The sequence below is a fragment of the Amblyomma maculatum genome, chromosome 3, assembly GCF_055883805.1.
Source record: "Amblyomma maculatum isolate TAMU_Amacu chromosome 3, ASM5588380v1, whole genome shotgun sequence".
Lineage (NCBI taxonomy): Eukaryota > Metazoa > Arthropoda > Arachnida > Ixodida > Ixodidae > Amblyomma > Amblyomma maculatum.
In genome coordinates, this window is record NC_139346.1 from 148,577,446 (window position 1) to 148,649,534 (window position 72,089).

The following is a 72,089-nucleotide window of genomic DNA, read 5'->3' on the forward strand; positions in this document are numbered from 1 at the left end:
CCGTCGCTCACGTTGCTCCAGTTGCCACCTACGCCGCGGCCCCGGCTATCGCTGCCGTCCACGCCGCTCCAGCTCTGGCCACCACTACCGTCCACCACGCTCCAGCTGTGGCCACCGTTGCCCATGCCGCTCCAGCCATCGCTTCCTACCACGCCGCCCCAGTCTACGGCTATGGTGTTGGTACCCTCGGATACGGCGTTGGCCACTATGGTTTCGGCCACGGTCTTCTCGGCTATGGCCTGAATTACGGCTATGGTCTCGGCAGCCCCTTCCACTACGGTGCTCTCCTCCGCAAGAAGAAGTGTGAGTAACTGAAGAATTTTTTCCTGTGTGGCTTCAAAAGGGCAGAACTAAATATTTTTTATAACTACCATCTATCTAGAAGACAATCTTAGCAAATGTACGCATATAATATTTTGAACGCCCAGTCTAGCTTGTTTGATGTACGTAACAGTTTATATAACTTTAAGTCTGGCACCTCAATCACATAAATCTGGCATAAATTCCTGTTTTCTTTTAACTTTATAATAATACTAAAGCGCAGTTTGCGCCAAGATTTTTAGGAGTTAATGCAATTACCACTACGCACGAGATTAATGTCCCGATAGTTATAAGGAGTGCTCACCTATGTCTTTGTTTCTCCTCTTTCAGAAATGCTCTGCACCTGAATAGCCTAAGACAAGGCAAGTGTAGCGACGCTGGCCGTAACAAATACAAATTAGGAATAAAAAATTTTGCTTCGTGGAACTCTGCTTTCGTGTGTTCATATATATATACGCTACTTGCAAAAGGCAGCAGCTTTGTATTGACTCCAAATCCGTGTGTTTCCGAATTACACAACAATCGTTTTTACTTGCCTTAGGGCATGGATGATTAAGACTTAGTTTCGGTATTGAAAAGTTTGGTTTCAAGCAACAATTATGTTTCCAGATGTCTGATGAGTAGGCTGCGTTAAGTTGAGCCCTGATCACTCTTCCTATTTGGCGGTTTCCTACATCAAAGCCGATTGTTAGTTTAACGCCTGCGACACAGAAATGATTTAGTGAAGGGCTTCAATTTATTTTTTCATTGTCGACACATTATTCATAACAAGCCACTGCCTGGTCACACCATGAAGTTAGTAACTGGAATAATTTTAGCCCCCTTATACGAGTCATTATCTTGTGTTTGCCTATGAAGGGACTTGATGAACTTGAGGATTCCTATGAAGGGGCCTCCAGGTCTTCAGGAGGTTATGGAATACCGTAAAAGATGGCGAGCGAAGGGGGAAGTATAGTTCCTGGATTGGTTTGTCAATTTTAACAACTGCAATCTGCCCTGAGAATGTTGCCAACTATACAGACGCTGCAAATAAGCTTCGTTGACATGGAAGCGTCAGGAGGAACTACTGGCTCTTTAGAATTCGTGGTGTAATCAACCATATTGCATCGAGGGAAGAATGTTCAAACTTCTGGCATGAGGAACGTGCAAACCTGTAAGACGTAAACAGTAGTTTTCTTAATATATGCCATCAGCATCTGCTAAAGCTTTCTTCAGTGACTACACTGTCTACATAGCATTGTTGTGGGACCTGAAGGTAGTTTCAAAAATAGGCTCTTCGAAGTAAAGTTTTTGTTCTGTGCAAAGGACCTTATGGTAAAAATATTTGGATAAAACCTCGTTCGTAATTAACAGTGGGTTTGGAAACAATGTTCGGAAAAAGAGCGTTAATATTTATTTTTTTAATTCATTTATTACATTACCCTCAGAGCCTGTGAGCATTACAAAGGGGGTGGGAATTACAATCAAAAACAGAATGAAACAAAGTACAAGAATGACAAATGTAATAAAAGAACACAATACAATTCAAACAGTGAAATACATACTGATAAGTAGGCTCAGGAACAAAAACAAAAAAAAATTGCTACATATTCACGTAAAAATGGTTACAAATGGCAGACCTAAATGACAATGTGTCTTCAGTTGATGTGATGGAGGAGGGAAGGCGGTTCCGTTCTGCACTTGGGTTGGGCAGAAAGCAATCAAAAGGACATTTGTTCGACAACAAGGAACGCAAAATGTATGGCGGTGATCTATGCGAGATGATAGATACGTAGGTTGCGATATAAGTCCGCGTTTCAGAGAAGCATCATGAAAGAAAACTTTATGGAAAAGACATGGACGATAAATTGTTCTTGTAACTTTCAAATTGGGCAAATTAAGTTTAGACTTCAGAAGAGAAACACTGGTTGCACGAGAGTAATTGAAAGCTGTAAAACGAGCAGATCTATTCTGAACAGCTTCAATGGCATTGATAAGAGACTGTTGTGGTGGGTCCCAAATTGCTTACGCGCATTCCAACTTAGGACGTGCCAGGGACTGATACAATTTTAGTTTGAGATGTAACGGAGATTGAGAAAACTTCCGTCTTAGGTAGCCAAGAGTTCGGTTTGCATTGCTTATCATGTAGTTAATGTGAATATTACAGGACAAATTACAGGTTATGTAGACACCCAGATACTCATATGAAGTAACATGCTCTAAATGACAATCATTTATTTGTATTCTGATAACTGGGCAGGATTTGAACGGCGTGAGATTGTGATGTGCTTACATTTGTTAATATTAAGAGTCATTAACCATGTGATACACCAGTTACAAATATTATCGAGGTCGGCCTGTAGAAAAAGACTTTCAGGGGGTGTAGTTATTGTACGATAAAGGACGCAGTCGTCAGCAAAGAGTTTATTAAGAGAATTAGCGCATGTAGGGAGGTCATTTATATACATTAGAAAAAGTAAGGTACATAATACAGAGCCTGAGGGACACCAGGTGGGGAAGCACAGTCGTTAGCTAATACATACTGAGAACAGTTTGTTGGGAAGCATTCAATCCATTTTAGTATATTAGGGTCGATATGTAACATACTGATCTTTAGTAATAATACGTTTTGAGGAACCTTATCAAACGCTTTCGAAAAATCAAGAAAAAGGCAATCAGTAAACATATTACAATGAAGGGCTGAAGCTATGCCATGGGTAAAAGTAAGAAGTTGAGTTCCACAAGTGTAGTATTTACGAAAGCCATGTTGAGCCGAGCTAAAGAAAGAGGTGGATTCGAGGAAAGAGACAAGGTCAGAGTAGATTATATGTTCTAAATTTTTACACGAATGCTAGTTAACGAGATTGGTCGGTAATTAAGCGGTAGTTGCGGTTTGCCTGATTTAAATAGCGGAACCACCTTCTCCACTTTCCAGTCGTGCGGCAAAGTGGAACACTGAATGGATTGTATGAAAATCTGCGATAATAAAATGAATGAGTACACTTCTGTATTTTTCAGAAATTTTGAATTAATTTCGTCGATGCCTAAACAGGATTCACAGCTTTAACTTACGAATTAAAATCATTAATCCAACAGAGTCAACAACTATCGGGTCCACAGGAAACAAATCGCTATTGCACAAACCAGGCACAGCAGCAGTTGAAGAATCAGAAAAAAACATTTGCAAAAGCAACATTCAAAACAGAACAGCAGTCTTGATTGCGCACAGGATGGTCGTCAGAATATACCAAGTTTTCGCTTAGGGTATGATAATGCGCCAAAACTTCGATGGGTTACTTGAAAGAAGAGAGGTAAGTGTCTCGTGAAAGAAAGCATGCTTGGCCTCCCTGAATGCTACACGATAAAAATTGAGAGCTTCGCGATAAGTTTGCCAGCGATCAGGTTTATCCACTGTTTCTGCTGACCGAAAAAGACTTTTTTTTTTTTTTTTTTTTTTTTGTTGAGCAGCCTTTCAGTGTAACGGTAAACCATGATGACCGCTGTTTTCCGGAATATTACTTGCAATGAAACGTACCTGGCAATAAGAGATGTAACTTTATTCTTAATAATACCATTTGCCTTCAACTGAGCGTTTAAAAAAACCAAGCAAGCATGTTTCAAGAAACAATTCCAGATCTCTATTGATTGAAGTGAAGTCGGCCTTACGGTAATTTCTGATTGTCTTAGAGTAAGAAATTTGAGGACAAATAGGACTTTTTATATTGAAAAGCATGAAACAATGATCTCTTAAACCCGTAAAATTCCTTACCGAATCAAAAAAGTCTGGCGCGTTTGTAGAAAGTAAATCTAGCATGTTAGCTGAAGTGGGACCTATTCGGGTAGGCCTATCAACAAGCTGCGTAAGGTTGAAGTCGCTGCATAAATTAATAAATTATTCACATTCAGATGACGGTTCAGTGACAGTTGAACAGCAAGATGTCCAGTTTATGTTTAGAAAATAAAGTAACCTAATAATATTATTGCAGTTCGTGGAAACCTGAGAGTTAAACTGTTCAAAACGTCATGTAAATAATCATTAAATGTAGATGCAGAATTAGGTGAACGATAACACACAACCAGCAACAAAATGTGATGCCTGTAACGTATATTCACAAAAATTAATTTCAAGGCAGTGTCATTTCAACCAAATTACGCAGAAATATGGGCGAACCTTTGCCAAAGGGCGCTTCTTACAATTACTTCCAAGGTATTTAAATGGTTTTTAAAAAATAAAGAAAATAAAATTGCGCTTTTCGTTCTTATAGTCTCTTGGCCACACAAAAGTGAAAAACCGGAGATTCAGTTAAAAAATATATGGGGATACTTAAGAGCTGCCTTTAAGGATATCACGCGATATCATAGGTTCTAGCCCTCATATCAAGCCCCACTTTAACGAAGTCATACTAATGTGAATGTGTGGCTTAAGCATAACGTGAAAGCAAAGGTCTTTGCAGGCTGATTCTAATATCACCCACCCATATGAAACGAGAATCCCTAGGTGGCAGCTTCTGCCAAACATAATGTCAGAAAACCCTATATCCTGCTACGGGTAGGCCATTTCAGCTGAAAGCTGCCGCTTGCAGAGCAATGCTCGACATTTTTCGCTCTCAACGCCAACGCCGGAGAATGGCCGCCGATGCTGGAATTTCGGGGAAAGGTGCCTTAACGCTATTTTGTTAAAGTTTGATGGATAATTAGTGGCACTTTAAAGCCCGCATAGGCGTGTGCACATACGCCAGCACATGAACAATATGGAGTGCTGAAATAAACTGCTCTGCCTCTCTGAGCGCATTACTGCGACCACAGACATTTTAAGTTTATTTGGCGTTAGGTTTGCGAGAGTTTATTTTTGAAAACTTAGTACGCGAACTGCGCTTCTCTCTAGTTTCTCAGTTTGTATTAACCATGGGAATGTCACTGGGGTCAAAAATGAAACGCCTTCCTGGCAAACGAAGGAGACTACCTGAAAGACGAAGTGACTTAATATGAATTGAGAAGATAAGAATCTAAGCCGAAGCACACTAGCTCGCCCCGCCGGGGTGGTGCAGTGGTAAGACGCCCGACTACTGTGCCGGAGTTCCCGGGTTCGAACCCGACCGCGGCGGCTGCGTTTCGATGGAGGCGAAACGAATAGGCGTCCGTGTGCAGTGTGATGTCAGCGCAAGTTAAAGATCCCCAGGTGGTTGAAATTACTCCGTAGCCCTCCACTATGGCTCCTCTTTCTCTCTTTCCACTGTCATTCCCACCTTACTCCCTTCCCTTACGGCGCTGTTCGGATGTCCACAGAGCAAGTGTGACAGTTACTGCGCCTTTCCCTTTCTGTGAACCAATTATTTATTAATTATTATTAAGCACACTAGCTACAGTGCACAAGACTCAAACTCATGCTACTTATGTGCCAAAAAGCGTGAGAACCCTCCCCTCCTTTGTCTCCTTGTGTAAGAATTTCTAGCTACGTCCCTGGTCCTCGCCGTATCGCATTGTTACGTTTCTATCCCTAGTATGCTTTTTCCCTACCCGAAGGAAACGTCACATTAAGATACTGAACAGAAATAAGTTAAAAACAGTGACGACGTTTAAAATTAAAGATTGTAGAACATAAATATTTCACAGGGTGGCTTACTCTTTCCGAGCCCAATTTACTTGGTCCGAAGCAACTTATACTTAAAATAGGAAAACTAAAGAAATATAGGATGACACCGAGAAGCGACCACTCAAAAAATAATAATCACGTAAGAAGTGTGGAGTTTTACTTAATTGTTTCTAATTTTTTGGGAGTAAGCTGCATAGAAGAGTCTCGTTCCAGATAACTGTAAATAAGGCCGACTGTAAAGCTCCTTTGTCGCTGAAATGTGTGTGTTTGTGCGTGCGTGCGTGTGTGTGTGTGCGTGTGTGTGTGTGTGTGTGAGTGTGAGTGTGTGTGTGTGTGTGTGTGTGTGTGTGTGTGTGTGTGTGTGTGTGTGTGTGTGTGTGTGTGTGTGTGTGTGTGTGTGTGTGTGTGTGTGTGTGTGTGTGTGTGTGTGTGCGTGTGTGTGTGTGTGTGTGTGTGTGTGTGTGTGTGTGTGTGTGTGTGTGTGTGTGTGTGTCACTGGTATCACTGCGCTTCAACTCAGAACATTCCATGCTGTCTTATCACAATGTGTCATATGCAAATAGCCTTGGTAAATAGTGTTTTGTGTGATGTTTGTTGACTTCGTTTTGGTGAAAGATTATGTGTCAAAAGCCAGGCAATAATGAAAAAAAAAACTCACGTCACCTCGTCCAAGCCCGCTGATGATACGTACTGCAAGTATGATAACTTTATAAATAGTGGCTTGAGGCAGCTAGCTTGAGAAGTTAGCTTGAGACAACCTTAGTTCTCGTGCTGCAACAATCCAAAAGCATGTAACGAATGTTCGCGGCATCGGTCCAACTGCCGATGTCTCGGGCCCTCTTCCACCTAATTCCTGTTTCCAAAATAGGCCCTGCTTGCATGGTGACTGGGTACTCTAATGATTTTCGGAATTTTCATTAACCCTTGACAACATATCTTTCCACATTGTTATTCCTTGTGCAGTATTTCCGCTCTCAATTATTTAAATACGCAATTAACCGCCATCATCATCATCGCAAGAACTACACCCACTACAACAAAAATCTCTCCCCAAAATCTATCCAATACGTCACGTCAGGTTGTAACTGCGGCCAACCTATACTCGTCAAAGTTGAGAATTCGGTGTGGCTGCCGAAATATTGCTGCTTTCTACCTCGCCCCCTTTGCAGAATGTCCCCCAACCCGCTATGATTTTAAAATTATCTTAAATGTGAATATTCCTAAAATTTAGTTCAGCGCTTTGCTTAGGCTCCTGCTGAGTTTTTTTTTTTCGTAGTTTGCAGCCCTGAGCTGAGCAGAAAGAAAGATCCCAAAGACACAGGTGGCTAGGCACAATGTAGTAGGAACAAAGGGTAGCGTTTTAATTAAAATTCACCACACGCAAGCTATCAGACATCATATTGTACAACGCGTAATATCCCGTTTTCACTAAAACCGATTTTTCCCTTCGCCGCTAGCCATTCACCGCCCAGTATGTCGCCGCGCACCTTACTTATAACTGTCACGTACATACCAGCCGTAGCGTGGAGGCTCTCAGGCCACGAAAGGACCGTTATGCGTTCTCTTTTATCTCCTGCATCTTTACCGCGCTCGTCCACGTATCAGTGCCTTAGTGATCACGATTATTCCGCTAACGCTCGGCATTTTGATGCCTGGCCTTCACGGCTGCCGGGATGAGAATTATTAATTTTCTGAGAGCACATTGCTCGAGCTTTGCTGCTGTATGCGAAACTGAAAGGGGCAACACCACCTCGTATTGCGAAGTGCAACCTTGCTTCCTCCTCTGTCATGGTACAAGTTAAAAGGGTGTTCCTCCAACAGTGACGTATTCTTGGAGCAGAGCGGGTATAAAAGCACTCGAAGCCGCCCCTAGATCAGCAGTTGGCTCAGCAGCAGCTCTAACGCCACCATGGTAAGTGCTCAACAAGTCTTTTTGAGAGAGCAGGGCTGACCTTCCATCGATCTCGCAAAGCACATATATAGAAATGGTTGCTGCATGTAGGCAAGCAGTTTTGGACACAGAACACTGCAGTCTGTAATAACGAGACATCTCGTTTTGCAATACGTTTTGCGCCACATTTTATTTGTTACAGATCCGCGCTTGCGTCCTCCTGGCTCTGGCCACCAGCGCTTTCGCTGGCTACACCGGCTACGGCCTCGGCTACGGTCTTGGCTATGGAGGCCTCGGCTACGGTCTTGGCTATGGAGGTCTCGGTTACGGTCTTGGCTACGGTGGTCTCGGCTACGGCCTTGGATACGCTGGCTACGCTCCAGCTGTGCACACTGTTGCCCATGCTCCAGCTGTCGCCACTGTCGCCCACGCTGCTCCAGCTGTCGCCACCGTCGCTCACACTCCAGCTGTCGCCAGCTACGCCGTCGCCCCTGCTGTGACTCGCGTTGCTTCCTACCACGCTGCCCCAGTTGTTGCCGCCGCCCCAGTTGTTGCCGCTGCTCCAGCAGTCACCACTGTTGCCCACGCTGCCCCAGCCATCGCCACCTACGCTGCCCCAGCCGTTGCCACCGTCGCTCACGCTGCTCCAGTCGCCACCTACGCCGCTGCCCCAGCTTTCGCTGCCGTCCACGCCGCTCCAGCTGTGGCCACCACCACCGTTCACCACGCCCCAGCTGTGGCCACCGTTGCCCACGCCGCTCCAGCCATCGCTTCCTACCACGCCGCCCCAGTCTACGGCTATGGTGTTGGTACCCTCGGATACGGTGTTGGCCACTATGGTTACGGCCATGGTCTTCTCGGCTATGGTCTGAACTATGGCTACGGTCTCGGCAGCCCCTTCCACTACGGTGCTCTCCTCCGCAAGAAGAAGTGTGAGTAACTAAATCATTTTTCCCTGTGTGGCGTCTGAGGGGGGAAACTAAATATTTATTTTAGAATTGCTTCATATCTAAAGGAAAACCTTAGCAAATTTAGACATATTATTACCAAGCGCACAGTTTAGTTTGTTTGAAACACGCAACATTTTATATTAACTTCAAATCCGGCACTGATCAAATAAATCTTGCATATATTCCTGTTCGTTTTTTTACCTTTATATAATACTAAGGCGCTGCATTCACCGTGATATTCGGGGAGTTATTGCAATTATCATTATGCACTAATTTATTTGCCAATAGATATAAGAAGTGCCTAAAGATGTCTGTTTTTCTCCTCTTTCAGAAATTATCTGCACCTAAATGGCCTACTAGGACAAGACAAATGTTGCACCGATGCTGGTTGTAACAAACACAAATTAGGAATAAAAAATTTTCTTCACTCTACGCTGCTGCCTAGTGTGTTATATATATATATATATATATATATATATATATATATATATATATATATATATATATATATATATATATATATATATATGCTAGTTGCGAAAGGCAGTGGCTTTGTTTTGGGTCTAATTCGTGTTCCAGAGTTCAACGCTACGAGCGTTATTACGTGCCTCTCGGCATTGATGATAAAAACGTATCTAGTTTAGGTACCTGAAAGTGTGGTTTCGAGGAACGATTTCACCCCCAGCTGTGTGACACGCAAGCGGCGTTAAGTAAAGTTCTGATCACTTCCACTCTTTTGCCGCCCGATTGCCAGTTTCACTCCAACGATGTTAGAAATGATTTACTGAGAGGCTTAAATCTATTTTTTATTCATGTGGTTTATGTGGTTCATGTGAGGAGCAATTGGAAGCATTCTTCCTGCTCTTAGTAGTACAGAATTGTGAGTATTTTGCTGCTTCTTAATAGACAGTGGTAAAGTAAGCCTGCAGGTTACTTGGGGATGAAATTTTATTTCAGATGAGGCTCTCTACTCTGCCTCAAACGAATAAGTATATTGTCACTGATCTTACGAATACTCGTTCATCAAAACAAATGAATTCGGTTGAAACAATGTAATGGAATTAATATGTACTAAACAAAAAAATTTGATTTTGCCGCTCCAACTTATTGAAAATGTTTGCAAGAGGGCAGGAGCCACCAGGTCATTTGTTTTAATGATATGTGGTCTGAGAGCTGCCTATACGTGTTTACGTAATTTATCTGCGCGCGAGCAAGAATACATTCATGACGGATTAAGGTGTCTGGAAGTGCAGATACTAGCGTCCCCTGTTTGCCTCTGGACACGAGTAAAAGCCGCCCAAGAGAGATTTCATTACACTTTCTATCAAAACGTATACGGCAAATGCTTAGTTTAAACGGCTGTTGTAAAGCTGCATTCCTAGAGACGTAAACAAGGTTAAGTTTAGCCTTGGCGGCGTAGCGTTTGTCTGTGCCGTAGAATAAAAACCTAACATATAGTGGCAGATCATGTGCCCTATGATACGGATTCCCATCATGTGTTGTAAATATATATTTCGTCTCTTCATGCTGCCAACTGTGTCGAGCAAAGATAACCGCAGTGGAAAGTTTGAAGACCACCCGTACTGCCAAATTGGCCCTGCATGCAGCAAGAGCTGCATATGAACCCAGTGGCAAAATATCGTCCTCCGTTCCACACAAAGCAAAGCTTACGGAAGCGCCAGAGTGGTGACTGCTTTCCATAATGGACATTCGTTTAGGCGACACCTCAGACCTAAACAGTTCTGACAGTTCGGATTTAGGGAAGGATGAGTCTTTCGATTGTGAAAAAAAAAAAAAAACGTTTTGGCAGTGTACTTCTTTATCTATATTTACGATAATATATTACAACTTTCGGTTCTCAAAGCAAAAAAAAAAAAGCCTTTAAGATCGCCTTTTTTATGAACGGTGAGGTCTTAATATTCGTATATATTGCTACGTGGTACGCCATTACCCGCGCGATCCCGACAAGGTGCGCTACAGAAGTTGCTGATTTCCTCCTCCACGACGTGATACTACAACACGGTGCCTCTCGTGGGAACTACTCACGGATTGTGGTCGCTGCTTCCTCTCGAGAGTGGTTAACGAGCTACTTCGTGTGTGCACCGTCCGCCGCAAATTTACCACCGCCTATCATCCTCAGACCTATGGCCTCATAAAACGCCTCACCCGTGCATTCACAGATATGTTATCAATGTAGGTCTTCGACGACCACCGAGATTGGGTCATTAGTCTACCCTTTGTAACATTCGCCTATAATTCTTCTCGTCATGATACCGCTGGCTACTGTCCCTTTTATCTGATCTTTGGCCGACACCCATTACTCCCCTTTGATACATCGTTACCCACTACTGACTCCGCCACTAGTACTTACGGTATATATTACTTTCAAGACTCTATATAAGTACTTCGACATTATTGATGTTGAGTGCCCTTTTTCATAATTTTCTTGTGGTGCCGTCGACAACAAAAAAAGAAGATTTTCAACGGCTGTATCTGCATTTCTGCCAAAAGTGAATTTTTGTAGTTTGTCTACCTTTAGCTCATTTATGTGAGGTGTAAACAAGGATTTTCTTCCCATATGGCAATCACTGCTCTAAGTGAATGCAGTCAGAAGAAGCGACCTAATTGTACTTGAAATTGTAGCACTCATCACTCATGGATCAAACTTGCACTCCGCCGAGCAGAAAAATAAGTAAATAAATAAATACATTCTTGGGTGAAATGAATAATCTCTTCGATGCTGGATAGCATAAACGCTTTTATCTTCGTATTGCGAAATTAAAGTCAGCATCCTGTAGAGAGTCAAGAAAGGTACGTCATTTAAAGAAAAATGAAAACCATGTAAAAAATGCTATGTAAAACCTCATTCGAGCTTCGAGCTGTATTGCAAGCAATAATGACTTAGACGATTGCCCGTAAATTTCATGGCTACAGTTTTATTATGACTACTACAGAGAAAATTTTCGAATACATCTTAAAGCGAAATAATTACTAGCCCCATTGCGCTAAAATACGTCGGGCGTTGTTGTTGTTGTTGTCGTTGTTGGCGTTGTCAGAAAACATCAAAACCCATAAAGAGGGCGCGGCCGTACGGTATTTCTAACGGACCACTCTGTGGCGCCCTTTTTCTAACTGTCGTACCATAACTGACGAGAAACCGTCCTCTGCACTGCGTTCACAATGATATGATACCATTTCGCCTTCTATGTAGCATGCATCTACTTCTCATACTGGATGTTACTAGCGAAAGGGATTCTAATGGACGACATGTGTAAATGATGCTGCGTGTCCTTACAGCGTCCACAAACCACGGGACCTAGCCTAACGGGTGCAGTCAAATGAAGAGGAGGAATGGAAAGGCAGGTCATCGAAGTAGAAGTACGGGAGGACATCGCGCTACCGGTCGTCTGGTGAAATTTGTTAAATGGTGCAGATGTGAAGCAATCGTCGCCGGACTTCTCCTTTTGTCATGTAGGTGGTCCTAAGTGTCTGCTGAATTTGCGGTCTCATCCCTGTAAAGTGATGTAGGAATGTTATAATTGTCCAAAGTGATGTAATCCTTGTCTAGCGCGAACAGTGCTAGTAACTTTAAAATAAGTGACCATTGAATACTGACGTATTTTTTTAAGAAGAAAGCTTTTTATGGCTCATGACGCGCCAGCGTGTCCGTCCATACGTCCGTGAGAAGTGTCCCACTTCGCGAGATTCTGCGCGGTAGCGCGGGATTTTGCTTGTCCATCATCCTGATGACGTCATCAGAAAAACAAAAATCCTATCTTCACCGGAAATAAAACCTTCATCACTCGGATCACCAGCCGAGGGCTGTAACCAACTGCGCCACGCCCGGGATCGAGAAACACACATCACAGTTCTCCTTGTCTACAGTGATAACAGTAGCGGGATTCCGCGAGTGACAGATACTAAGACATTCCATCACGTGTAAACCGATTATAGAACATCGGTGAACTTAGACGCGTTCTGTGAAACGCTAGTTGTATTCGACAAGGGTTGCGCGATGTACAGTGTGCAGCAGCAACGCTCCAATTTTTGAATTTCTCCTCTGCAAACACTGCTGTGCTCTCGGATCTTTTTAACCTCATCAGGAGGGTCTACTACTACAAAACAAATTTTTCAACGCAACGGGCACGCCACACAGATCAGATGACTTATTAAACGTGATGAAATCTAAAATAAGTTGTGTTTAGGATCATAAAAAAGCCGAGCGAGAGCGTCCTATCAGGAACTTCCATCTGAACTATTCTGTGCTTTCATAGGAGAGCCATGAAACTGTTTAGCCTTCCTTATGGCTCTGCTTGCGCTGGAGTTAAGAGCGAGTAAATTGCCTTCTCTGAGCACGGCTCTAAGCCCGGTTGAAGCAGAGGTGTTGCTTCTTTTACGACGGCTCACTTCTCGCGCTGTGACCTCTCGCGGAGTTTTCGGGGAGATCGTGGAAAGACATTTTACCGAATGCTTCGGCGTGCGTTTTTTCCTCGTAAGCGACACAAGACTACCGTGATAACCGGCGCTACAAAGACAATAGCACATCAGAGCGGATTAATAGTGGAGTTGTGAGATTTTGTTTGGAAACATCGTTCGGCCCTGTACCAGAGGTATGCGAGACCTAAAAGTAGCACTCAAGGAAATTACTTCCCCATCGTTTATAATATTATTTACTCAGAAAAAGTGTCCTTGAAAAGCCCGTTGCAATGTTCTTTCGTGGCCTTTAGCAGCAAAATTCATGAGAAAACGACGGACGAATAAGGTAAGTGCTTGTGCAGGGTGATAATGAAAAACATCCAAAGAAAAAGGAGCTTGAGCGGCTGGGCAGTGGAAGAGTGATAAAAGGTTTCAGAAAGAGAAGCTGCCTTGTTAGCACCGTATGCAGCTCCGATGCCATTCAAAGCTACAATTTATTTTGATATTCTTTTTGTGATCGTTGAGAACGGTACCGACTAGTGAGCAGTGACGGTGGAACCATGACCTGATGGCAACAAAAAAAACGCCTTTTCAGGGTTCGCTGGGGGCACCAGTGAGCAGTGCCTTCATCCACTAAGAAAAACAGGATTTTCCATTGGGCATGCAGCTAGAGGCCTGCTTGAAATGCCCATACAGCGCTCAAACTGTGCTGCTGTGCACCTAGAAACTGTTGTCGTCAGCCTATCCTGCCATCTTCATGCATAACAGGGCCCATTTTGTTGATAACATCTTTTTCCTAGCTTCTTTGGACGTGGTCCAGCCAGCTTACGCAAACCAAGCGCAGCTTCGGTACAGTGCATGTGATGCCTGTAAGAGCAGACAGGAACTATGCAAGTCACTGTGGGTGTTAAAAATACTGCTTGCTTGTTTTAATGGACTGTATACTTCGGTGCTCTGATCTATAAGGCAGGAAAATTGCTTATGGCAGGGCTCAAGTCGCTTTAGTACACACCGATTCTGCTTGGAACATGCTAACTGGCTTTCCCGATCACAAGCCCGTTTGAATGCTTCCGCATGTGCCAAGGTAGATCCCATGGTAGCGAAACCTGCATAGACCCCATGGGGACCGACTGAGTGAGGCACAAATTCTTTTTCACCACCACGCCCTCTGCGAATGGTTCTAAATACTAGTGCTAGTAAAAAACAGACAAAAAACATGACGTCATAGTGACGCATGTTTGGCGCGGATTTCGATTTTTTTTCTCGTAAACATGAAAGACAAAGCCAACGACGACGAAGACTAAGCGATGCTCGGCCAAGTCGGCAAAAAATTGACCCCTTAACTGTTGTGGAAATAAAGTTTTGCAGAAAATTTGACAGCAAATTTAAATCAACTCTTGGCGTTGAACAGGGTTTAGTCTTTGCCAACTTGCCCAAGCATCGCGCAATCTTTGTCGTTGTTGGTCTTGCCTTTCTGTGCGGGTGATGTAACGTACGGCTGACACGGTAATGCATTGCTGCTTCCATCGCCCCGTGAGTAAGCCGCCTATGTGATATCGTCCAGGTTAGCAATATAAGCCTTTCACCAATTATGACTCTAGATCTTTCTCAAAATAGGAGCCACATCTTGGGGATATCAACATCTATTCTTAGCTTGGTTCCACAAAAAATTCTCTTCGTAACTTTAAAGGTTTTTCAAAACGTTCGGCCCATATAATCTCAACTATGTTTCTGACACTATAAACTATGTGGGGCAAAGTTTCGATATTTTTAGAAGCTAGCTAAAACAATGCGGGGCCTATATAAATGTATCAGCGCTTTACTTATTTTTTGTGGAACGCGGCCTCACTGGGGTATCTGAAATCATGTCGATCTCCCTTTGGAGCTCCTTGTGCGCAACGCAAGGCTAGCACAATTTCCTGTATAATACTTCTATTAGTGTGCAGCCAAAAACATCACACAGTACGATGGCGGCGGTCGCGCAGAAGATAGATGCCTGGACAAGAACTAAATCGCGCTTTACTGCAGTCTATGTTCTGTTTTCAGAAACTTGCTGAATACACGTATTGGGAGTCATGTTAGCAAGCGCGAACACAGTACAGTGTATTGGCAGCTGATCGGCGCCGGCACAGCAGCAGACGATTCGGTAGCTGGCGTCGCTCTGTGATGTCACCAAGCGTTTCAACATGGCGACCGCTGTCGATGGGAGGAGGTTCATGGTATCACCTTTAGCCACTTATTTCGAAATAAGAAATTCATAGGGCGCCCAAATATCGGAAATAGAATAAGGTCCAGCATTATCTGCCAGACTGCAAAACTGAAATATATTGGATGACCGTGACATGACCCCTTTAAGCAGCATCTGACTGACCTTAATTCTTAACAACCTGCTTACATCTATGGAAAGAGCCATATAGCATTCATATCTTGCGTTTAATATTTGAAGCCTTCAGCAGTCACAAGAGAATAAAACTGCTGATCATAGACATTTACCTAGAATTCTGAAAAACACACGAGAACAATGCCCTAAATGTTTTACATTGCTTTGAGGAGGAGGAGTTGTGAGCCGAAAGACAGATGGTGTATCAACGACGTTCAAAAATACCAAATAACGAGCATCCTAGGAACGTAAATATGCTATCAGAACGCTATTGCTGCACGAAATTCTAAGCTACAAAGTACACACCACTTGTGGGCTTGTGGTCTGGCCATCTAAACGTAATGCGCTCGTTAGGTTGACATCCGCGTTACGAAACTGGTAGGGTTCTCGGCCCTTTTTTCAAACACAAGCACGGAATACATACCACTGCAAAAATACAAACTATGATAAAAAAGTATGTCTCTGCGGATCTTGTGCCTCTCGGCGCATATGTTTTTGCTGTAGCTACAGCTAGCATGGTAAAGTTTTGGCCACCTAATAGCGCTCCCAGGCAGGTAATGTCCATGTATTGCTGTTCGATTACAGAAATGATTATTACCCTTACGGAAATGCCATATCTGGACTTATAAAAAAAGTCCAGATCAGGTATATCAGGAATTGGGCAGATATGGTATATTAGGACAGATCTGGGCCAGATAAGGCATATCTGCCCAATTCCTGATTTCGAGTACCAGATAAGGCATATCTGGTTGTATATGCCTGATCTGCCCAATTCCTGATTTCGAGTACAAGATAAGGCATATCTGGTCAGATATGCTTTATCTACCCAATTCCTGATTTAAAGATCTAGCCCGCATGCCAGGTAGGTTTTGAACTATAGATCTATATATCTGCATATCAACATAACACTTTATTACAACACACACAAAACAATTTCATTATTCCAGCTAAATGCACGCTCAATCAAGTTTGCCAAGGGAAACCTGAATTTCCCCTTTTATTTCAAACCTTACAGGAAAATAGCTTTGAAACCACAGGTTTTCTTTTTTCCCTGCCTGTATGGAATCGCTCAAAGACGGTCCTGAATTACGTGTGTATACCGAGGGTCAAAGACATGCTCATCCGCTAGTAAATATTGAGATTCTACTCATTTACGCGCGATACTGGCTGGTTTACTTGCGAACTAAATAAAATAAACGGCTATTAATCGAACTAGACTATTAAAATGAAATTTAAAGGTTTGTCGACACTCGGAAAAGGTACCGCTAAACCGTAGGGCGATAAAACACACTGCTGGGACTGCTGATAATACCTAAACCTTAGCGAAGTACATATAGGCTGTCAGGAAGTACTGGTGTTACCTTAAGCAGAGACTGCAGTGCAAATTGAGCGAACGCGCCTAACTCGTGGTTGCTTTTCAAATTAGGAGAGATAAAAAAGCATGTGCGATGGCATTTGTCATGACAGGGACAACTCTGCCTCTAAACCAAATCAAGCATGAAGCTATTTAGGTAGTGCAAATAATAATAATAATAATAAACAACGAAGGACCCTATCCACTCACTGAAATTTGTCAAAATTGCTAGAGCGAAAGACAAATTAGCAACGAAATGTACGAAAAAATATCACATACTGGCAATTACCATCCAATTTACTGATTGGAAAATTAATTTTCAATCAAAATAATAAAGTGAACAATATCCTGAGGCTGGCAAGTGCCAGTTCCCGACAAGAAGTCTCACGCTCACGGTTTTGGTGATCGGGCGTGAAGATGAGGCGGCACGATGAGGGTGCGATCCGATACAATGGTGAAGATTTGGCCGGGCCACCCAGCGCAGAATCCCCGAAAAGCTCAATCGACCATCAGGTTCGCTGCCAAGGCTGGGGAGGCAGCTTCTACCCGCAGCGGGACACAGTAATTTCCTCTGTGTCGACAGTGAGACTGAAGCTCTTGTAGGTTTGCTGTCGCATTTTTGTTACATGCACACAGCTAATAGCGAACAGGCGCTGGCACACGCACACACACCAGCATACACAAAGTGCAGCACGCCCGCCAGCCGCACCGAACTCCGATGTCTGCCACCGAAAAGGAACGAGATACCAAGTGCTTAGGCGCACGGAGTTGAAAGGGGGAGGGAAAAGAAGCAAGCCCACACAAAACGGAGAGCGCGAGGCCTACGCGGTATAGAGCGTGGCAGCGAGGAGGAGAGATGAAATGCGAGCCAGCGACGCAGGGGCCGCCCTGAGAGGGAAGAGGGGAACGCGGGAGAGGAGGAGTCGCTGTCTAGCCACTGCGGCTCTCGACGAAGCAACCGCCAGCTGTCTCTGAGGGTGAGTCACCGTCTGACAGCGCGGAGGGGGCCGTATACTGAACTGCCATCATTTTCTTGATATTTTGAATCGCTCAACTTAACCGACCATGCTTTTGTGCACCGGACTGCGGCCGCATTTTAAATGAAAATGCGAGTTAGTAGGCGGAAAGAGGAGCATGTAGCTATAACCCAGCGCCCTCCTGGGTTAAGGAACACATGGTGTAATAATTATAGTGCAGCGAAATCTGCAGAATATTTGAAATATGAGTCGTAGCTATTTTCTGAATTGGATACAATTAACACGCAGGCCATGCTGAGTGTAGAAAAATTGAAGCTCGACCACATGATGCCAATATTGGATATTTGCAAAAGGTAGACGAAGGCCATATATTGCTAATATACAATAACTATGGCGCCTACATAATTAAGGCCCCGATGAGGTTATATAAAGTCCTGTTGATGCCAGGCATATGGCCCTGGTCTGTCTATATAAGGTAATGACGATGCCATACATGCCCTTTATCAGGCCACATAAGGTCGCGAGGATACCATATATGCCCCTGATCAAGCCATATAAGGTCCCGTTAGCCGTTCGGATATGGATTATATGTTGCATGATATGGCCAAATCTGAGCCATATAAGGGCAACGTTTTGCACATATATGACCTTATCTGGCCCAGATAAGGACTTATTTGCTGCCTTATATATTTGTATCTGGCAGCATATGTTCCATATCTGAAGCAGATATGGGATTTCCGTAAGGGTATACTCCTGTCCAAAATATATAGATTCTTATTGAAGCACAATTTTATGCGCAGCAATTCGCTCATCACATAGTCGTAATATAGTCTCGCAGGTGTGTTCACTTGAAGCATCCGCAACTCATCGCATTTCTCACGTTGAGAAGTCGGACTTCCTGCTTGTTGTCTCTTGTCTGCCCGTCTTGTGTTTCTGTCAAAAGGTTCTATTTTCTTTCCTGGTTCATCCACTACGACCTTGTTTGGGTTAATGAAGTGAACCATAAGCAAAAGCATTATACGAGCAATGACTTTAGCATAGCACTCCCTTCTTATTCGCCTAACAAACACGCTCGCTCACAAATGACAGCATATTCCAAATTTTGTTACAGAAATTATTATTATGTTCCATGGCGTGATTAAGGCACCGTTTCTTTTGACGTGCCATCTAGTAAATCAATAGATGGTGCTAGCGGAAACACTCGATCTTTTCAATGTCGAAACAACAATTTGTTTTGTCGTAACAAGCACGCAGTTTATGAATCATCGTCTTTCAAAATTTAAGCTTGATGATTTCATTGACTGGACAGGCAAAGAGGCATGTCGGAAATATGAATATTTCGCGTGCTACTCTGTGCTCAGGAAGAAGAAAACAAAGGGCCATGATGGATGGAAATAAGGCGAAAACATGTATGAAAAATATACAAGCACATCAATTCTTATCACAATCGCAAGTCGAGGCCCATGTCCCCCTGTAAGCGATCAGCCTGCACAGCTTTTCAATTCTCCGGCGGAGCGCCTAGTAGTAAGAAGTGCTTCAAGTGTGGCATGCTAGCGGTCGAAACGCTTCAACGAAGCGGCTAATGTTAGTCTTTCTCCTGCATGAACTGGGCGCACGACCGGTACATATGCTTCGTAGTGTCAGTAATGACCCAAGAGAAATCTTAGTGGCAGTTCGCTTTTAAAATAAGATGTTAATACTTTTGTGTGAAAGCCACGTCTAAGCGGAGTATATGGAGCAAGCAAGGATGAGGACTGTGAATAGTAATTGGTTTGGGACTTCACTCTTCTTTCACATCCCTCAATGTAGTTTCAAAGTACTGCTGTTCCCGGTGTTGGTTCATTTATTTGCCACAATGAAGCTGTACCCACTCTCCTCCCTGCTATAATGAATGGGGGTTTCAGGTTGCACTGTAAATGAATAGGCAATATATACTTGCCGAAAAGAAATTATAGGTGCCAGATCGAAGAGTTGAAAGCCTATGTGTTGAGCATCTGGCTGGACCGGTATATCGCCGTCGCAGTCCTTATAAAGCTCAAAAGAGTAAAATTGGTGTCGGGTATGGAGGAAAGCACTACTGTGAGTACGTCATTTCTGACGACGCTCTTTGCTTTGATATTGGCCCTCATATTTTGATATGGATTGAAGTATCTAGGGACCCACTGAAACACTATCCTGTGGTCTTGGTCATGAGGCGATGAAAGTAGCTACGTGGATGCCTTGTGCCAGAGAATGGTAGGGGCCGAGACGTAGGGATCATCCTAAAATGTTTAGCTCAAGTTTTCAATATGTGAATCCCAACCACTATTTAAATGGTTCCCTCGAGATGTGGCGATTCGCTTCCCCAAATAACACAAATCGAACAGCCGTCGGTGTAGAATTATGTGCTAACACGAAATGGCGAGTCAGCTGTTGCGCGGGTATAACCAGGCTTTTCTTCATCTCTGTGGTAACACATATCCTTCAGTAAATATGTCAACATAATACCCATATTCCTTCCAAATGTACAACAAAAATATTATGCCCATTCTACAGAAGGAACCAAGGATGAAAATTTTCCCCGGCGAAACAAGGAACCAATAATGCCGGGCCCGGTCGCAAAGGTACTGTGTATTTCATTAAAATAATACTCATTGTAGCAGAGCGTTGCGGTTGCCCTCCGCACAATACATTATGAGATTTGCTGTTAGCAATAAACTGAAGCTGTACTGTGTTTGGAAGTCCTCATAAAACGCCAGACTAGTTGCGGAATACATCTTAAAATTCAAGTTGTTTCTATGCTTTCCATACAACAAGCGTGAAGGATACAGGGCTTGCTTTCATTTAGAAGGTGGTCCGTGCCGAGAGACGTACTGATACTGGCAAAGAGATTTTGTTCTTATTTTTAGCCACTGACAGCTTCGTAAATTTTATATTTATAACTGAAATTACGCTAATCATTATCCTGAAATGTTATTAAAAACTGCTTTTATTATGCTAGTAAATACGTGCTTACGGTCAGGCGGTGAAAATGAAGCGTTCCAGTGTCCCTATATAGATATCGATAGAAAGGCAAAATTACTCCAAACTAAGGATAACGCAGTTGTTACAAAAGCCTGCCTAAAAGGTACTTCTCAATTCCCTCCGCGACAAAGTGCAGGCAATACGTCTCAGAGCTATAAAATCTCGCGCGTGCCTTCACAACATTCTTTTCGGAGTGAACCGGATCACTTTCATCGCGGCCTGCATTGCTTGATTTTAGTACGGTCGTCACGTTCGCATCTAAAGGGGTCGAAGAGGACAAACATGTTGAAGAACAAACTTTCCCGCGTCATCTCCCGGTTTTTGGCGAGGCCATTGACAGTTGTTGCTCATTAAATTACAATTACTTCACTGCATCTAGCTAAGGGAGGGCTTACTTACATGAGTTATTCGGGAAAAAAAGTGAATAATGTTCTCAGAGCGTATTACTTTCACTCTCTCCTTCGAACACGACAACTTCACGTGGACAGTAACAGAAAGCCAACCTTTCTTTTTCAAAGTCAAAGCTATAGGCCATCTTACAAATTGAAATACTGTGACGTAACCCGTAGCTAGATCAGCAGTTGGCTCATCACCATTTCTAAAGACACCATGGGGAGAAAAACTTTCAAGCTCAATCTTTTATTTGTGTTACAAACTGGCATAGGTACTGCAAACAGCATCTGATTTCAAACTACTTTCTTACAACTTTAGGTTTCATCATATCAAAGGGTTTAAAGATGTGAAAGTGTTTATTTTGATACCATGCCGTAGAAGTATATGTGACTTCGTGCTTCAATATTGGGCGCGGGGACATACTGTGGCGCCACCTCTCGGAAGCGCCCGCGTGACGAACTAAGTGCGATAACGCACGTTAAACTGCACTGCAGGATGTTTTCCTTGGCAGTTGAGATGTGCTTAATAATGCGTTCATTTATTTATTTAATAAGCGCCTAGGTCTGGGCCTATATAAGCTTAATTGGCGGTTTAGACTCATTCGGCAAGAAACCACTTCACTGAATCAGTTATCGAAGTTGGCGAGTGTTAACTAATGCGACGACAACACGCAACGGCTTCAACATTGCTGTTGTTGTTATTAAAAGGAAAAAAGAACTGGAAGCTGCCACACAACCAGTCAGAGGAAAGTGGACACTGATTCTATAGGTGATAAGATTCGTCTCCAAAACCTACTGCGCTGCCAGGTGCCTGAAAGATGCCAAGCGCCTTCGAATAACGCCAGCGGAAGCGGCACTGCTCGCCTCCGTTTTTGAACATCTTGAATGTAGAAGAGCGAACAAGTCGGAAAGTGGGAAAGATGTGTGTCAACTTTTAAAGCAAGTGCTATAAGTGCATTCCACGCAGCGAATTCTTGTGCGCCGACTACCGTCATTGGTACTTTTGGTTTGGGCAGAGATTTTTTTTCTCCAAGCAAAGTAGTTTTGTTGATGCACACCTCATAACATCACAACAACTACGTAATGCTCTAACTCTTATTTATTCACATATTCTGTCGTTTGAAATTACTACTGAACCGTAGACGCTGCCTGAGAAAAATCATCAAGCCTGCTGCTGCTCGTGGCAGCAAAATGTTCCACTTCACTTCAGTGAAATTGCCGCGTCAACGCCATCAATCAGATGAATTTAAGACTTACTGACTTTCGCATGTTCCTTCCTTGCTCTGCGAGGGTAGCTGTGTGAAAAAGCCGACATCTTTTCCTTCCAGTTTAATTTCACTCATCGTGCTCTGAAATATAATGCCATTACGTAAATATGCACATCATTAGTAATCGAAGGGTATATTGTTTTTACAAATATGTTGTTAGGATGGATTATTTCTACGGTAGTACAATAAGCCTTGCGAGTGCTTATGGCTCCGCCATCTGTTCGAAATCTTGCTAAACATACGTTACCTACGTCTACCTGCATATTCTGTACGCTTTCGAAATGCAATTCTTGTGACAAACTACGTCAGGTGCCCAACTGATTAGTCACCAGTTTATGTTGACATCGATTTTTTGTGCAAAGGAGCGCGATTTCGCTTCTTTGGCGGCTAGAGAACTACTATTTCGCCGTAAAGGCAGAATTGACACCGAAACTTCAAATGAGGCCGGATACGCATGAACTAGATGATTTATAGTAACACTGTGAGTAAAGTCCCGCACTCGTATACTATCGGTTACATAGTAACAAAAAGCTGTCTTCGAATATAGTGAATGCCTTTCCAGATAAATAGCCATATATTTATCAGCTTGCTTCCGTGAGACCAAGTATTCAAATTGTTTACAGCCTTTGTTTCTGGGCAGTTAGGATTGGAAGCAGCCCTTCAATCAAGTAAAGCGTCATGCTTTGACCAAACTTCTTTTTATTTATTTATATATTTATTTAATTATTTATTTATTTATTTCAGTTACCCTCTTGGCCCGGTGGGCATTATAGAGGGGAGTGGGACGTGGCAAAAAAAAGGAGGGGAGGAAAGAACATGGGTACATGGCATTGTTGGCTATGAAGACAAATGGTGTTTACAATGCAGAATTCACACAATAAAATAATAACAGCAAAGAAAACAAATTATACAGGTTGCAAATTATTGAATGCATAAATACAGGATAGGGTGAAAAGAAAAACAATGACGCTCACGATATCGCATACAAACAGCAACACTCGATAAAAAAAAGGGAAGCAGATAAGAAGTCGCGTACAACGCGCAACATGATCGCTCGGAGGCCAAAGTGCACAACTTAGCCTATAAAACTACGGAACTAAAATAAATATTACTATCAATCGTTGCTGCACAGTACACACAGCTTTCTTTTAAATTCATCGACATTGTCAGCAAGCACCAGCGTTTCAGGCAGGCAGTTCCACTCCGTTGCTGTTTTGGGTAAAAATGAATATTGATAAGATGCAGTCCGAAAATGAGGTATTCCTACTTTACAAGAGTTATCGATGCCTGATGAGACGTATGCGGGGATGTTATAAGGGAATTTTTCAGCGTTAGAATATTGCGATACATTTTAAAGAAAAGGCACAAGCGGGAGATTTTCTGCGTCGCGACAAAGGTTCTAATGACAATGTGTGCTACACTTGATAAACGCCCATAGTCACCGAGAATGAAACGTGCAGCGCGATTTTGAAAGGACTCTAAAGCATTAGTTAATAAATCTGTGTGGGAGTCCCACACTGACGCAGCATACTCCAGTTTTGAACGGACGAGCCAGACATTCTTAATTCTGTGCTCGTGTTGCAATAAATAACAGTTACAGTTTTCAGAAGGCGTAAAAGGAAACATGAATTTATCATTATGCACAAAGATTTTCATTCATTCAAGGGAGAGAAACGGCTGAAAAAAAAAAACAAAGCGGTTCGTGACGTAAAAAACAAATTACAGATAAAGTAAGTCCCCGTTTAACCACAATTCCAGCCATACAGAAGGCTGCGTGGTGTACTGTGCTTAAAGACGGTAACATGCTGTGTGGAGCTAAAACATTTGGAGTCCGTACTCTGCATAATATACATATACAGCAAGCAAGTTACCTAAATTTCATTATATATGTTTCTAGAAACTTTTCCTCAAGGTTTTCACACATCCATTTTTGGCCGTGGGACAGGGGTCTCCTGTTTCTGTTGCTTTTTCAGGGCTACCCTTTTAATGCATGAGCTTATCAAATTCTGTTTTTTTTTTTTTGCCGGCGTGGCATGTAACCTTGTACTGTTTAATAAATTGACCTATGAAAAAATACTAATAGCATGACTAGTTAAAATTAGTAGGGCATGTTAGGATAGGCTGTGTGGCATACAGGGATACAATGTCCAGAAGTGCGTGGGCTATTAGGATATCTAAGCAGGGCCTCAGAACATTCAACCGAGTGATGTTCTCAAACATGCACCATCTGACAATGAACAGGCCCTTTGCTTTTTGCCTCCATCCAGCGTGACCATAGCTGCCGGCATCGAATCCTCGGGCTAGGCCTCTAGAGATAAGGGTAAAACGAACACAGCCAATAGATATATTACTTTAAATTAACATGCCATATTTACTCCCGTAGCGGACGCAAACGCAATAATGTTGTGCACGCTTCTGCTTTGGCTGGTTTAAAGTACAATTTATTCCCAGAGCCATAACGAACGCATGCTTTTTTGGCACATCATGTGGTGAGGTTGATACTGAAAGCTAGAAGGCACGCTCTTCGGAAAGCCGAAACAACAATGCAATACAACATTGCTCCATCCCTCGTAATTGAACACAACTGTACGTCAAGCCACGGAACGGACAAAAAATAAATGCGTCATGAGAAATCAAACAGAAAGGAACAACCTTCCCGGGGTTACAGTTATTGTGTTTCATCAAGGTTGACAACTGGGCGAGTTGCTAACTGTTCATTTTAAACCAGCCAAAAAGACTAGACAGAGGAAAGAAGAGAGCAAGACAAGGGTTGACTAACAAGTGAATATTTATTGAAGGAAAGAAGACAACGAAGACTCGTTTTGAAATGCCTTCTTGTTCCAGTCTTGTCTTGTTCTCTTCTTTCTTGTGTCTCGTCTTTTGGCTGGTTTAAAATGATTGTGTTTCATCTGATAGAATATTATTGCGAGAGATTTTTGCTTTTGGGTTTCTCGCTGCATGCTGCCAGGTAAGCTAGTCAGAGAGAAAGCTATATACCTTGTTAGGAAAACAACGTGCAATGCTACGTTTTTCACGCAGGCTGATATATGGAGTTATTAAACTATTTGGAGAGCAGGACTCAGACAAAAAATCAGCCATGCATCATTAAGAACGTGAGTCTTACCCTATAATGAGCTCATATCAGGTGAGCATTGTTCTGGTCCAGCTTTCATCCCCTCAAACGTTTTCTCGTACCTCAACTAGGATCGTTAATAAATAAAGGATTCAAAATTGCCCAGAAGTGGGACAAATTTGTCAACATTATTCAAAAAAATATTGTATTCCCTGTCTGGAGACCCAAAAAACTATTCATTCCTACGTCATTACTTGAAACGGTGCCAAAGAAAAAGCCTCACGCCTATACCAAAGGAAGTACTATCCAGCGCTTTCTGGAAGTGTGTTCAATTTTGCGCTCGACAATGCCTACGCAATGCGTCGTCGTTTTTCTGTACACTACACAAGCATGCGCTTGCAATTATGTTATGGATTTTGCAACAAGTCATCTCATCACTGACTGCATCACATGATTTTGTTTCGGTCGTCACGTTCGCATCAAAAAGAGGGCAAAGAATTCATTCATATTGAAGACCAAAGCAGCTGCAACAAATCCTTGTTTCCCCATTAAGTCATCGCCACCATTTTGCTCTTTCAATTACAATTATTTCATTGCCCGTCAGCATACACAGTCCTTACACCAACGTAGTTTCTTGTGGGGCAACATGTGAATAAATTTCCTAGTGCGTAACACTTGCCCTCTTTCTTCTCCTGAGCACAAACACTTCACGTGAAATCATGCAACGCTCACTTTTACGTCTGAAAGTTATCAGTGACCTAACGCTATGATATACAGTGACGTAAACTTGAGCTAATTTGAGTATACAAGCTCTGAAAGCAATGGCTAGAGCAGCAGTTGGCTCATCATCCTTGAAGACAACATGGTGAGAATTACCCTCAAATTGCGACCCTTTTGGGCGCTTCAGTTCGATATATTGACGGCCTACCGTAGCGCTATTTCAATGTTCACTTATGAAACTGGAAATTTGGACATATTACAAGTTCTTAAAACATCATACTCATTTGTCTGAAACAATACATTCCAAGTAGAAGGGCCTCAAATATTTAAGCAGCTAAAAATAATTAAATTAACATCTTTGTATAACTACAGACTTTTGCGATTGCATAAACAAGGCATCAGTAAAAAGGACAACACATTAACAATCATAGCAGCGCTTCAAGACCACATAAACACATACGACACCCGTAACTCGGAGCATTGGCACGTTACAGCTCGCCGGACGAATTATGGCAGGCAGATGCTTCGCTTCAGGCTTCCTACCATATTAAACCAATACTTTCCTAATAGTGGTCAATATTTCTCTCTTCCTCCCATTAAATTATTCCGCGAAATGTTTCTACAAATACATATTTTTAAATTGGGTGTTCTGTCTTGCGGCATGTCTGTGTTATTTTCATGCATTTTTCCTGATTTACCTAGTGCTTTTTTGTAGTCTAATTATTTCTCCATGCACTGTTTATTCACGGTGTGGGCGTGACTTCTCTGCTGTTAAATGTCGTCGTATACAGGCGCAGCCGTCCCGTCAAGCTGCTCTTCGAAGCAGCTTTTTAGCGGCTGCTCTTTTCCTTTCCTTGTAGTAAAGAAAAATAAAGTATTATTATTATTATTAAATCTGGAATTTAGAATTTAACTCAGATATGAAAGCTTTTGATCCTACACAGATTTTTCCTCAATTCATTGCTAATATTATGGCATAATTATTGATACGGGTTTTGGGCCTCCTTTTGGACTTTTTGCATAGTGTGAAAACTGTAACAAAAGAAGCGAAAAGGAATCTATCTTTGATCTATAAGGAACTGCTTTAAAATGTTTCGCATTTCGTCTTGCATCCGTGCTAAACATCATTTGTGCGTAGCGTGCCCAACAAGAGCCACAACTTTGGCCTGTTTCATGCTCTTTCCGACAAATCGCATAACCTTGCCTATTACAGATCCGTGTTTGCGTCTTCCTGGCTCTCACCACTAGCGCCATCGCTGGCTACACCGGCTACGGCCTGGGATACGGCTATGGCATCTGCTATGGCCTGCCACACTACAGGTATGGTTACACTGGCTACACACCTGCGGTTGCCACTGTTGCCCACACCGCCTCAGCTGTCACTACGGTCGCTCATGCTGCACCTGCCATCGCCACCTACGCCGCTGCTCCAGCTGTGGCTACCGTAGCTGCTGCCCCAGTTGCCGCTTACGCCACTGCTCCAGTCGCCACCTATGCTGCTCCAGGTGTCACCAAGATTGCCATCACCTATCATGCTGCCCCAGTTGTCACCGCTGTTGCCGCTTCAGCTGTCGCTGCCTACCACGCTGCCCTAGTTGCCACCACTATCGCCGCTCCAGCCGTTGCCCCTTATGCCGCTGCCCCAGCTGTTGCCACCACCAGTTTCCACCGCGCCCCAGCTGTGGCCACCGTTGCCCACGCTGCCCCTGCCGTTGCCGCTTACCGCGCCACTCCGGTCTATGGTTACGGTGTTGGCACCCTTAGCAACGGAGTGGGCCACTACGGTTACGGCCACGGTCTCCTCGGCTACGGCCTGAACTACGGATATGGCCTTGGCTCGCCCTTCCACTACGACGCTGTTCTCCGCAAGAAGAATTGTAAGCAGTCATTCTGCTCTGAAAAGTGAATTTTTGATAATTAATGCCTGTGTCCAAAAGGGGAAAGAACTCCTTTGCTTAGGCTGTGTTTAGAACAAATTTTGCTAATTGTATAATTTTATTTACATCCGTCCTAATTATAATTTATTCACGAATGCATATTTACCTTAGTATTTTATTGTTTTTTTTTTCCTCTGGAACATGTTTATTAATTTTTTTTGTTAGAGACATTTCTGCTCAAGGATTAACTCCAGCTGCAAACATCTTCGACGAATTTGGATGTACTGCCTGCTATCTTTGCACCAAAATTGGCACGCAGTTATATGCAGGAATAAAAAGTACCAGAGGATGTATGCCTCATCAGTTTTATGTACTGCTGTCTGTTTTTCTTTATATCTGTAGTCTGTATTGAGCCCCAAAATGTAGCTTAAGAGAACGTCTTGTTAGGTTAGTTGGTGTCTATTCATTATAAGTTAAAGGCGCCAAAACAACACGCACACACACAAGAAAAGTGAAAAGAAGAACGGGAAGAGCTCTGTCCCGTTCTTCTTTTCTTGTGTGTGTTTGTGTTGTTTTGGCGCCTTTAACTTATAATGAATTGAGCCCCCAACTTCGGTTTCATGAAGCTGCGTGCCTCTAATCTTTCGACTGGTGAAATGCAGTTAGGTTGGATAACAGGAAATAATTAGAGACCTCAACGCCAGAAGTATAGCCATAGGTTAAATAAGGTAACGCAGTATTTAGCAGCCTGCTTAAGTAGGAAATGGTTGCCAGTATATTGTGACCGAGTTAGACTAGTAGGAAGTTCTTTTGTCACTGGTCTCTCGGAACATAAAAGATAAGATTTAAGGTTAACAACCTGAAAGCTTCTATTTATATATTGTGCTTCTATTTATATATTGTCAATACTTCAACGACGACAGCAATGGGGCATTATAAGATGAAAGGGCTCATATGGTCTATTTGAAAAAGTATTCAACAGCTGCCTTACTTGAAGTGATGTATAGTGGTGCACTCAGTTTATTGGCAGATTACTTCTCTTTTGAGAAGTTTTGATCAAGAACGAGCGAATGTGAGTTGTTGTCTGAGCTGGAAGGGTAGCCGACTTTGGCATGGCTTATGTGGCTTGAAAAGAGATGACAAGAGTGAAGACTGATGGGACGGTAGATGACGCAGTCCTCTGCAAAACAGACGGATGTGAGAAATTATATTTGGCAGATCGTTAATGTAGGTTAGGAAGAGAAAGTGCCCAAGTCAAGGGCATACTAGAATGCCGTAGAAGATTGGAATGCAACTCGATGAACATTTCACAGTGTGCACAAATTGCTTCCGGTTAGTAAGGACACTGCATAACTAGCATATTACAATAGGGTTAATGCGTAATTGTGAAACTTCAAGTCGTTGATGAGGAACTTTATGAAATGATTTCTCAAGACCTAAAATAGAGCGTCTACAGGTATATTTACACCTAAGTTAAAAGTTGTGTCCTTGATGAAGAAATATAATTGAGTGTTGCATGACAGACATTTGCGAAAGTTTTGCTGAATAAGATACAAATGCTCTAGAAGTTGGGAGTTTTATCTAATGAAAGTGCAGCACATGTTACTCAGCTTTAAGCAAGCATTTATTAGCGGAGTTAGACGATAACAATGATATGAAGATAGAGGTCCTTTCTTCGAAACTGAAGCAACTTTGCCTATTTTAAAATGTTTCAACATCACTGGTTATGCAACAATTGCTAAAAATGTGGCAGAAAATGACGCGAAGGATATGCTTTGTGTTTTAGCACTTTCAAGCTCATGCCATCCACACTAAATGAAGATTTAAGCATTAGTTTATCCATGTGTATTATAGTACTACAAAGATTAAAAATAGTATCAGGCATGACTTTTGACACTAATTAGAAACTTTTGAGAAAAAGATAGTGTGTTCTTCTGTAAATGCAGAGCTGAATGTGTGGTAGATCTATTCGGCTATTTTACTGTCAGAGATTGAACAGTGCTGTGGATAGTGTAGTTGTAATAGCTGCGAGCGTTTGGGATTGTGCTTCAAAATTTTAAGGTTGTTTTTTATCATTGTTGGCAGGCCCGATGAATAGCCAGAACGCTTGGGTTTCTTAATAAAAGAGTCAAACAACTTTTTGGCAACGTAATGATTCTATATGAACATTGGTAGTTAGTTCTTTTACCTGAACGAAAGAGCGTTTTCTTTTGGTAGCTTAGGCGCATCAACATGGTGTTGAACTGCGGTGAGGACAGGTTTTTGGTTACAGCAATAGGAATGTTTGTTTGCATCAACTCATACATTTTATTTTTGAAAAGTAGCCAGATAGTTTCAACGGAATATTTTTAAAGACGCTGAGTTGTTACGTTTGTAATAGTACCATCTATCGTAACATGTTATTGGTTTCCTTCATTTCTGTGCATGCTGGATATTGCAATGACAACAGCCGTGCACAATGGTATGGTCACTAAATCCTGACAGATACATAAGCAGGGGGAGCATACCGGGTTCGAAAGCTTAGATCAGGTCGAGTTTATTTAATGAATTAGTAGCACGACTCGTCGGATCTGTGACTACGTTCATCCAAATATTATGCAACCATTTACAAGGTCACCTTCTCTGTTTTTTTATCGTATTGAGGCAAGGTTTGACTATGTTACGGAGGGAAAGTATAAGAGTCCGATAAGAACACCAGGTGATTGGCGATATGTGATGGATGAGAAAAGAGGCACTTTATAAAACTCGGCCACACACACAAGAAAAAAATCGGCGACACGGCGGCGATAGCAGTAGCCGTTTACTGTAGGCTGAAACGAGACGTTACTAATTACAAATATGATATATAAGGGTGATAATTTCCTAAATTCAATATACTGAAGGTTTTGGTGGACAGATATCAGCACGCCACCAGCTCGCTTATTATTAGGATCGCCCCAAAAAATATTGATATGAGATCTAGAAAGCGGAAATACTTCGGAGTTTGTATTAATGAAGTGAGCCGCGTTTAGGTAAGAAGGATAATGTTAGATTCTATTGTGTGAATTACATTGCGGATCGCATCAAAATTGTAATCTAATATTAGCATGCAAAAACAAAAATAGGAAGCCTTAAGGCTCAATTTATTATCTGTTACGGATTACTGCGAGAGGGATAACCTGCTGCATTCTGGAATCAGATATGTAAGCTTTATTTTCGACGATAATTCTGTCATGCCTAAGTCGATATTCTTCTTTCTGTGCCTTACCAAATTTCAGGAGAAGCATTCTAGCATTCTACATATATATATATATATATATATATATATATATATATATATATATATATATATATATATATATATATATATATATATATATATATATGAAATACTTTGTCGTTGCCTTCTGTAACATGCCCCCTGGCGGTGTAAGCGCCGTCCCGGCGCTAAAACCAGCAAAGAAGGCATGAGTTTGTATGGCTTCAGACGAGAAACGTTGACAATATCAGTAGTGGGGCGAGAGGAGCAGGACGCAGGCTCAAGAGGGGCTACTTCATACGTCACATCGGTAACTTGGCGCACCACACGATAAGGGACACAGTAGGGGAACAAAATGTTCTCCAATAGACCAGTGAGGCATGCAGGCGACTATAAAAAAATCAAGCACCCAGGGTCATAGGATACGTGGCGATGTCGCCTATCGTAAGCAGACTTCTGGGAAGTCTGAAAGGCCAGGAGCCGACTACGGGCTACTTGGCTTGCGTCAGTGGCTGTAGCAATGGCGTCACGTGCGTAGGGGGTTATGGGGCGCCATCAGGCGGGATCAGCTTGTTTAGAGGTAGAGCGGGGTTCCTGCCGAAGAACAGGAAGAAGGGTGAATAACCAGTCGTGTCGGGCTTAGAAGAAGTGTAGGCAAATGTCACATATGGCAGCGCGAGGTCGCAGTGGTGGTGATCAGGTGATACATACATAGACAACATGTATGTTAGTGTGCTGTTAAAGCGCTCGGTTAGGCCACTGGTTTGTGAATAGTACGCAGTCGCGATCTTATGCTTCGGAGAACACGAACGTAGGATGCCTTCAATAACCCTGGACAAAACGTACCAACCGCGGTCGGTGATTAATTGACGAGGAGCGCCGTGATTCAGAATGACGCTGTGCAGAAGAAAGTCAGTGACATCTGTAGCTCATCTCGTGTGTAAAGCGTGTGTGATGGCGTAGCGTGTCGCATAATCGGTTGCCACTGCGATCCATTTATGACCTAACCGTGACGTCGGGAACGGGCCAAGAAGGTTGAGCCCAACACGATAAGACGGTTCCAGTGGCACGTTAATAGGTTGGAGAAGGCCAGCTGATGGCCTTCATAGTTTCTTCCCACGCTGACACGTGTCCCAGGCTGCGATGTAGCGCCGGATGCTGCGGTATAGCCCAGGTCAAAAAAAGAAACAACGCAGTACCCAGTCGTAGTGCGAGACACGCGGAGGTAGCCCGCGGTGGGCAGGTCGTGGATTTCTTCAATAACAGAGCAGCGGGGCTTTTTAGGAATCACCAAAAGAAGGGGCGAACCGTCATGATGAAAGTTACGGTGGTAGAGGACACCATTTTGCAGAACAAAAAACTGTCGAGTAGAATCCGATCTTCCAGATGTCAGGCCTTCCAAGCTGAATCTTAAACAGCGAGACAAACAGTCGACGTCTTGATGAAGGCCCCACGACTTCTACACCACGTTGTTGGACTTAGCGCCTAAGACGGCTGGAGGGATCTTTGAGGCTTGACAACCAACAAAGCGCGTGATGGTCAGTTACAACTGAGAAAGAACGGCCCAATAAGTACGGGCAGAATTTAGCGACAGCCCATACAAGGGCGGTACACTCGCGCTCAGGAATCGAATAATTGCGTTCGGCGTTGGAGAGAAGGTGGCTAGCATATGCGATGGCGCGGTTTTCGCCATGGTGGCGTTGGGCTAACAGTGCACCGATCTCATATATACAGGTGTTTGTTCGAACTTCAGGGCAAGCTGAGGGATGAAAATGAGCCAAGACGGGTGGAGACGCTTATAAGCGTTGAAAACGCACCTTGTTGGTCAAAGGCCCCTCGGGAAAGCGGCGTCGGTCTTAAATAGATCGTTGAGTTGCTGCGAAGACAGAGACAATGTTACCTGTAGAGCTCAGAACCCTCCGGCCACCTCGCAAGGCTCTATTCGCTCCTCAGTGTGTTTTATACTGTCGCGGGAAAGCCCTGACCTTCGTTCTGTTTAAATTTGGTGATTGCTTTGTTGCGAGCATCGAACGCATGCTCTGATGCGCAGAAGCGTCCGATGTTGTTCCCTTGCAAAGTTCGTTTTCTTTATCTATGAACTGGTGTTTTTAGAGACTGAAGTTGACACTAGTCAGGCGACCCCGCAGCTTGAGGACCCACCCTCTAGAAAGCGGGGCTTTAAAACTGGTGGACGAAGCGGCAGGTTGTCCTCGTAAAATGCCCTGAAGCCAATGAATGAGGTTAATTTTCATGATGCCGTGGTTATTCCTACTGAGCCGGGGTGAATCCTCTTCTTCGATCACAATCTTCGATGTTAAAAGGGCAGGCCTTATCTTTGCCATAGTGAGCACCGGTGAACGCCAATGGCTGGAAGACTTCCGTTGACGAGCTTCGCTTTTTGGCATTTTCTGGCCCTAGAGATTGAGCGCGAATAATGCACTACTGGGGGCGTTTATAAAGATTAGGAGCGCAGCAGAGATTTTGCAAGGTTTAGTTTATTACGCATTAATTTTTAAGCGAGTGCATCACGCCATATTTTCAGCCAGTGCCCTGATATCTTTCACGCTTGCCTAAACAAATACATTGAAAGAAGTTGTTTTGATTTGAATCTTCCAAGGCTTGGCTTGCCCATACCCCATGGGAACCTTAACTGGCCTACATAATGTATATAGGAGGCATAGGCAGTCGTGCAGCTCCTAACGGCATGATGTTACAGGAGTAACACGTACCGAATGCTGCCCTTTGCACGAATAAATACAGCCGGGAAACTGCGTGACTCTACATTGTAAATTTCACTGGCGAAAATGGGCAGCTTTGATCCCACGCCGAAGCCCTCGGCATCTGAATGTTGAGAGGTAAAGGCCTATACGAACATTGCTTGCGACGAAGATTGCGGCGGGTATCCGGCAGCTTTTTTGTACTGTCTCCTGTGTTTGTGAACTGCTTTAGGAGACGCACGAATGGTGTCACTCACTTCAAAGTGCGCTCTTGACTACAAGTCCTGTGCTGATTCAATGCATTGAAATCGTAACAGATTTATAGATTTGGAGCATGAAGTTATCGCGGGCATCATCGCACGACACAGCATGCCAGCGTGCCATCTGCTTCATCAAACTGGATTCATAAATATTTTTTACACATAGCAGTAAAACATCGTCACATGGTATCATTTTCATTGGCAAGGGGATCAACGATAAATCGCGCTGACACATTTTTCAGGAGACCATGATTATCACGCCACACGAAAGCAACACGAGCGGTATAACTATTGCTTTTGCGCTTCAATTAAGAATGGTAGTAAATGGTCGTAAATTATGCGACAAAGTTTACAGGGTCCGAACGGGAGTGCGGGTATTTGGTTTATGCCCCCCCCCCCCCCCCATTACTGCTACACGCCTTTTATAATGGGCATCAGTAAAGACTGCGGCCAAATATTTGCTGTTTGTAGGAAGAGATATCTGCTCCATAATATTCCAGCCCCGTCATCGGGATAAGTCACACCTAGCTCCAACTACTTGTGTACGGAAATGCAATATCGCATAATTGTTTAATGAGCTGATTATAGTCGTTCTAGCAATATTTTGGCTAAGAAATCTGGGTTAGTCCGGTTTTGCACACACTATTTCTCGTTTAGAGGAGTGATTACTTTCCTGCAGCTCGCTCTGAACCTGCTCTTTACGAACAATTACGCCAAATTAGCAGCTACACTGCCTTAATCATTGAAAATTGAAAGAACATAATTTAGCGTTTTAAGCGCGATTGATTCTGGTACTACACATGGTGAGTGATACAGCGGAAAAGGTTTTAGAAATGAAAATTTTGCTTCAGAAGTGTGTTCTTTGGTGGTCTCTATATCTCAAAGAAAATTACTGTTCCAAGTGTGCTTGCGAGGGCTAATTCGACTAGATTAAAAAATATCTGCGCCTACTCTTCTCGTGTTCTGCTCTTAACTATAGTAAAACGGTACATATCAAGTGTACTATATTGCTGAAATTCAGCCTTAGTGACTCAAAAATATTTCTATCAGTCTACTGAAGTGAATGAGGGCGAAACGTTTTTCTGTTATTAGCATTCTAGAATTAGAGCGATTGCCTGCCTATTAGTGTAAGTGTTCCCAGAGAAATATCTGGAGGGATAAGGGGTGGGGAGGGGGCAGAGATGATTACCGAGTAATGCAAGGATCTCAGCTAGTAATTGTAGAAAACATATGAAACCGCAAAGAAGCGTGAACCAAATTAATAAAACAGACTAGAAATTCTTATCAAACGATATTCGACAAAAGCCATGACACACGTATTAACTACCGATTCATCCTGAGAGCACGGCGGTCGAGTCAGCTACGACTAGGACCTCCTGACGACAGCGTTGCTACCTCAGATTATGTAACAATAACCAAGGCCACATGCCTTAACGGATGCTTCAGCGGTGCAGAGGAAAGTGCTGCATCGAATTAGGAAAACCTGTCAGAGTCATTTTATCAGGAGAACTCGGTTTTCCAGGATCGTAGAGCCTCCCCGTGACAGTATCAGCCATCCTACTGTCTGCAGTGTCGGCAGCGCGGCCTTATTGTAATTCATATGTGCCAACGACGGGAAACATCGTGGAAGTACAGCTGCCCTGATTTTTAACAATATAGAGTGAGCGGCGACCAAACTGCTGGTCAACGCCTTATAGCGACGATAAGCGTGCAACACGGCTAGAGTTTGTGCATGCGTACAAAGGTGGAGCGGCGGCTGCTACGCTGTTCCGATCATGAGGACACACGCCCTGCCATATTATCTGTTCACGAAAACCCAAAGGGCAGTATAGCGCATGCGCACGAATAACACGCGACACTTAGACGTGATTTCCTTCCTTTTTTTATTACGAGCGGCCGCACTGGAGAAGCAGAGTTAAGATAAGAAAAAATAAAAGAAAGAAAATAAATACAGCAGTACGTGGAAAGCATTGACTACTGTTGCAACCTTCTGATTTGAGCAGCCCTCTGTATGGTGGAAACACAGTAAAGAGGCACAAGCAAAGCACGTGTGCTCTACTGCACGCCTGTTTCTTTAGTTTTTTTCTGTTTCTTTTTCTTTTACAAGAAATATTGTGGCAGGGCGTGTGTCGTCGTGATCTGGACAGCTTACTAGATCTGGCCCTACCTTCTTGCGCGTGCGCGAACTCTCGCCGTGTTGCACGCTTATCGCCGTTGTAAGGTGCTGACCAGCAGTGTGGTCGACGTTCGCGCTATATTATTAAAAATCAGGGCGGCTGTACATAACAGGCTATGCATAATGACATAAGCTTCGAAGAATAAGGTTTACGCTAAAGTGCTTCGTTACAGCGTTATTTGTCAGCAAATGAGTAATATTAATAACTAGATTATGATCACTCCTCCCTCGTCAACCAGGAAATAAAGGCTGCTCCCTTCATAAATAATCTGACGCCAAATTTCTAGAATAGCTTAGTATCACCATCGCTTTTTTTTTCGTGACATTGCTAACACCCGCTTCGTGTAAGCGTTTTGTAGCAAGGCAGTGAGGGCATAGCCGCTGGGAATAAAGAATTGGAGTAATTACCAGACAGTTATTTTGAAGCTTCCTGAAATTCAAATTATGTTTCACATTAAGAAGCGAACAGGCTCTGGCGCAGAACAGATTCAAGAATACTAATTCATTGCATTTTTTTAGGAGGAATATAAATTCTTGTTTAATCATTTCTTTGCAAATGTGGAGACAGTTTCATTCTTTCCTTTGTCAATCAATTTAAGGCAGCAAAAAAGGGAACTATTTGTGGTGATGAAAGGAGATTAGAAAAGTGCAACAAAAATGGCCAGCAAGGGCAATATTGAACATACTAAGACAGCATTACGAAATGGTGATATCAAGCACCGTAGAAGGAAAATATAAGATTTTCTATGAAAAACGCTAAACCAAAATTAATATTTCGAGCATATCGTGCATTAATCTAAACAGCCTCTGCCGTAAAGAGCAAAGCAACCAAACACGAGGAAAGAAAGACAGTCTGTCTCAACAATACCAATTAAAACTGGATCTATCAGATGCCGTGCGCAGCACTTTGCTTTCTGCGGGGATCCTCTTTTCTCGTGCTTGCTTTCTCGTCAAGGTTAAAGCACTAGAGCAATAAAGTTCGTAGCCCGTACGACCGCTAAGCATCTAGCAGCGGAGGTCAATTGGGGAGACGTGCAGAATAGCAAAATCTAAGAAATTCCAACCGTTCCACATTTCAACAAGTTTCCTGATATCACTCACGTGCGTAAAGCGCAGACTCAGCTCTCGGTAGTATAAAAGCGCCAGTAAACTCAGGTTAGTCAGCAGTCGGCTCAACCGCAGCTGAAGGTAACCATGGTAAGTCTTTGAAACCTTACATTGCTACAGAAGAGGTAGTCAGCTATTCCATTAGGACAGATATTTGAGCGCATTCAACAAACATCCCTCCAAATATATCTATATTAGCCGTACATGGTTTACTGGGGAACATGCAACGCAATGCTCTTTCTTCAAAATCTGTTGTTTTAACTTCACTTTTAGACTGTAAGAACAATGTTTTCATGCAAAGAAAGGGAGTATGATCATGCCTCTATTTATAGGTACAGGACTAATGTCAATATAAAAGTCCCAGTGGAAATGACAACAACCCCTTTGTTGTGTAGTCTCTATGGAAGGGCTTGGTTTTTCATGAAACCTAACACGCAGCCTTATAAACAACTATACTCTTTGATACCGTCTCTATGGATTAAATTTTAAGGAGATATTTGGAAACAATTAACCGTATTTTTTTTTTCAGATCCGTGCTTGCGTGCTCCTAGCTCTTGCCACCAGCGCTTTCGCTGGCTACACCGGCTACGGCCTTGGCTACGGCAGCCTCGGTTACGCTGGTTATGGCTACGGCCTTGGCTACACTGGCTTCGCTCCTTCCGTTGCCACCGTTGCCCATGCACCAGCTGTCACCACTGTCGCTCACGCTGCTCCAGCGGTCGCTAGCTATGCCTACGCCCCAGCTGTGACCCGCGTTGCCGCCTACCACGCCGCCCCAGCTGTCGCTACCTACGCTGCTGCTCCAGTTGTTGCCGCTGCTCCAGCTGTGACCAAGGTTGCCACCACTTACGCCGCTGCCCCAGCTGTCGCTAGCTACGCCGTCGCCCCAGCTGTGACTCGTGTTGCTGCCTACCACGCTGCCCCAGCTGTCGCCACCGTGGCTCATGCTGCTCCAGTCGCAACCTACGCCGGTGCCCCAGTCGCCACCTATGCTGCTGCCCCAGCTGTCGCCACCACCACCGTCCACCACGCCCCAGCTGTTGCCACCGTCGCCCACGCTGCTCCAGTTGTCGCTGGCTACCACGCTGCCCCAGTCTACGGCTACGGTGTTAGCACCCTCGGCTACGGTGTCGGCCACTACGGTTACGGCCACGGTCTCCTTGGCTACGGCCTGAACTACGGCTATGGTCTGGGCTCTCCATACCACTACGGCGCTCTTCTCCGCAAGAAGAAGTGTGAGTAATCTCCTGGATATTAAGTGTGTGTTTTGAAAAGTAGTGCATGAGATACCTCGAAGTGCCGCATTTCATTAAGCAAACATATAGATGCACTGGATTTATTAAGGACTGCATACTTAGTGGCACGGTTTCTTAGTTTTACGACATTCATCAATGAAACAGCAGATATTTCTCTGCAAAATTTCTCTTCATTGAAGCAGTAGGCCAAACGCATAACAGTTCTGCTTGCTGTTTCTGTTCAGTTCCCCTCTCTCTTTCATTTTTGATGTAATGATCTTGTGCGTTGTCCGAAATATTGAAATTTATTTCCGTATTTTCAGAAATATTTCAGCTCCAGCCTATACGAACAGCAAGATTCCAAGACCTGGCTGCCTATTCCCTTCAAACGTTCGCGGCTGCTTGCCTCTCGTAAAGGGTGAAATAAAGGTGCTTGCTACAAAACTCCAGTGCCTCAATGTTTCCGATAGTTTTGAGTCTTCTGGCACAAAAATATGGCCGATTTTGTGTCTTCCGACGCAAAACAATGGACAAACACTTCCGACTACTACCAAAAACACCCTACTCGAAACTAGTGTATGACAACAACTTTCTATATGAAAGAGCTGAATGCGCTTAACATTTCGCGTAACATTTATCTAACATCTGGTTTTGGCAACGAACGACTCGCCAAGGAGGAAATAAACGATACCACGCTTTCGATCCTCGTAATTCTAGTTCGCGGAGCCGCCTAGATCTGGCTTGGGTTTCGGAAAAATGCCTACTACAAGAATGTACTTTCACTAGAGCCAGGATCAGTAAACTTCCTATGCCTCCGATGACCAGTCAATCCCGACGCGAGCTCCAATTCAACGCTCAGCCACTCAGGAACTAAGTGGAGCATCGTTATGTTTCCATGACAACACACATTTTTAAGTTGGCGGTATCATGCTCTCGCCTGCATGGAGTGAGGGTAGTAAAAAAGTGCACAGCATGGTCGCGGGAAGCACCTATCTTTCTAAAATTGCGCTTCATTTGGCTCCCTTTAAACTGCACCCTGAATATGAAATTCATTCATGTGACACTTTCATTCCTTTTGATCAGCATCTTACGAAGGCCGTATAAAAGGAAGGGCGTATGCCGATCCATCTGTCTAAGGATGACATCCACTGGGTTTATAAAAAAATGTTCATGTCTTTTCTTTTTTTTTCAAAATACGCAAGAATAAAAAATAGTGCATGGCTGGGCGATTCAGCGGGAGAGGGGGTATGCTCCTGCCTGGCAGGGAGATGTTGATAGTGATGATGGGAATGAATAGTGAATGCACTGTGAGCGCCATGATTCCGTTACTGAGTTTGCATATTTAAAGAAAATGAAGCACTTTAGTTCTGATCAGTTTAGTTTTGATTCTAGGCCCATAAGTAAACTTAAGGCATTACGCCCGTTTTCCTGCTGTGTGTTTAGCGCAAATGACTGCGCACGTTCTTCACATCAATGCCACAAATGCGAAAGAGAAGTTTCACACAGAGCCAAATAGATTACGGACGTATGCATGATATCTAACCGCTAAGCATATTGCTCCATCAATATGGCATTGTGATTTACAACATACCAGCGTTAACAAAAACAGAACACTTTTTACTTCCAAAAGGGGAATGAATTAATGAATGAATCCTTTATATGAATGAAGGAATGGCTCTCGGCCTTTGTTTGGGTAATTAGGCTGTCACGAGGGATGGGAGTGTAGCTTCTTCACGGTTCTTCAAGCTGTTTCTCGTTGCTTGCCATGCTACCGATCTGCGTGCTGTACGTCTACCTCTCTCACACTACTCGAAGCAGGACACTTTCAGTGCCGTAGGTGGCAATGGAAAGTTGTATGGCGGTGCTCGATAGAATCTGATCTGCTAGGATGGGCATTTCGTCGTGTGGAATATGCTTAATTTTGTTTCTTCCTTGTGAAAACGATGCGCATTGCAATATAAGATGCTCTAGGTCTGCAGTAGTACACTGTTCCTGACAGTGGGTGCATATGAGATATTTCTCAACAAAGTAATAACAAACGCAGCGTATACACACCACATACTTAACAAGTGGTTTCTTGGCAGACAAGAAACATTCTAAAAGATGAAAAAATAAAAAGTTACTTAACCAGCAAACTACCTTACTATGATGGCGTACATCAAAACCAAGTAGTAGAGAAAAGTAATAAGATGTAGTCGCACAAGTAAATACATTTGTTCGTGTCGAAAACAAAAAGTTGGTAAAGAAGGTTAGGTTTAAGCCTTCCGTTATTTTCGCAATCGATTGAAATTCTTAAACGCGATATGAACACATAAACATACGGGAATATTATGAGGGCAAAGCACGGTTTCTAATGGGGGGGACAATGCCGGCTAGGAACCATCGCCATTCAATCTGTTTTCCTGGCTCTTTGCAGCTTCAATTTCATAGTTTCTCAGACAATCACAGGAAAGATGACTTAGCGTTGTGTAACATTGTGTAACTTCGCCTGACTTATATATTTAAGACACTGATCACACCGGCGACGACAAAGCAACTGTAATAAAGAGAAAGTTGGAAAGTTACTAGTAATGGCCGCAAATGGTGTAAAAATTATTGTCACGAGCACCAAAATAAGCAAAGCAGTAATTTACGATGTTTCATCCCTTCTATCATTCCATTCCTCTTAGTCCGGCCCTCACTGATTTGGGTAAGTAAAAACAAAACAATAAAGCACTCAAGTATTTCATATATCAGTTATCACTAGAGAAAGAAAACCTGTACGTGATATTTTATTCTAGAAGGAAACCACTAAGCCTATATCCGAATTCTGAACTGAAATACTTTAGTGTTCTAACCGCATTTCTTTCCAGGCGCTTATGACAACCTTCATGTCATGCATGCGGGTAGAAATGAAAAAAGAAATCAACAACTATCGATCTCATGTATGTGTGAAGATCCATGCCAGAGCCAGTATGTGGGGGCAATGCTGTCTTGGCTCCTATAAAAAAGGGGATCCAAATGCCGCGAGGAGCTCATTTTCAGCCAAATTAAAGAGTGTTTAACTTCAGTGTTGTAGTCATAGAGCGATAACCTTTGAAAAAGTATAAAGACAAGGAGTTACTAGAGAGAGTATTTATTCCATAAAAAAGAAGAAATAATGCGCACCTACACAATTATTTTGCATTCTTGTTTCCATTCCTCCCAACTGAAATAGGAGGAAAGTGATTAAAGAGGATGTAGCCGTATCAAGTAGCCGCATAATGTAGCATATTATTTTTCTCGGAAGTCGAAACCATGAGCTACTTAAAAAACCTCGCCTACATTAATTCTGGTGGGGCAGGAGTGTGGGCCACTTAGGGTTCCACCATGTAATATGCGTAACAAGTAAAAGACACGACAATGGCCGCTAGCCACAGAAGCGCTGAACTTGCAACTGACGTTTATTGGATGAAACCAGTAATTTCAATACAACAAAAAGTAAAATTTGTTTGTGAATCATTCCGTCAAAAACTGTAACTATACCTATGTAAGAGCAATCGAAGGGAAATGCAAGGCTAAAGAGAAAGAGACAGTGCGCACCTGAACTTTTCCAGCCTATTTTGTAGTAAGCCGGCACTCAGACACTGCGGTAAATTTTGGAGGCTGCCAAGATAGCTAGGCCGCATAAAATATTAGTGCGACTTTGATTTCTGGCAGTTTTTGAGGAAATGATTCACAAAGAAATTTTTGCTTTTGTAGTATCAATATCCGTATTTAATTATCTGTTTCAGCCATTCAAAGTCTGCTATATAATCCCATGCACTCTGGAGTGGCCGTTCAGGATCGTTGCTTAAACCTCCTGGTTGCGAGCGTCGCTTTGCTGGGCGCTCAAAAACTATATTTTGGCTGCGGTGAAACAATTTTTCTCAATGAGGCGCTCTCATTGCAAGACTCCGGTTTCATTTTCGCACTTCGACCTGCATTGCAATATGCGCTTTACATTTTGCCATGCGATGGGCGTGCCTCACTCATTCCTCCTCGGCAGAAGCTCCTCACATCATCACTGGATCTGTTGTGTACTGGCAAACCTATGTTGTGAAATATTCGGCAGTGCTGGACCTTTATAGGGCCACTGCTTCCAAATGTATTTCCATTATTGGGCCATTGTCTTGTGCTACCTGTAATCTGTATTGCACCTGACCGCGTGAGCTCAGCATCCATCGATGTATTAAATTATCAACCGACCAGTTTATGTATAATGTATTAGGCACAAGGTGGGGATACAAATTCGCAAAAAATATCTTGCACAATTTCATACTCTGATAGCCTTTCTTAAACACGGCACCTCTTTAAATCAAAAATATTTACTTGTCCTCAGTCACTACAATAAGCTAAATCTAGAAAAATTATAGGAAGGTAAATTGTTTCCCAATGCCGCCATGAAAAAGGATGAAATTCGCTAATTATTTTGCACTTGAAAAATTCATTTTATTTCAAGGTAAAAGGAATTTGCACAAAGGTTAGGTTCTAGTCCGATTGATACAAATGAACAGATATACCACATAAAAATAATTAAATGACGCTTCATAGTGAATAATATGCATTACTTGTCGCGCATGCGTTGGCCCTCAATATGTAGTCTTTAAAGCCAAGATGTACTTTATATGCGTATTGCGACTGGCCGCCTGTGTGCACTAGCTTCCGCTAATACAATCTCGAATCGTAGCTGAAGTTTAATGCTCGCATCGCTTCAACGCATAGTGAAGGAAGGCCGAAGCACTACGCTGCCACGGCATCCGGGCTTATTTCGTTTTTGGAGCGAAGCTCCTCTTTTCGCATGCAGAGCTGGAGGTGATATAACACTTGGAAGCGACCGAGTCTACGCCGCAATTCAGGTGTCTAAGAAAGAAGCTCTCATTTTCTCATTCTCCATCGAACACGGTTTGTACTGATACTTTGCTCCTTAGCTACTTGCTTGACGTGTATTTGCACAAGTCCTAGAAAACCATAAAACTACTGTTTCTCTGTTTATTCGGAAAAGGGGTGGGATGCTATGCATATTTGCACAAGCGTTCAAACGACCAACTCAAATTTACCCAATCTTTTCTTTCCCTGTGGTACTTTAATTCTATAGCATGAACTGGAAGCCTCATAGAAGCATGAAAATTGCCTTCCGTTTTCCTCTGTACCTTCGCTGATTACCTATCGCGGAGTGTCGAACTTGTTCCTTTCTGCGGAGGCAGGGGTGCACGGCTGATGTACGACTCACAGGTGTGCGTGGGAATGTACGGACGTCGGTGGAATGGCTATCACGGAGACGAAGAGTAGCGCTGTGCGGTGGCATTGACACGCGCAGCTGAATTAAGCAATGAACTAGTTTTTTGCCGTTACGTTTTTCTCCAGGAGTCTCCTAGCACTTAAGCAGCCGACCCGCCCTACACAGCACCGTTTCAAACGATCACGCCACTCTTCCTATCACTTCGTCGTTTCGATCATATATAATCGGTGTACTGGTCAGAAAACATTTAACATAATATGCCATCATTTAAATCATCTAGTTAACATTATGTGGTACAGGAAAAAATGGGCACGCTCAAGCTACCTTTTTAATCGTGGGAAGTGTCAGCGTTAACGGCTTTCAGTTCCCTGCCCTTTTTTCGTACCTTTGTTCGCATGAAATCCCTTTGCTACTGATTTAACCATTAATGTTTTTATTTGTAGTAACACGTAGTCACAAGTTAACAGATTATGTTAATGACCACTCGACAAATCCTTGCTTTAACCAAGCCATATGTACTAACCTGTGTGACCCAGAAGAAGCATATACGTCTAGTTAAGGATGCAAAGGCCATGGAAGTTTGAATTTTTATGTTATCCTTCCATTTTATAGGCTAAGTGGGACATAGCAGGCACTGCCAACTTGATCATGTCCTGCGGTCGCATTACGTCGCAGAACTCGACGACCAACCAGCTATACGCCATGCTACCAGCTAACAACTATTTTCTAGAACGATGCCCCTACTCCTTTCGCTCTCAACGTGATATCCCACACACAAAACGACGACGCCGAATTTTTCGGAGGACAGCCATAGAAGACCGCCGATATAATAAAATCAGTTCTAATGCGAGGTACTTATCACACTTTGGTTTACCCATAGACTCTCAATAACGCCACTTGTGTTGTTTATTGTGCACTATTTTCTAATCGGTGCTTTTAGAGACAGAGCTACATTATCTTCACCACGGGAGGTACGCTCTAACTGGCAGGGTGCCCTTCCTGGAACTCTGCAACTAATCAACAATGACTGGGCCCAGTCCGCCGCTCGCTTGGCATATATGTAGCCAGACATTTCCATTTTCACAGCTTTTTGTACGTTAGAGACGACGAACACACAAGATTTCGGATTTTTCACTTTATCGAGTAGCGCTATCACGGTAAACGTTTCGCACACTCTTTTAAGAGCGTCGCCACCTGTCATGTCTTAGCAGTGTACAGCTCCTCACGACTGACTGGCTTCCACTGGTTTCCAGCTCGGACGTGCAGTCAGCGAGAAAACTATTTTTCTCCCCTCCGCTGTCTTCTAAAAGGCTGGTTCACACAGGCGACTCGCGGAGGTCGTGCAATATGATTCGTCACGGAGGGGGAGACCAGAACTAGTCGCCAACGACCCGCTTGAGGGAGTCGCTCGCTGACCGATTTCTTGCGACGCGACTTCAAGTCGCAAAACTACTGAGCCAGTCAGCAGCGCTTCTGCCTCCTTCCTAGGGCGGGAAAATTCAAGAGTGCATGTGCGCGTGTGCACGATCGACTTACTGCGCCTGCAGTTGGGCACACATGTTGAGGATCACTGCGAGAGTGAAACGTACTAATTCGCGTTTGTACTCGTACTCTTCATCATGTTCTCGACGCTCGGGCCTGAGGCGATTTCGTCATCTGCTATTTCGAGAGGCCGCAAACAACGCCGCGCACATCACCGCCGCTTCTGTCTTCGTCAGACTAGAGCGCTTCTGGCTGTCGAAACAGCCTTAAACATGGGCATAACCATTCTATCTTCTTCCTCGCTGATAATTGCACATATTCATACCAGAAACGAGTCCGAATTGATCCACCCCGAGCGCGGTAGCAGAGGTCGTAAAGGCGCGAAAGTCGGCTGTTAGTCCAAATCTCGTTCGGAGAGGGGGTTTTCGTGAAGCGAGTCGCACGCCGGTTTGAAAACTCAGTGTCGATCACGCTAGTCGCGGGTCTTCCCCTCCTGACGTATCGAGCCGCGCGACCAACGCGAGTCGACGACGCCTATTTGTAATGGTATCGAGGAGAGGGAGGGAAAAAAGGGGTGGGGAGAAAGAGCAGGTATGCAGGCGAAGTGCTGCAAGCGGAGAAGGGCTATCAGGAAAGGAACCGAAAGTGTGGCTACGGGACGCCAGTGCGCGCTGCTTCCCGAGCGGTGAAATTTCGTGGCGCTGAGCTAGTCTACGCAGTCGCGAGGCCTTGACTATAGTGTGCTACTACACTATACCTTAACTGACTAATCATGCACACGGGCTGAGTCGCTTTCTCTGTGTGCTGCTCGCGCCCATTCCAAGTCTGAAGCACTGTCAAAGCAAAAATGCGTGCTCATTGTACGGCTTACTTCCCTGTTGTCTTGTTTCCCTCAGATGAGGCATTCGCCTACCAGCTTGCGTGTTTTCAGAGAAAACTCTACGCAGGTTGTAATAAATGTATACCTCAGTTTAAATATATCTACAGTTGAACAATGATTAGGAAAAAATAGGAATAACGCATCTCCTGAGGCAACAAGAGCTTGCCGGTAAGTCTTCCATATACTATTTGCACTTACTAGACCCGTGTAAACCGGCACGTCGTACGACTCTGATGGTGCTGGTGGACGACGCCACTCCATATCCACGGTGGCAGTGAGGCTCTGTAGACTAAAACATTTGCACTTTGCAGACGCCGGCGTGACCGAGAACGAGCAGTTCCCCATCGTAGAGCATCGAAACGATGTCATGCCAGAAGTTTCTAATTGTGAAGTTGACGTCCTCCAGCTGATTCCGAAGATCATGCAAAGCCATTTTTTTACGGCTCTTTATCGTATAAATTTGCGAAAGCATACAATCTGTTACATACGTTAACTACAACCATAAATTAACAATTAGGCAGCAAGGCAAAATCAAATATAGAAATGTGTTAACGTATTACGTGACCACGATTGCGCATCCAAAGAGTGCATGAGGTTACGTCCGGTGTCGGCTACCAACAAATAGATATAGTGTGGTAGTCGGTTGAAGATATAGGCAGAGATTTAGACAAAACTAATACGTTTATTACATGATGGCAAGATAATAAACTGTGAAACTGAGCATTTAGGCTAATAAAGGAGGTCTCTGCATTCCTTCTTTTGGCTCAGAAATTCAGTTTTTATAAAATGCACAAGCCCTTTGGCTTATTCACATAAACTATGCATATGCAACCTCATGAAACGCCCACAAAAGACGTCCGCGATGCACTCTCACATTGCGGCAAAGGCTCCGATCCGGGAACAGTAATGAGGGGCTTCTAGGGAAGTCTGGTTGCTGTTCAAGGTCGTACACTGCTCATTACCCACGCTGTTTAATCTTCGCGCCGGGATGCATGCGGAGGCGAAGACGAGGTATCGTTTGAAAGGCACGAACTGGCTGGCGCTGATGGATGCGGTTTACCAGAGAATGATGCGCTCAGTAGTCGGTCAATTAGCTAGCGCACTTCTTCCTCCATGAAAACGAAGGGGATGCCTTTGCGGAAGCATTCTAGACGCCCCACTACGACGCAGAATCTTGGGTAGTTCATGCGGACAGAACTCACAGGCGACAGAAGTCTTCTATAAAAGCCTTCCTCTGCGAACAAATGGGACAACGTTTGCCGACGCCGTCGACATGCCACACCGCCGCGTCATGATTGGCTCATACGGCGTCAAAGTGCCGTGTCGAATTTTCTCCCTCCAGCGGACGTTTATCTCAGCACCGTTGCCTCGATGTCTAGAGAGAGTGGAAACGTAACAAGCTCCCATTTCAGCCACCTGTGTTCTTACATGTGCTGCGACATTACGATCAAACTGGGGCGAGATTTTATCAGAGACTTAGTCAACAACCTAGCACCAAAGCGAATACAACACCGTGAAACAAAAAACAAAAATCACACGGTAAGAGAAAGATGCGATCAGCACACAAACATTACGGTTGCAAGCACACTGAACCGACCAAGTACACTATGAAGTGGGCATGTTTTCAAGGTCGTCCCGCCAAATCTTTGTCAGTAGGATTACGGTCGATGGAAACGAGTCATAAGAAAAAAAAATGCCTAAATAGAGGATAAAAAAATCTTGCGGGGGAAAACATTGGTACATGCGGAGTGATTAGTTATTTATTAGAGCCAATGAAGTCAATCAGATGCCGAAATAGCCAAGGGGGTAATGTCGATGTCCAAGGGGAGTCACGAGGTACCAAACTTCCATGGGGTGTTACGGCATAGTGTGCCATCACAAACCGGAATCTTCTTCTTTCTTCCACAAAGAATACTTACGCATTCTCCCAATGCTTGTGCCGCACTGATTTCAAGCGTTTCTTTTTTCTTTTTTTCTCGTTCCGTCTTCCACTTCCCAATTCCTTTGCCTATGTAGAAGAGCATGCAGAGAAGTTTGAAGGCCGGCTAAATTGTGTTTTTCATGACAGGATATCTCCCACTTTCTCTCTCTGTCTCCATCGAAACGCATTTGTAGCGCAGATTCGTTCGAAGGTACTTTTTCATATTCACTTAGAAAACCGCGCGATTGATCAATTGCGACGACAAGAATTGGGTAAGAAGAACAGCGCCAAATAAGTATTTATAAAATACGAGCGCAAGAACCAAGCAAGTTTCTTTCCCAACGACATCACTGCTCATGAAAGCGCGCGCGCGGATTAAATACAGCGTTCACGTGCGCACTGGGCCGACGCACACAGTTCAGCAGAAGAGCTATGCGGCCTGCTCGGTTAGTTAGGCGGTGTGTCAGGGAAGGTTTCAAGTATTTTTTAAATAGTATGCATAAAATATTAAAAAAACAAATGAAGAAAGAAAATTTCTGCCGCACCAGACATAATTCGCAGCAAAATTCGTCCAGTTATCCAGCTACTCAACTAAAATCCACTAATTACCATCTAATTGACGCAGTTGGGTGGCTAGTCCCGACAGGAGGTTCGAAGCCGTGAAAATGATGCCATATCCGTTTTTAAAGCGGAAACAAAAACCTCGAAATTTTTGCTGCGCTAGAAATTCAGTCATTTTTTTTTATATATATAAACCTGTAATTGAATGTAAGACATGTGCAGGTAGGGGAAGCATGACGCAGAAGCGATGTCTGATGATGACATTGTGGTGGTGGTGAAAATTTTTTATTGTTGAAATGACAATTTCCGGGTCTCAATACTTCGCTACATCGTCAGTGTTCTTTGTCTGGGACACCACACGACGAGGCCTCGTATCGGACCCCCTTTACGATAGAGCCCGTCTAGCGTCCAGCGTGGAGTAGTTAAGGAGGACAGTCACCTATGCGTCTCGGGTAAATGACGGAGAAGTTTGGGGTTCTTAGCGCATGCCCACACCTTGTGATAGATATCGCCAATCTCTCCACAGTGCTGGCAACGGCCACTGGTGTTGGGATAAAAGTGTATGAAAGTGTTTGAGTACGGCAAGTCAGAGAAGAGTTGCTGTCTTCAAGGACCGGTGAGTTCTCTGCTCTGCTTAGCAGTCATAGCCAGCTGCATTATTGATATTTTTAAAACGTGTGAATCAAAATGAAGTGCACGACACAAACACTAGCGCAGGCAGTTCAAATTTGACGCCGTTGTTACAGCATAACATCATCACCGGACATTGCTTCTGCGTCGAGCTTTCTGAGGATCCCTTGCACTAAATTTCAGTTTCTTATGAGAAAAGCATCGGAAATTTCACACTGCAATATTTTAGGCAATGCGTTGTTCATCGTTTGAAAAGACCATATGGCTTCGTCTTTTTCACGCCTTCGAACTTTCCATTCGAGCAGTCCGCCCAACCGCGATAATTAATAAGTTAGTCAGCAGTTTTTGCTTAATTAGCTAGTAAATTGAAAGACCATTGAAGCATATTATATTCGCTGCGGCAGACAGTCTCTTTCTGCATTTACCAATTTTCTATTTTGAGCCCACTACATATAATCTAAACTCTTCCCTGAAACACCCTGTAGATTGCAATTACGAGGCTATTGCTCTTGGCATGAAGGAAATCTTGTATTCGAGTTAATCAAAGTATCAGGCAAGCCTCCTGCGAAGCCTATAGTGCAATAATTTATATTTACATTTCGCAAAATGTTTGGAACGTAATCAACCCCTTTGAATACATTTATAAAACACGAGAATGCATTTGACTCCGTCGAAACCTCTGCAGTCATGCAGACAATGCAAAATCAGGGAGAAGAAACACCCAAGATATCAAAAACAGGGTTTGGTTTGTTTATAGGGCATAGCGTCTCAAAGCGACTCAAATCTTTGATAATGTCGCCGCATGTTGATGGCTTAATGTTGAGGGCTTCGGAAGTTTACACCACATAGGTATCTTAACTTCCTCTGATATCGCACAGTAAAAAGCCGCGTTGCTTTTCGCTTCCATCGAAAAGCGGCCGCAGCACCCGGGATTTGATCCCGAGTCCTTGCGTTCGGCAGTCGAACCTCCAACGCCTGACCTACCACGACGAGGCGGATGACATATACAGTGGGTGCCGGACAGTCCTAGCCCTCCCCATAGAGAAAGTAGTAAAATCCAATAAGGATTGGCGGTATACAGAGAGACATGATATATGTCCAGCACTATTCATATGCTTGCTTATAGAAAACTCAAAGGCTTGAATTGGAAGCAGTAAGGGATAAGATTTGCTGATTCGTTGCTGACTTTGCGTTGTCAAGTAATTCAAGAGACAAACTGAAATGAAGGATCAATAACCTGGACAGGCATAACAGAACGATGTCCCTAAAGAATAATATTAAGGCTGCTAAACTAATGTTCTGCAATCCCAGAAAGCAACAAAAGTTTACAATAGGTGTCGAGGCACTGAAAGTTGTACGAGAATATATAGTTAGGTCACATACGAACTGAGAGAGTGAACGAAATAGGAGAATCAGAATAGGACGGAGCGCATTTAAAGAAAGAAAGAAAGAAGGAAAGAAGGAAAGAAAGAAAGAAAGAAAGAAAGAAAGAAAGAAAAAAAGAAAGAAAGAAAGAAAGAAAGAAAGAAAGAAAGAAAGAAAGAAAGAAAGAAAGAAAGAAACCCTGTAGGTAACAGTCATCCGGCACCGAAGAGGCGCCACCGCAAAGGCGTAGACCCCTAGGTTCCTAGGCCCGAATGGCCGGGAGCAGCCGCCCTTCACCCATCTCCAGGGCGTTAGACTAATATGCATTAATAACATAGACATGATGCTTTCTTTATCGGTGGTTAGCTCATAGTTACTGCGTGAATAATAACACCAGCGTTACTAAAATTTGGCTTGAAAGTGCTTCGCAACAAAGTAGAAAGAGGCAAACAAGAAATTACAAAAGGCACCTTGCGCAAGAAACGTTTCACATGATACAAATGATATGTGTGCACAAGTGACAGCGCCATGACCAAGCTAGGGTTCCCTTAAAAAAAAAATAGGCAAGGGTTTAAACTCGATAAATCTGAGTACCCAAAGCGAAAGCTTGAAACCTAAGCCCGGTATATGTTTGGAGAGACAGCTTTCACGTCTTTCCGAGGTCTCGATCGGCGGCACGTTCCGCTCTGCCTGCCTTTCTTCGTGTCTGCTTGACACCCTCTCGGCGGGCTACGTCCACCGGTTGGTCGGATACAGATGATGGTGGGGCATCTAATTCGGCTAGTCTTCGACGGCGTTTATCATCGTAATTGCGACACGGGGCGAGACGGGCTTCGCGTTCTTCCGAGGGCTCGTACGTTTCATTCGAGCCGCCTCCATGTCTGTGCGCGGCATCTTCTTACAGAGCTACGCCCACTGAAATAACGGATTCGGTCTGTCATCTACGCAAGTTCCGAGACGCAGACAGTTCACGAAAAGCGTCTCGCCTGGATTATCCATGCTGCCGTTAAATTTTCGCGAGCAGTTGCGATACGATGGTCCCGGCAAAGAGGCAGTGGAGGCTTCTAGAAATAGTGAGCGCCACGGGTTCAGCATAGCTGTAGTTGAGTAATGTCAACGTTGTCATTTGACTAAGCAGAGGCGTGCTCGGTTTTGGCAGAGCCACAACAGTCGGCGGAGGTGGCTGAGTGACGTCATAGCTGCCACATGGTTTCTCCTCGGTTAAAGGAAAAGCAATCGCGCACGGCCATACGGTGAAGAAGCTGCGGAAGGAAGTATAAAAGCTTTTGCTTTGAAATTTTCTATGCCAATTCACTAATGTGTGTCTCATTGCCAGCATCCTTTTACGATGTTAAACGACATAGACTAAACAAAGCCAAAGATTATACATTATATTTTGCTTGTCAATTTTTGAAAGAATGCCTGTCTTGGAAACGCCGTATTAGTAGAAATAATTGCATTGTGCCCTCAGCAGAGAAATGCTGCAGGTAAAAAAGGGCATTGTCAAAGCGCTTTATTTATAATTGACAATAAAAGAGGAAAACAAAAGAAAGGTCGGTTGTGGTAGCCTGAAATGGCAAGATATCGAGAACAAGGACTGGCTTACCATAGGATAAAAGCAAAAAGCATACATTTCAATAATGATTCTAAATATAATAAAATTGTAGAGAAATGTAATCTTCAAACCGAATGCCGAGGAAAGCTTGGTCCAGAAGCTGACGTGCATAAATATGTTAGGATGATAATTATTTATAATTTTAATATGGTCCTAATAAAGCCGCGAACGGCGTCATGGAAGCTGTCCAGAATAGGGCGGACTTCTGCCCCGGAATTGAACATTGTGATCTTAACAGAAGCAACAAATGTACTGAGTGGTTGTCAAAAAACTGACACACAGCTACTGTTCGTTCAACTAGGAGTCTGCAAGGTCCGCGGAGGTGCGGCTCTCCAAATTCAACCACACGTTACTTATACAAGGTTAACAATCTCGCATATCTCGTGAGGACAAACAAATGTGATTAGGAACCTACAGGCATCTTTGAGCACAAAAAATAGGCGCTGAAAACTTCTCATCTGTGCTCTCCTTATCCTAGTTGTAACATTGTCAAGGATAAGGTCGATATCTCATTTAATTTCGGAGTGCGTACGTACGATCGACACGCCGGTGTAGTAGCGTAGGCGAGCGGAATAACAAGATCATAAAAATTCTTACCGCTTTACGATTTCAGCACAGGTGACCTGCAGCTGCTTACATTAGCAGTGAGCAGTGGGCAGCCGTTTCGTATAAAAAGGGCCAGCAAATTAAGCTCAGTCAGCAGTCGGCTCAGCAGCAGTTCATAGTCACCATGGTAAGCAACTGAAGAGTACATTGGTTGCTAGGGAAAACGTCAAACCAATGATGGCATTGGGTTATGCTAGAAACACGGCCTTTTAAAACAGGCCACTCCGAGTATTTCTGTACTTGCGTCCACTTTGATAGGTACTGAAGCGCATACCTTCGACCCAGGGCTTTGGACTAATTATTGTATTACGTCTTCGCAACCAGCAACAGCCATACAATATGATACCGCGATAACGATCACAAACGAAAGGTGCCAAATACAAGTTTTTAAGCCTCAACTGTCGTCGGCAAAACACTATAAGGCCTCCTAGTGCGCATGGTTGTAACTTCTTATAGGCGATACGATTACAACTGTGTTATCGCTATTGGGTCCTTAGCATCAGAGATTAAATGTAAACAAATTCAAAATATTTATTCTTGTCCTCGCAGATCCGTGCTTGCATTGTCTTGGCTCTTGCCACCAGCGCTCTCGCTGGCTACACCGGATATGGCCTTGGTTACGGCCTCGGCTACGGAGGATACGGCTACGGCCTTGGCTACACTGGCTTCGCCCCTTCGGTCGCCACCGTTGCCCACGCCCCAGCTGTCGCCACTGTTGCCCACGCTGCCCCAGCCATCGCCTCCTACCACGCTGCTCCAGCAGTCGCCACCGTCGCCCACGCTGTTCCAGCTGTGGCTAGCTACGCTTACGCTCCAGCTGTGACTCGCGTTGCCGCTTACCACGCCGCACCAGCTGTCGCTACCTATGCTGCTGCTCCAGTTGTTGCCGCTGCTCCAGCCTTGACCAAGGTTGCCACCACTTACGCCGCTGCTCCAGCCGTCGCCACCTACGCTGCCCCAGCTGTTGCCACCGTTGCTCACGCTGCTCCAGTCGCCACCTACGCTGCTGCCCCAGCTGTTGCCACCGTTGCTCATGCTGCTCCAGTGGCCACCTACGCCGCTGCCCCAGTCGCCACCTACGCTGCTGCCCCAGCTGTCACCACCACCACCGTTCACCACGCCCCAGCTGTTGCCACCGTTGCCCACGCTGTTCCAGTTGTCGCTGGCTACCACGCCGCCCCAGTCTACGGCTATGGTGTTGGTACCCTCGGCTACGGTGCTGGCCACTACGGCTTCGGCCACGGTCTCCTCGGCTATGGTCTGAACTACGGTTATGGCCTCGGCAGCCCCTACCACTACGGCGCTCTTCTCCGCAAGAAGAAGTGTAAGTATATCCTTAAATATTTTGTCGTATGCTGCAAAGAAGTGCACGAGATACTTTATTGTCTGCAGTGTGTTAGAAACTCTGAGTGGTACAAAGATACAAATTGTAATTGCAATGCACCAACTAATGATTGCAAGCAGAGCGAGCGTGTCCACTCATTATTGTGGTCATTATAAATGCAAAGAGTGATATATTAGCTCCCTTAGCTTTTATTGACTGTTCATTCTGATTGGATTGGTTAATATAATTACTGATTACAGCTTAGTCCGCTGTCTACATTTACTAATTCTCATGGCTACATTTTTGAAATCATGCGTATGTGCACTTTTAACATTATAACTTTGTCATTTCCTGTCCTTTCCAGAGATTTTGCAGCTGGAACTCACTTGAAAAACACGAAACCAAGTCATGGCTGCAAATTTCCTTTGCGTGTTAACCTCCTTGTCTACGCTGAAGGAGAAATAAAACCACATTGCACAAAACCTCACGCAGTCTTTGTGCACCGTTTCTTTGCTGGCATATGTCAGCTGCCTAGTAGGTACTAATTTGTCATGAAAATATTCTTTACTTTCTCCTTCACCTGCGTGGTCCCCGCACACTTTTGAGAACGGTCCCTCTTGGTGACAACTTATTAGTCGTAAAATCTTTCAGAGTGTTGTAAAGCCGGAACAAGTGGAAAGAACAAACAAGACTGTATTTTGCCGATTACATTGCTTTCTCATTCTTCGAAACAAAATTTTATTTCATTTCAGTTGAAGCTATTAAATTTGTTTTCGAAATTTTCGAGCCAAAAAAGTTCTGGCGTAGATCGCAGAGCCATTAGATGAGTTCTAGATGTTGCTTATGTCCCCGAACGTTATCGTAACAGACGCTGCGCAATGATAAGACGCGACGAACATACAAATAGAGTTGTGTACCTGCCGAAAAAGTGCAAAAAAAAGTTCGACTAAAATACGATTGCACCGATAAAAATGCACTATGGCTATCTTTAGATTTTTAGCTCATTTCCTCTTCTTAAAACACAGATTCAAGCGTGTCTTACGTTGTAAGCGAGACTATATATTCGTTGCAACTCATATATCGTTCAAATATCAGAGGAGATGCAGAAACCTCTATAAGTACAGCGTAGCAACATCTCATAGTCTATGAAATTGTGTGCAACGTGTGAATTTCAAGGGCCAAATTCATCGGCTTATAATCCAAGTACATTACTTTTTTACTTCAATTAGAACGTAGTATGAGCAGTTACCGCGGGAGTATTTTTGCCGAAATATTTTAAAATCACGCTTAGCATACTGTTCCGGAAAGCCAAAATGCTACTTAGAGGATCGCAAAGTCGTCTTATTAGTAGTTACCTCATTGCTCAATAGGACACGAAAGCTTCTGCCATTAAAATTATGCTAGGGTCTTCAAAGGTTGAGTATTTTAAAAGTACCTAGTGCATCCATTCCCTTTACTGCAATTTGAACAGCTCCTATGTTTGCACACGTGAAGATTGCATCTAATTTAGGGATTTAAACCGCGCCTTCTCTGGAACCTACTGATAACAGTCCTTAACAAACACCTTCCTTCAGGCTTCCTATTTTGGCGAATTATTTCAAGATTTCAATAATCAATGACAGTATTTTTAATGAAACTGCTACCGGATGTTACTTGAGCTGCTTTAAAGCAGAATGCAGAAATTAACAACGTATTTAACGAAACATGTGGCATGTTTTGTAAAGCTGCTGTTTCTGAGGAACTGAGCCAAATGCACGTTTTTATATCACACCACTAGTTCGAAAAGGTACTTCTGCGATATAGCGAACTTTGCTACGATGGCAAAGAACCCCCATAAACGTAACGATAGACGTAGAATACACCATTGCGTTTGTACCCAGCGGCTGTCCGTTGATTATTTTCGCCAGTACTTAAAACATTTTAGCCGGTAAAGGCATTCCTGCGTCCTATACTTAAAAGAAGCGAATTAATGGCTTACCTTTTGCGTGTACCTTTAGTCGTTGCCTTTATGTGTACTCCGAAATCACCGGGAGCTCAAAGTCTCCATTGATCTATCGAATTCTCAGCTAACTTGTCTATACTAAGGCATATCCTGCCCCACCAGAATTGACGTAGCCAAGGTTTTTTAAGTAGCTCATGGTTTCGACTTCCGAGAAAAATAATATGCTACATTATACAGCTACTTGATACGGCTACATCCTCTTTAATCACTTTCCTCCTATTTAGGTTGGGAGGAATGGAAACAAGAATACGAAATAATTGTGTAGATGCGCATTATTTGTTCTTTTTTATGGAATAAATATTCTCTCTAGTAATTCGTTGTTTTTATACTTTTTCAAAGGTTATCGCTCTATGTCTACAACACTGAAGTTAAATACTCTTTAATTTCGCTGAAAATGAGCTCCTCTTGGCATTTGGATCCCCTTTTTTATAGGAGCCAAGACAGCAGTGACCCCACATACTGGCTCTGGCATGAATCTTCACACATACATGAGATCGATAGTTGTTGATGTCTTTTTTTTCATTTCTAACAGCATGTATGACATAAAGGCTGTCATAAGCGCCTGGCAAGAAATGCGCGCCTCGCGAAAGTGTCATCGCGGAGGCACCGGGACGCTGGGAGGGAGGGGAGTCGATCTGCACCCAGGATTCGCACAGGGTGCGTGGGGCCTATCGCTTCCTCACTGAGGAGATGCCGTTGCGTTAGGAGCATTGAGGGCATCGCGGCCTTTAGCCGAGGGTAACCACCTTTAGCAGGCTGCGACATTCGAAACTGGGTTTGTGGCCCGCGAGGGCACAGCGGGGTTTACGGAGCTTCCCCCAAGCCCAGTCCCCCACAAGAGCCGGGCGCCAGGCCGGGGAAAGCTTGTACCCAATTTAAACCGGTGGGTGTCCGGCGGTGGGTTTCGAACTAACCCCCGCGGTAGGGAAAATATTAATCACAGGATTATTTGAACTGTACCCCTGATCACTGCGACCCCGCGGTAGGGAAATAATAATCACCGGATTATTTGAAATGTATTACAACAAATTCACCAATAGCATGCGATAAGCCGGGGCTAAGAGCCAAGAGGTCTACGCCTGTGGGCGGAGGCACCTTGTCGCCGTTGTATCTCTGTTCTCCATGCCGGCAGTGAACTTGCCGCCGTTTCAGTGCCACACGACAGCAGTTTTGAATCGTTTCTCTCTGTCTATCTTTATTTTTCTCTTTCTTTTTTCTTTTTTCTTTCTTTCCTTCCTTCCTTCCTTCCTTTGATTGCTTCCTTTCTTACTTCCTTGCCTCCTTCCTTCCTTATTTCTTTCTTTCTTTTGTTCTTTCCTTTCCTTTTTTTTTTCTTTTCTCACCTCTCAATTCTCCTCGGTCCGCAAAACGCATTGGGCTCAGAAATAACCAGTTGGTAGACCTGTGCAGTTTATTTGTCTCCTTCCTAAAGTTCAAGCACCAACAACACAATGCGCTTACCGATATGGTGATTATATAGGTACCCTCGGATCTGATGACCTCTATCGAGGTGGATCATCTCGCCGCACGTGTGGTTCGATACCATACAGCTCGGTTCGTGCGGCTACTGGTAACTTCTTGCAATAGATCATGTCGTAAAAGTATTAAAGCTGTCTCTGTTACCAGCATAGCCCTTGCTTGCAAAGATGACCCTAGGCCGCTCTGAATGGACCAATTAACGCTACTATACTACACATCTAGGCGTAGTTGAAGTGTCTTCCCTGCCGAACTTTAACATGTAGTTTATGTATGACTGGCAAATATAGGCCCTTTGTGGGAACTCCGAGCCCAAATATTGGCACATACTTATAAATGGCAGAAAATGGAGATGTACTGAATTAGACAATTTAAACGGTGTTCTTCTCCAGCAACTGAAGCATGTTAGACGACAGATGCCAAATTATGTATCCCACGTGCCAGTCTTCATCATCTTCAACAGTGTGAGTAAGCCCAATGCCAGTCCGGGCATCCCTATATATTTGCCATAAATAACATCTGTGCCAGCTACAGACGCCTTATTCCCGCACTCTTCCTAACTTCATTCACGTACCTATATTTTCCTCCATCTTACGCTTCCTGTCGCCCATTGAAATCGAGTCCGTCAACCTCAGTGGCTCAGGTTATCTTGCTTTCGCGTTGCGTTTTCCGCACATGCCGGTTTATTAATTTCTACTTTATATACCAGCCAAGTTCTACAACCTGCAGCGAAATAATGTGAGAAAAGAGGAATATGATTGTTTAGACATTTCCTGCTCAGGTGGTTGGCGTGGTAGTTTAGGAATATTTTAGCCAAAATATGAAATTTGTAGGTGAGAACTTCAGATATAGACGTGTATAGATTCAAAGGCACTAACGCTCAAAAGAGACATTTATAGGAACCGTAAAACCAGTATTAAACGTATTTTCAACACTTAATCTGTGCTTATATATAAAAGTAGTGTGCCAACGATGCGCTGAAGAAAAGTTGGCGTTTAATTAAAATCCGGTCTACAGGGCTAACATATCAGAATTTGTTGAAATGGAAACGTCTATTTCTGAATTGTGATGGTGGTAAAAACTTTATTGTGCCATGTCACGTGAAGCCAGCGCCCAGCCATCGGTGACCTGCCCAAGAGTCCCACGGATGGAACCCTGCCAGTCACATATATTACATCACGTCGTAAAGATAATGTAGGTGTGTCTCTAAAAGTTCGGATTAGAAAAGACTACCTTACAAAGAACACAAAGCAGCCTTATAAGAGCCTTATGAGAAACGAAGTTGTGATCAGGAAACTAATTCGCATTAGAACTGACTTTTTAACACGGCGACCTTATATTCCCTGTCCTCCGAAAAATCAGCCACCGGCGTTGGCATTGGACACCACATTGTGAAAGAAGGATCATGGTTACAGCTTTGGCGAATAGTAATTGGCTGGTGACATAGTCGTGTAGTGGTTGATCGCCGTCGGGTGTGGGACGTCATGAGACCAGACGACATGACCAAGATGGCAGTGCCTGAAATTCCGGACTTAGAGTTGGAGATGACGGGGCTCAGTCGGAACGCAAACTTCCGCGACTCTTGGATCCCAAATTAAACACGCGGCTTCTAGGGCACAATAGTAATCTCGTGCGGCTTAATTAACGAGATGATTTACATCTATGACCGCGATTCTATCCGATAACGCATTATCTTGTGACTGTATACTAAAGAGTTTAGGCAGCATTAAAGGCACGAGCATAATATTAGTGAGTAGTAAGCAGAACGAACACAGACGAGGATACACTATCCCAACCAAGGTTGGGATAGAAATTCGCCATAAATAACATGCACAACTTCATTGTCTCGACAAATTTCGTAAACAAGGCACCTTTGCAAAATAGAAGAATTATCTGTGCTCAATTATTAAAGAAATCTTCTTCACGAAAGATTCTAAAAAGCTAACTTGCTTTCCAGTGCAGCAGCACAGATCAATGAAATTGTCTAACCAGTTTGCATATTCACAAAGTAATAGTTGTTTTCAGGCTGAAGGAGATTTGAATAGAAAGTAGGGTTACTGTTGACATTAATCCAACTCATCAGATATACATCACGAAACAAATTATCGAGGGATTATTCAGAGTAAATAATCTGCCCTATTTGGCGATCCTGCGTTAGTCCTCCACTGCTGCGGTCGTGAGGGCCAGGGCGTATCCTATATGTTTATTGCGACTGGCAGCATATTTGTGCTTCGGCGAATACTGTCCTCCATCATAACGAACTTTGAGGGGTTCTGTGCTACAACTTGTAGGGCAAGAGATACCGAAACAGGATATCATCGCGGCATTCGTGCCTCCTTCCTTTTTATTTCCCGGTTTTATAGCTTACATTACTTTCTCTCCACGCACATCTATTTGCGCTAGATTGTCATCATGACTACCCCCAGTGTGTTGCGAGCTTTCCAGCTTTAGACAGACAGAGGAGGTTTACCGAGGTACTGGAACTGGTTAAATTTTGCTACATCCAAATGGGGCACCAATAAAACAGCGAAAAAAGGGTATCGCTAGACCAGGGAATAACCTAATTTCTGGTATTACAGTTGTTTCTCTGTGGGCACTAAAATGAACCCTGTGATTCCGCACTGTAAAACACGCTCAAGAGAGTTGAACCCAGCAGCCAAAGCCTGGATACTCGCTGTAAGCCAGACCGCCACCGCCCGCTTCCAACAATGTTATACGACCGTTCGTTTCTATACGTATGCGAAGCTTCTTTCATACTATAGGTGTGATACGGCGAAGCTATAGTGTACTCATACGATATACAGAGTGTTTCACGTAACAGCGCTATGTCTTGTACAGCGGCCATTTCGGTAGTGACGAAAACTAAACGTTGAAAATCGACTTTCATAAGGGCTTCTGGATTTGATGGTCATTCTAGGATTAGCCTTTCCCACTTTTCCCAAAAGTTCATTCGCAAGTTTTTCTGTGTGCAGAAATTTCCTTAAAACCTGGTTGTACATGAGCCGATTGGTATATACCTATAAAGACATTAGCATACGAAGCGCCAGAAACAAATCAAGACGCAGGGTTTGATAGATCTATGTTTGCAGTGGTTCCAGAAAATTGCTTAAGAATAAGTTTGCTATAAAACGCTGGTGTCAGGGGCAGCATTTACACAATTCATCTTTCTGGTCAGTTGTATAAAATTATTCAGGGTTTCTCTTTCTAAGCTTTACTTTTCGGCGACAGGATGAACTGAAAGCCCCACCGCCGCATATAGTCGCCTTGCTCAGTCCGTTATGCCGTCGTTGAATACCTGTCGCTGAGACTCCCGATTATTGGACGCGCAGCGTGACGTCCCACTCCTGTGGAGGCTGAGGCGCCCGGCTGCTGTGGGGCTAGACAGTTGTGCCTGGGAGGGTACGAACGTGGGGAGAATGGATATCAGGAAAGCGACGAGGGAGCCCTACGCTGTGGCATTTACACACGCAAAAGAATTAGGTGCCCAACTATGTTTTTCCTTTTAATTTTCTTTAGGAGTATCCTGGTACTTCAGCAGCTGACCCGCCCCACACAGCTCAAGTTTAGAGGATCATGCCACTCTTTTATCAGTACGTCGTTTTTGCCCTGAATACTCGGTTCCCTGGGCAGGCAGCATGCAACACAGAAGGCCACGATTTAGATTATATAGAAGAATACTATTTCGCACAGAAATAACATTCAAAAAAAGTGAAGCTGCCCCTTTATTATATAAGGCGCTAACTTGACAGCTCTCATTTGCTTGCTCTCCTGGCGTATCCTCGTCTGCGTCCGTACTGCTTACTACTCACTAATATTATGCTTGTGCGTTTAATGCCGCCTAAACTCTTTCGTATACAGTCACAAGATAATGCGTTATCGGATAGAATCGCGGTCATAGATGTAAATCATCGCCTTAACTAAGCCGCACGAGATTACTATTGTGCCATAGAAGCCGCGTGTTTAATTTGGGATTCCAGAGTCGCGGAAGTTTGCGTTCCGCTGAGCCCCGTCATCTCCAACTCTAAGTCCGGAATTTCAGGCACTGCCATCTTGGTCATGTCGTCTGGTCTCATGACGTCCCACACCCGACGGCGATCAACCACTACACGACTATGTCACCAGTCAATTACTATTCGCCAAAGCTATATATATATAGCCATGATCTTTCGTTCACAATGGGGTGTCCAACGCCAACGCCGGTGGCTGATTTTTCGGAGGACAAGGAATATAAGGTCGCCATGTTAAAACAGTCAGTTCTAATGCGAATTAGTTTCCTGATCACAACTTCGTTTCTCATAGGGCTCTTAAAACGCTGCTTCGTGTTCTTTTTAGGGTAGGCGTTTCTAATCCGAACTTTTAGGGACACACCTACATTATCTTTACGACGTGATGTAATATATGTGACTGGCAGGGTTCCATCCGTGGGACTCTTGGGCAGGTCACCGATGGCTGGGCGCTGGCTTCACGTGACATGGCACAGTAAAGTTTTTGCCATCATCACAATTCAGAACCAGACGTTTCCATTTCAACAACTTCTGATATGTTAGCCCTGGAGACCGGATTTTAATTAAACGCCAACTTTTCTTCAGCGCATCGTTGGCACACTACTTTTATATATAAGCACAGATTAAGTGTTGAAAATACGTTTAATACTGGTTTTACGGTTCCTATAAATGTCTCTTTTGAGCGTTAGTGCCTTTGAATCTATACATGCCTATATCTGAAGTTACAAATTTCATATTTTGGCTAATATATTCCTAAACTACCACGCCAACCACCTGAGCAGGAAATGTCGAAACAATCATATTCCTCTTTTCTCCCATTATTTTGCTGCAGGTTGTAGAACTTGGCTGGTACATAAAGTAGAAATGAATAAACCGGCATGTGCGGAGAACACAACGCGAAAGCAAGATAACCTAAGCCACTGAGGTTGACGGACTCGATTCAATGGGCGACAGGAAGCGTAAGATGGAGGAAAATATAGGTACGTGAATGAAGCTAGGAAGAGTGCGGGAATAAGTCGTCTGTAGCTGGCACAGATGTTTCTTAATGGCAAATATATAGGGATGCCCGGACTGGCATTGGGCTTACTCACACTGCTAAAGATCATGAAGACTGGCACGTGGGATACATAATTTGGCATCTGTCGTCTAACATGCTTCAGTTGCTGGAGAAGAACACCGTTTAAATTGTATAATTCAGTACATCTCCATTTTCTGCCATTTATAAGTATGTGCCAATATTTGGGCTCGGAGTTCCCACAAAGGGCCTATATTTGCCAGTCATACATAAACTACATGTTAAAGTTAGGCAGGGAAGACACTTCAACTACTCCTAAATGTGTAGTATAATAGCGTTAATTGGTCCATTCAGAGCGGCCTAGGGTCATCTTTGCAAGCAAGGGCTATGCTGGTAACAGAGACAGCTTTAATACTTTTACGACACGATCTATTGCAAGAAGTTACCTGTAGCCGCACAAACCGAGCTGTATGGTGTCGAACCACACGTGAAGTGAGATGATCCACCTCGATAGAGGTCATCAGATCCTAGGGTACCTATATAGTCACCATATCGGTAAGCGCATTGTATTGTTGGTGCTTGAACTTTAGGAAGGAGACAAATAAACTGCACAGGTCTACCAACTGGCTCTTTCTGAGCCCAATGCGTTTTGCGGACCGAGGAGAATTGAGAGGTGAGAAAAGAAAATAAAAAGGAAAGAACAAAAGAAAGAAAGAAGTAAGGAAGGAAGGAGGCAAGCAAGAAAGGAAGCAATCAAAGGAAGGAAGGAAGGAAGGAAGAAAGGAAGGAAGGAAGGAAGGAAGGAAGGAAGGAAGGAAGGAAGGAAGGAAGGAAGGAAGGAAGGAAGGAAGGAAGGAAGGAAGGAAGGAAGGAAAGAAAGAAAGAAAGAAAGAAAGGAAGAAAGAAAAAAAGAAAGAAAGAAAGAAGGAAAGAAAGAAAGGAAGGAAGAAAGAAAGAAAGAAAGAAAGAAAGAAAGAAAGAAAGAAAGAAAGAAAGAAAGAAAGAAAGAAAGAAAGAGAGAAAGAAAGAAAGAGAGAAACGATTCAAAACTGCTGTCGTGTGGCACTGAAGCGGCGGCAAGTTCACTGACGGCATGGAGAACAGAGATACAACGACGGCAAGGTGCCTCCGAGGCGTAGACCACTTGGCTCTTAGCCCCGGCTGACCGCATGCTATTGGTGAATTTGTTGTAATACATTTCAAATAATCCGGTGAATATTATTTCCCTACCGCGGGGTCGCAGTGATCAGGGGTACAGTTCAAATAATCCTGTGAGAAATATTTTCCCTGCCGCGGGGGTGCAGTGGTCAGGGCCTTCGGCTGCTTAACCAGAGTCTGCGGAATGGCATTCCGGTCGCGGCTGCCGATTTTTGATGAAGAAAAGCAACGCACGCGTGGGTTGGGCTATAAACGTTAGAAAACCGCAGGGGCTATAAATCCCCAGAGCCTTTCACTAATGTGTCTCGAATTGTCTGAGTCGCAATAAGATTTTAACTCCATAAAGCAAACCAAAGCAAACGAAAAATTATATTTTGCGTTTTTCTTGCTGTCACTCTTTTACTGTATCTCTTGGAAACGGTGTTTTGGTAGAAATGGCGGTATTGATATCGAAAGCACAAACATTCAGCAAGTAAAAAGGCCAGTGTCAAAGAGCTTTATTGATATTTAAAAAGAAAACAGGAAAACAAAATAGTTTTGGTCGGCGGTAAATGCAAAACACATAAATTAAATGCGGCCACTTGAACTACGACTGACAAGAAAAAAGCAAAAAGGACATATTTCAAAGATGGTTTCAAAATCATTACCGTAAGGCAGTCAAGAAAAATGCAATATGTGATTAATGCTTGGTTCAGGAGCTGTCGTGACTGTTAGGTCAATTAAACTTTTTAAATTTTCATAAGATGATAATAACGCCGTGAAGAAAAAACGAAAGAACGAGGCATCTTTCAAAGTTGTTCTATGTAAGGCAGACTTCTTCCTCCAAACAACTGAACATTGCGTTGATGTCAGAAGCAACATGTGTACTCGTTAAATTCAAAAGAAAAAGAAACACAGCTGCTCTTAACTTAGTTTAGAGCCAGCAAGGTGCCCTCGAGTTAGGGCTCTAAATTCAAGCACCGGTTACACATACAAGGTTAACCAAGTCGCATCTCTTGTCAGAAATAATGTATGATTAGGAGCCTACGGGCATATTTGAGCATCAACAAATAAACACTACAAATATTTTCGGCCGAACTGTGCTTTTCTAGTTTCGACATTGTCAAGGTTAGGGTTAGATATTTCATTGCATTTCGGAGCGCGTACGCGCTTTCAACACGCCGGGCTCAGAGCGGACTCGAGCGGAATAACAAGATGACAAAAATTCTTGCCGCTTTCTGATTTCAGCACAGTTTTCCTGCAGCCGCTTACATTAACTGCAAAGTATGGGACGCCCTTTTGTATAAAAAGACCCCCCATAGTAAGCTCGGTCAGCAGTCAGCTCAGAAGCATCTCACAGTAAACATGGTAAGTGAGAAGAATAATATTGGTTACCAGGAAAAATGTCAACAAATGATGGTAATAGATTATGCTAGAAACAAGCTTTTTAAATAAGTCCATTACGAATATGTCTGGACCTTTGTTCGCTTTAATTTCTGCAGAAGCGCAAACACGTTTGCCTGATCCTAGGCTGTAGGTAAATTATGTATTTCGCCTTTGTAACCAGCAACACAGATCTGATATGAGACTGAATACTCACAAATGTATATGTTGGCGCCAAGGAAATCATGCAAAATACAAAGTTTTAAGGCCCACAGGTCGCCGTATAAGCACTTTAGTGCCTCTGAGTATGCATGATTGGAACAATTCATTAACTATATAATTAGAACTGCAGTATCCCAAGTAGGTCCTAAGCATGAGACAATAAATTTAATGAAATGATAGAATCCTAATTCGTCTACTCGCAGATCCGTGCTTGCATTGTCTTGGCTCTTGCCACCAGCGCTCTCGCTGGCTACACCGGCTATGGCCTTGGCTACGGCCTCGGCTATGGAGGATACGGCTACGGCCTTGGCTACACTGGTTTCGCCCCTTCAGTGGCCACCGTTGCCCACGCCCCGGCTGTCGCCACTGTTGCCCACGCTGCCCCAGCCATCGCCTCCTACCACGCTGCCCCAGCAGTCGCCACCATCGCCCACGCTGCTCCAGCTGTGGCTAGCTACGCTTACGCTCCAGCTGTGACTCGCGTTGCCGCTTACCACGCCGCCCCAGCTGTCGCTACCTATGCTGCTGCTCCAGTTGTTGCCGCTGCTCCAGCCGTGACCAAGGTTGCCACCACTTACGCCGCTGCTCCAGCCATCGCCTCCTACGCTGCTGCCCCAGCTGTTGCCACCGTTGCTCACGCTGCTCCAGTCGCCACCTACGCCGCTGCCCCAGCTGTTGCCACCGTTGCTCATGCTGCTCCAGTAGCCACCTACGCCGCTGCCCCAGTCGCCACCTACTCTGCTGCCCCAGCTGTCACCACCACCTCCGTCCACCACGCCCCAGCTGTTGCCACCGTTGCCCACGCTGCTCCAGTTGTCGCTGGCTACCACGCCGCCCCAGTCTACGGCTATGGTGTTGGTACCCTCGGCTACGGTGCTGGCCACTACGGCTTCGGCCACGGTCTCCTCGGCTATGGTCTGAACTACGGTTATGGCCTCGGCAGCCCCTACCACTACGGCGCTCTTCTCCGCAAGAAGAAGTGTAAGTATATATCCAACATTCAGCCGCGAATTGCAAAGCAATGAGAGATGCTTCGATTTCGGCTATGGACTAGAAACACTGTGTGGTTCAATGATACAATTTGTATCTGCAGTAGAACATTTATGCATTACAAGCGGACAGAGCGTGTCTACTCCTTTTTTAGACCCCACTAAATGCTGAGTTGACAGCTTCCTTTTCTGAAGGCATTATTTCAGAGTAATCTAATTTCATTTTAATATGACTACAGATTGGAGCTTAGAATTGTCACTCTGATTAACATTCCTGTTTTTATTACCTTTTCAGAGATGTTTCGTCTGCTACTAACTGGAATAAGAAGAAAGCAAGTCATGGCTGCAAATTCCCTCCGTTCGTTAGTGCCCTGCTCTACGCTGAAGGAGAAATAAAATTATTTTTTAGAAAAATACACTCAACCATCGCCCAATGTTTCTTAGATTATGTATATCGCCTCTGCTGTAAAAGTTTTTTTCGCGCAATCCGCAATCCTTATTAAACTTCGTACTTTCTTGCTGTTGTCTTCTCACCACATTCCAGAACGTTCTTTCTCGGCAACAGCTAATAAGTCGGGAAATCTGTCAATCTGTAGTGCCGCCGTCCCCGTTATTTTCTCACTTTTAGGCTTACAATTGGTGCCAAGGAGTGAAGACAATTGGATTTTTGTAGTATACGTTGTTAACCTTTTCCTTCAAAACAAAACTTCCACTCATGTTTGTGTAGGGTTTTAAAGCGGTTTCCAAGGCGATCAAAATCTCAGGCATGTCGCCGCAATTTGAAAAGTGTCCTGGATGTCGCTTAGATCCAGGATCATATGGGGAAATCTAGCGGTGAGACGCGACGTAGATAAACAGGAAATGATAAACAACGTAGATAAAAAAAAACGAGGATTGAAAGACGAATAGGTGACATGAGCGCTGAATTTCAACTACATTTTAACATATTCTCTGCTTTGAACTGCATCTGTCGCCTATGGAAGGTCCGCCCTTATCAAGAACTGTTTCTCGCCAGGTTTGTGAGAGGCAACTAAAATATTAGAGCTCGAATTGCTACTCCACTAACAAATTCAAGATACAGTTTCTGGATTTATAATTATCTCACCTGCGTTATCATGTTTGCTTGAAGTGTTCTCCGCGTTTGGCAATGCCTCCGCTCAGCTGTCAGTGCGGACATTCGAATTTGGTAAGGAATGGTATTACCTTGTCCTGTATTCGGAAAGCTTTAAGTAGTCCATGTCTGCTTCAGGTTGCGAGAAGCGCGGATGATCAGCCTGCTAGCCGGTGAGAAGGAGGCTATCTCAACATGTTGATCCCAATGTTGTTCAAATGAATGATTACTAAGAGTCAGCTTGAAAAGAATCGGGTGCATAAGAAACATTTCTCACAAAATCCCCAGAAAGTTGCCGTAAATCTCTAGTTGCATGCCTTGTCGCACAGAATGCGGACAGTGGGCAAGAAGTGCAACATTGAAGGTGTATTTTCTTAGCGCCGAAAACTGAGTTATATCTTCCCAGCAGTGAGCGAAGGTAGCAGCTGGAGGCACGAAGAGAGCGCAACACCTGCTCTGTAAGCAATCATAGTAGAAGGGTAGATTGTGCAAAAGCCGTTGTCTTCTGGATGCCGCTTTCCTGTGGTGGCTACTATGTGGGTCAGACAGACGTAAATATCCGCTTTATGGAACAAAACAATTCAGGGAGTAGTAGCACGAGATCAAATATTCCTATTCATTGTCGGCTAGCAAAATCACACGTGGCACCCGTTGTTCAATCAATCTCACATTATTATCACACATAGGGACCAAACTGCAAAGGGGGTGGTGGAGGAATATTTCCAAGAGTTGTTCAACAGTCATCATTTCATAGAATTGAATAGGGTAAAGGTCGAAGCAGCGCCTATACAGGGACACAAGAGGAAGACGCAAACGACAGTCCTGTCATTTGTGTCGTCCTGTTCTGTCCCTGTTGTTTGCGCTGCTATTAGTATTGCTTAATATGAATCACCAACTAGTCCATACCAAGACCTTGAACTGGGGTTTTCGGTGGGTGCCTATGCGGAAACGTAAGTGCAATCTGTAATGTCAGGTAACGTTATTTTTTTTCCTTTGTCTTGGTATGAGCCCTTAATTGCATGCAAATGTGCATTAAAATTTAGCTGGATGTCAGCGCTCGTGTCATCCTTTCTTCTTTTAGTCCGAGTTTGTTTGCGCGGTTTCATATGGACCGTAACCAAGTTGTACAGCTGTCTGTCCTTCTACTCAAACGTCGGCCGAATATCAGATGAAATTCTGAAGACTTATTTAAAGAATCTTCGTTCAAAGATTTGGTAGTCTGGCCAATGACACGGCCGGATTACCTTCTATGTAAAGATATTATGTGAAAGCGAATGTACGTGACAACTTATTTTAATCGACGGAAAAGTGTGCAAGCTGTGATGTCTAGCGGGAGGGGGGGGGGGGGGCATATCTGCGTATCAATTCGAGAATATTACTGCTGAATTCCAACTTAGAGCATCGCATTCAATTTTGCCATGAAAGGTCTTCTGTGTGGAATATCTTGAAATCAAGGTGAACATTCATCATTCATCGTTTAAATGCTGGTTCGATGCTCTCTAACATTAAAAATAATTAATGGATTTTTTTCTGAAACAATCAAGGCTGAGCCGTTCATGTGTGCGTGGATCATCAAATTTTCAACACTTGAAAAGTGCCAGCGGCGTCCGTTTCCTTTACTTTGGTACAGCGGCGGCCGAGGTTTACAGGGTAAGTTGCACCATTAGTTTACGCCTTGTATCTGTGTGTTCTTTTGATAAACAAGTGCGGCAAGTTCCCAATAAAAACATGTCAGCAAGCATTCTACTTTCCCAAATTTTATCAGAACTCAAGTTTGAGTTACAGGAGTATTTAACCAAACTGCAAACGGGTGGAGTTATAGCTGTTCTATGGAGCACAGCAAATGATTGAAAAAAAAAAAAAAAAGACTTGAAACAAAAACAGTTGGCATGTTTTCTAAAGTTAAAGTTTGGTAGCACGGTACGCAACAAAGAAAATACTGCTTCATCTTTCTCATTGTTGAAGCTCCCCTCCTTTTCTTTGTTGCTGATTTATTGCTGATTGCGTCTTTAGCAAGCATTTTCATCTAGTCCTTTAAGTAGTTTCCCGCCTATTTAAAAGAATACCATATTTATTGACTTAATACAGGAATTCATATTTGAAATTCCTCCTTAAAGAAACAGGTCCATGGCTCCATTTTGTGCAGATGTTTTTATTCGTTGCCGTTAGTCCTATGGTGCACTCACCTGGAATTCAAGGTTTTCATTGCTCAGCCGAATTCTCACCTAGCCCTCTATACCAAGGCACGCGGTTGCAATACAATTTCACCAGTAATAATTTGCATAATTTCATTCTGTAGACAGCCTTTCTTAAAGATGACAACTTTATAATAAATAGATCTATTTTCTGCAAAAAATAAATAGGCTTCCCAAAGGAAAAATCTCGTCAGCTTGCTTGCTCACCAATCGTAAAGCAAATATGTAAAATTCACTAAACATTTCTCTCATTCAAAAGCTTCAAAAGGCATTTGCATACGTAGTAGGGCTCTCATCCACGTCCAACTGATCCGACATACGGAGTGATGAAAAATCTGCAACAACACTCAAGGATAATTAGGACTGTCCGGTAGGTATGACAAAGCCGTTGGCGAAAAATGAGGAGGCTGAAAATGCACTGGGATAAAATCTTTATTGGGCTAACTTGCGCCCTCAAAACAGGTAATCAATCGGTGGGGGCGATAATAAAAAGCATGCTCGATGGTCGTCGATCTACGGATGCCGTCGAACCGGTCAATGCTGAATTTAAAGGCGGCGATAAACATCTAGATATAACCTCAAGCGGTGACTAGATAACCGGGAACGTTGTAATAACACACGCGAGTGGCTGGAATTCTTCGCGGACAAAGAAAATGATAAAGCTGCGTCTCCAGACAGCAAGCGTGAACAAACAAAAGGCGCCGAAATGATCCGTGCTCTACAATAACAGTGATAAGGCCGCATGTAGGCAGCTGTTTAAAAAGAACAAATAAAAGTTTTGAATGATTTGGTTTGGTTTTTGTGGTTTACGTCCCACATCGACTCAGGCTATGAGAGACGCCGTAGTGGAGGACTCCGGAAATTTCGACCACCTGGGGCTATTCAGCGTGCACTGACATCGCACAGCACATGGGCGCCTTTCTTTTCGTCTCCATCTAAAAGCGGCCGCCGAGACCGGGATTCGATCCCACGTCCTTTGGCACAGTAGTCGAGCGCCGTAACCACGGCGCCACCCCGGCGGAGTAAAGGTTTGAATGGTTTTGATTGGTTGGCGGCAATATCCGTTATTCGAACTGGTGGTGCGTTAAACCTCTTCGGCGCGGTCATTCGGTTCAGCATGCATCCTGCGGCGTTAATTCATATCAAAATTGAATGATTGTATCGCTTCAAAGTCACGGCTATCGGTGAACGGAACACAAGGTCGTGGCGGCATCTGTGCGTGATTCTTGCGCACCACTTTATAGCTGACGTTACCAGAGTTCAACGGACACCTATTTACGCGGAAGGACATTTCAGTAGTCATTGCGGGTGACACGAGCTTGTTCCGAGCTTCCCGAGTTCATGTCTAATCTATACGATACTCTTCCTAGGCTACAAGGTAAAAGATTTATTATAACAGGCCACTTTACCTTTCCTTCGCGATATTGGAACAACATCAGTTATGGAACCTCCTTGCAGATGGGTACTCTTCTAGGTATTATGCTCACATTAAGCATGGAACAAACGGTGCAAAAACCTACTAGGGGCAATTCAATTTTGGATCTTATATTTATTACTTAAATATTTGAGCGAGCATACGTAAATACTGAAAATGGATTATCGGAAGATAAGTTATTATTCTTTTCTTCAGCGATACCATACCAGAATGTAAACCAGCTAAACATATCACTTTTAGGATAGTTTTCTCTAGGGCATATGGCACTTCAATTATTGACTACTTTCACTTGTTTCTTAACGCAGCTGAAAACTATGTAGAATATACGTGGAAAAGGATTTGTGATGCAGTTAGATTCTGTATCGATACCTCTCAAGACAAGAGTTTAGGCAGGCAGAGAAGTCGTACGAAGATAGAAGTTAAATTTTGCTTGTTCCCAGTTGTGGCACACAATAAAGCAGCCAGAGAGAAGTTTCGGCTCAGCCTAGAAATAACCTTCACATCGTCAGCTGGACTATACCCAGTGTATGAAAAAGGCCTCTCGTAAGTGACCCCTGCGAACTTCATAAC

The 72,089-nt window shown here is 43.7% G+C and overlaps 5 protein-coding genes across 5 annotated transcripts in view; all 5 read left to right on the forward strand.

Moving 5' to 3' along the window:
• Positions 1-732, forward strand: part of LOC146196370 (uncharacterized) — a 12,450-nt gene extending 11,718 nt beyond the window's left edge. The window contains exons 5-6 of the mRNA XM_084596979.1: positions 1-303; positions 652-732. The exon at positions 1-303 is cut by the window's left edge and continues 418 nt beyond it. Of these exons, the coding sequence (XP_084453105.1) occupies positions 1-303; positions 652-653 (305 nt within the window). The 3' untranslated portion in view covers positions 654-732. The remainder of the gene's footprint in view (positions 304-651) is intronic.
• Positions 733-7,788: 7,056 nt separating this feature from the next.
• LOC146196371 (uncharacterized) lies at positions 7,789-28,223 on the forward strand. Its single transcript, XM_084596980.1, has 4 exons — positions 7,789-7,805; positions 7,987-8,716; positions 9,641-9,651; positions 27,531-28,223. Exons 1-4 carry the CDS (start codon positions 7,803-7,805, stop codon positions 28,221-28,223), a joined length of 1,437 nt encoding a protein of 478 aa, XP_084453106.1. The 5' UTR covers positions 7,789-7,802.
• Positions 28,224-31,864: 3,641 nt separating this feature from the next.
• Positions 31,865-39,356, forward strand: LOC146196372 (uncharacterized). Its single transcript, XM_084596981.1, has 3 exons — positions 31,865-31,936; positions 38,222-38,927; positions 39,251-39,356. Coding segments are annotated over exons 1-3 (780 nt in total). The 3' UTR covers positions 39,253-39,356.
• A 14,407-nt stretch (positions 39,357-53,763) lies between these two features.
• Positions 53,764-59,626, forward strand: LOC146196373 (uncharacterized; the record flags this gene model as incomplete). The annotated part of the gene is made up of 2 exons (XM_084596982.1): positions 53,764-54,550; positions 59,484-59,626. Coding segments are annotated over 2 exons (930 nt in total), but the record flags the coding sequence as incomplete, so codon positions are not given.
• A 6,351-nt stretch (positions 59,627-65,977) lies between these two features.
• Positions 65,978-67,151, forward strand: LOC146196374 (uncharacterized; the record flags this gene model as incomplete). The annotated part of the gene is made up of 2 exons (XM_084596983.1): positions 65,978-66,770; positions 67,074-67,151. Coding segments are annotated over 2 exons (795 nt in total), but the record flags the coding sequence as incomplete, so codon positions are not given.
• Between the last annotated feature and the right edge of the window lie 4,938 nt (positions 67,152-72,089).

What these genes read in the sequence shown, in the direction of transcription:
- LOC146196372 (XM_084596981.1), top strand. Translation starts at nt 31,865, where the DNA reads ATGTCGCCTATCGTAAGCAGACTTCTGGGAAGTCTGAAAGGCCAGGAG. An exon ending in CTACGGGCTACTTGGCTTGC is followed by an intron (nt 31,937 to 38,221) that starts GTCAGTGGCTGT and finishes TTTTTTTTTCAG; the next exon opens with ATCCGTGCTTGCGTGCTCCT.